This window comes from Pygocentrus nattereri, chromosome 20, assembly GCF_015220715.1.
Source record: "Pygocentrus nattereri isolate fPygNat1 chromosome 20, fPygNat1.pri, whole genome shotgun sequence".
Taxonomy (NCBI): Eukaryota; Metazoa; Chordata; class Actinopteri; order Characiformes; family Serrasalmidae; genus Pygocentrus; species Pygocentrus nattereri.
This window is the reverse complement of record NC_051230.1, coordinates 18,880,200-18,952,288: the sequence shown is the minus strand read 5'-3', so window position 1 is coordinate 18,952,288 and position 72,089 is coordinate 18,880,200. Positions and strand designations below refer to the sequence as shown.

General features: G+C 38.6%; 1 protein-coding gene and 1 long non-coding RNA gene across 3 annotated transcripts; one reads left to right on the top strand and one right to left on the bottom strand.

The window, feature by feature from the left end:
• Window positions 1-14,038: 14,038 nt before the first annotated feature.
• On the bottom strand, window positions 14,039-32,819 carry tars1 (threonyl-tRNA synthetase 1). The gene is made up of 19 exons (XM_017695529.2): window positions 32,599-32,819; window positions 30,644-30,727; window positions 29,657-29,847; window positions 29,144-29,267; window positions 28,061-28,182; window positions 26,839-26,956; window positions 26,659-26,723; window positions 26,487-26,565; window positions 25,912-26,058; window positions 23,408-23,506; window positions 21,979-22,145; window positions 21,540-21,702; window positions 20,944-21,081; window positions 20,673-20,750; window positions 20,487-20,587; window positions 18,523-18,627; window positions 18,343-18,415; window positions 17,080-17,194; window positions 14,039-14,776 (listed from the first exon to the last, which is right to left on the bottom strand). Exons 1-19 carry the CDS (start codon window positions 32,656-32,658, stop codon window positions 14,628-14,630), a joined length of 2,178 nt encoding a protein of 725 aa, XP_017551018.1. The 5' UTR covers window positions 32,659-32,819; the 3' UTR covers window positions 14,039-14,627.
• Window positions 32,820-33,280: 461 nt separating this feature from the next.
• LOC108426179 lies at window positions 33,281-35,994 on the top strand. Of its 2 annotated transcripts, none has more exons than XR_005129206.1 (3): window positions 33,281-33,313; window positions 34,622-35,040; window positions 35,415-35,994. It is a non-coding gene; the product is annotated as an uncharacterized LOC108426179 (long non-coding RNA). The 2 variants fall into 2 exon arrangements; XR_001857754.2 differs by lacking the exon at window positions 33,281-33,313 and adding an exon at window positions 33,818-34,196.
• Window positions 35,995-72,089: the final 36,095 nt, after the last annotated feature.

The window sequence follows — 72,089 nt, the reverse complement described above, 5'->3', positions numbered from 1 at the left end:
AGGTGAACATGATTAAAAGTCCAGAGAGGCTGAATGGTGATCTTGGTGAGTCCTGAGTCATGTGAGGGAGCGAGGGGTTCTGGGAAATGCAGTCTGAGGCGACTGAGTCGGCTGTAGTTCCAGCTGGGCTGGAGAAGGGCGTAACAAATGCAAGTTTTTGAGCATAAACACCCAGATGGAAAAGCCAGAATTAAAAAAAGCCTATATATCACAAAAAATGTTTTTAGGGTTGGATGAAGTAAAGGAAAAATTCGAAAATCAGTGATGGATACAATTTTCAAATTAGTGGTGACAGAGTGGGAACAAAAGTCACATGTTTCTGCTCCATTCAAAGATAAACAGTGGCAAGTGAAAGTTATCAATATTATGCCTGGAAAGATGTTCATAGAGGTTTGGTGAGTGACAGCTCAGTGGGGCAGTGACATCAGGACCACTACCCACTATGTATAGTGTCTTTGACCTGTTAGTGCTACAGCGCTGCACAGTTGATACAGGGCTGTTAAAACTTCTTTGTAGAAAGCAAATAAAGGTTCTAATCCATTGTGCGTGGTGAGTGAGACTCATCTCATGCCATAAGTTCTGAAAATATATTGTGACTCACAGAATTTTAAGACAAATGCTAAATTCTAATCACTATCTAGGATGTACAAGGGCTCTCACAGTTCTTGCTTTTGAGTGTTACGTAAATCAGACATTACAACCTAATTAGCCATCAGAGTAATGTAAATCATCAGCCATGAGGACCATGCACCTCCATTTATCCATGCATTAAGGTCTTAGCTTTAGCAAGAGCTGTTTGTTAATTGGCCACCAGATGGTCATTATGTAGCATTTTTTGCACAGGGATCAGGGGTCGTTGCCGAGATCCTGGGGCGCTTTCTGACTGGACGCGCTCCTGACAGATGATTTATTCTTGTCGTGTCTTTGGTAGGACCCTTCCTGCAAATTAGGGACATGGCTTCCGCAATGCCAAGGCCTCAGGCGTAGAACTACTGGACTCGTTTAACCAAGTTGAACAATATGAGGCTTCAGACTATTCAACTGGTGAATTATATGAATTATTCACGGTACAAATCACTCAAATCAGTGTATCGTGATCTGGCATATGGGAAAAATGGGACAAACTCACAGCCTGAGTGCATATATAAGGCTTATTTGTTGGCCTTTCTTAAAACAGCATGTCAGCCCCAAGCTGATTTATTCACTCATACTGATGTTCAGCCTGGTAGAAGTTAGCCTGCTTTTTAAATGTTACAGGGTAATTTAAGAGGGAACACTGAGTAATCAAAACTAATAAAGAAATGTAGAAAGAAAGCACAATTCACTGAAAAATACAAAGACACCAAAATAATTGAACAGACATACTGAAATAAATGAAGAAATGCATAGAAATCAAAATTAAGAAACAAAGAGAACAAAACACATAGAAACCAAAATTAATCAAGAAAACACAGAGAAACCAAAACTGATTAAGAAATACAATTAAACTAAACCACACAACAAAACAGAAAATGCAGGAAAAGGCATAATGTATGGCTGAATTTTATACTATTCATGTATTGATGGAAATATTTTATTAAATGCCCAAAAATAAAAATTACTTTTCTAACTTGAGAGCCTATTTAGAGTGTTTCTTTTGCTCATTTATAAATAGGAAACATAATTTAAAATGGAAATAAACACATTTCTTTTCATGAATTTTATTTTTTCTGTATCTCCTAAGAGATTAAAGTTCAAGTTTGCTGTTCATGCCATGTTGCTTATGGTGTAAAACTGACTTCAGGAGGTCTGAGGAAGAGAGCACTGAAGTCTGTGGTTTCTTTCCAGTGACAGTATCCAGGCTCAGAGGCAAGCTTTTTGAATTTGTATTCTTTTGGCTGAATAGAATTGGCACCTGAGGAGAAATATATGTGTCTAAATTTTATGTTTGATATATCAGTAATCTTCTAATTCAGTTGGTTCACATTTTTGGTCTATCTTGGCTCCCATCACACCAGAACCAAGCAATCCAGAGCTAAATACTTGATACAGGTGTGCTGGGAAGTGGGACAGGGTGCTGTTACATAATGATTAAGTTGAGCACAACTTGGTAAGACCTCCATAGCTAAATCTTTGGTAATGTCAACTTTAAGATGAGCTCCATGTCACTCCTCTGCCTTGCTGTGCCTGTAGCCAGAGGCATCCTAGATGCAAGAGATGTCCGTCAACTTTCATAGAAATGCAATTCTGCCCCTACAATTTTTGTCAAGAAATATTTTAGGATTTTACGGCTGTGTTAGGCCCAAAGTCTGGATGGACTGGAGAACATTATTCCATCAAATGGTAAGTCTGTTTATAGCATAGCCCATATTACCAGGGCCTATGATGGCTGTCTGGCTGATGACAGACTAAAATAGCTATATAAACATAAAATATAGCCTCTGATTTTTCAGCAAATCAATGAACTTTTCTGTTTTCTTTATCATGGTTTCTAGATACAGTCAAACATGAACATATACCAGCTGTGCATGGTTTTATACAGCAATGTTTCATGCAGATACCTTTTAATGTGCTTCAAAGTAGCCTTTGTTTATCCCAACTCTGGAGGCGAAGTATTTCATGAAGCAGGATTTCTCAGTTAGCCTGATAACTAAAACAAGAAGAGCAAACATTCCTATTGGACAATCCTCAACTTGTGTCTTAAATTATCCAGGCTACTGAGTAATCCTACTTTGTGAACCTCTGACTCTGTGACTAGTAGAGCTAGTAGAGCTAGGCTTTTAGTTTGGGCCTTAAAGACTTGCTTAAAGAAAGAAAGAAAGAAAGAAAGAAAGAAAGAAAGAAAAGTAAAAGAAAGAAAGAAAAGAAAAAACCTGTGATAATACAAAATTTTGCTCACAACCCAATGAGATTTAGAAATATGTTAAAACTAATGAACTAATATAATTGGTGCACATAATGTTTTGCTCTTCTAATTGAGAACGGACACTTGAGGCTTGCAAAAGACAGTTTGAAAATGTTTTCCTTTTCTAACAACTGACTGACACCCATTTGTTAGGCTACCTCTCCTATTTACATTACGTTTTAAATAGGACTTCCAGAAGACCTAGAGTGACGTTCCCCTCCCCTGCCAAAAATGGTTTGATCCATGGAAAAATCTAAACATAACTGATTATTCAGTTGTTATTTCCCAGTTAGGTGGGCAGTTATTCTAATGTGTAAGGCCTTCTGTCTAGCCCCTGAAGTTCTAACCAATGGCAACACTTGCTTGACTGTATCTCACCACATATTACAGAGAAAAAAAAATCTGACTAGACAGTTTTACATTTTAACCTGTTTGTTTTCAACCAAAATTTCACAAATATGAAATAAGAGTAAGAAAATAGTTAACAGTGCAATGCTGCCATAGTGATGACAGAAGTTCTGGAGTGTGAGCTCATGCTGCCAGACTTCATAGAATCATATCAAACTTAACGACAACAACAAGAAATCAAAAGGAAATATGAATGGCTTCCAAAACACATAAAAGACCAGTTTTAGGAATTTTCCTTTTTTCAAGATGTTTATTGTTGGGAGGGGTCTTTACATATATAAGAACTTTTAATGCCATATCCTTATTATTATTACTAACACCATCTTTATTAGAGAAATGAAAGATGTGTTTTCCATTATATGTCTGTTGTTATTCATTTCAATAACTCATTAAATCCTAATGGATATACAGCATTTTGCAATGAAGCTCTTCTTATCATTGTTTACAGAAGAGGGCAAAAGCATTCTTTACTTTCAGTGTAAATGAATGTAAAGAGATTTATTCCAAGCAATTTTGGAGCATTTCTATTGGTCCTTTTATCAGGAAATGTTTAAACAATGTGAAGAACAGTTGGCATGCTTGAATGATGTAGAAAAAAAAACAGATACATGTTTTTCTGCAGATGGTGACAGTATTGCATTTCCAGGACATTTGTGTTAAACACACCTACTTGTCTCCTGAAGTGGGGCCACAATAGTCTTGAGAGTGAGATTTTCCTATTTAAAGACAGGAAACCCCCTTCAGATGATGTACTTTGAAGGTGGGAGAAACTTTTGAAAAACGACAAGGGTTTTAGGGTGGGTACATGAGGGTGGATCTCTAACCAGATAGCGAACGTTAGTGTTAGAAAGTCAACTATTAGCCTCTAAACACAAATAAATGAATCAATGGTGTTCTTCATCACTGTGGTGGGATTCTCAAAGGTGCTATGATGTATTTGTGCATGATGGGTATTGTAGTATGGGAATACTATTGGCTGACAACACAAAAAGATAAACTCCCTTAAAATGCTGATGCTGAGGACTACAATGCTGTGCTAGAGAATACTGCATAACATGGCCAATAACATGCTAGTTTTAGGTTGGAATGCCCCTAAAAATGTAGCCAGGCTAGGCTAGTAATACAGCAAAGTAGATTACAGAGCCTTGTTCATATAGTTAATTTGCTAGGCTCAAATGTTGATACGCTAAAATGAGATTTAACATCTGTCTATTCTGATCTGATCAGCAATAAATATATCTGCTTGTTACTCATTGCAATAAAAATGTTGACCAACAGAAACTCTCTACTTCTCCCACAGAACGATTGGTAGCTTGGGTTAATGAGTTTCTAGCTGCTGTGCATGAATTGCAGCTGGCACAAGTGTGGATTGCCACTGGGTCACATTTGTGCGGTTAGCAGTGGCGGCTAACTGTGGCTCATTTCGAAGAGACAGCGGCAGCTCGCTTGAAGCCAACGTCAAACTTTCCAGATGCACCAGCGTGTGATCAAACGGTTCATAATTAGAACCATATAATTTGCAGATATTATGATATTAAAGATGGCAGTTAGGTCTGCAGAGCGAAAACTAACTTCATGAGCGGCAAACCATAATTTAAGGTTCTGCTGGAGGTCGTGTCTGGGGAGGGGGAATAACTCTTGCCTGCTTATGACTGTTTGTTTCTTGGCTAATATGCTACAAAAAGTGTACAATAATCCATATTTACTATGCATGTTACAGTGATGGTGCTCTTGTAGACTCAGCTGTCAATGTTGTTAATGAGAAACCTGAAAGACTAAAGCAGATGCTAAATTGTCCAGTTAGATGCTGTATGATGAATTAATTGCATAGTTTTTATTGTCTTATTTTTTTATTTTTAGGCTAAATATTACTTATTACTAAATATTACTATTTTTTTATGAGTGGAAAGGGAAATTAAGTACAAGGTATTAATTTTTCAGGAGACATTGTTGAGGGATTAGATATAAGAGAATCCACCTGCATAAGGAGAAGGTCAAAGGAAAATAAGTGGGGAAAAAAATGGAAATTTCCATACATGGCATTCTTAGAGGGCGGAGAGAAAATGGGACTTACCAACCATGGAGACAATGAAACCAACTTCTAAGACTGAACTTTGGAAGTGTGAAACCTGAAAGCAATTCTCCTGTAAATAATAAAAGCTGTAATAAAGGCAAAAAGTGCAGAAACTAAATTTGATATTATATTTAGTTGTTTCATTTTACTTTCAAGTCATTTTCTGTCGAATATGTTTTTTTTTTGCGGAAAAATGGAAAAACCTGTGCTCAAAGGCTGTTTTGACTGGAAATAAATTAAATAAAGGGTGGTTTCTGACTTTTGCACAGTACTATAAATAAACCTCTTATTACTCAACTAAAAATAACCTCTTATAGATTTTTGCAGAAATAATAAGAATAGAAGAATAAATAGTAGTTTAGTGTGTTTAAATGCTTTTCAAAATTTATTTGCAAGACAGTTTGTGCTAATTCTTTTAACTCCTTCAAATCCGTGACACTTCAGAATGTTATATAGATTTTTCACTTAACTGTTAAATGAACCAGTTCTCATTATTTCTGTACTGGAGAGGCTGAAGCCAAGAAAATAAGCCAAAAGACGGTGGACTGTTACATGAGTAGACCTACATTAGACCTCAGCCATGTGCAATATGTCTATTGTTGAACTCAGCCCTCGCCCCTCACCCCTTCACTCCAGAGCCACGCTGAAGAGCCAATGAATGGTCCAGAAGCTCTTAACCTGTCCAGGCTGCATGAGTGGAGCGCAAAGGGAGCTGAGTTTGTGCAGCTCAATGGACCATTCTGACCCTTCATGGCCATGTGCCCAGTGGAACATATGGGGAAGATCTGCCTCGAACTCTGGAGCCAGTGAAGTTCCTGGACAGTAGATTTCATGGAATACTCACCGGCTCTTTGGTACATGTCATATCTGACCTAGGGTCTCATGAACAATCTCTCTCTCACTCTCTCTCTCTCTCTCTCTCTCTCAAATGTTTTTGTTTCCCACACTTCTGGGTGATTGGTGGCAGAGTTTGGCTCCATCATGTGGATTCAAAAGTAACAGCAAGCTAGGAAAAATGTTTAGTCCAGATCTTCACACATCTTCATGGATTAACCATTAAATGCATACTGCGAGCCCTTAATGACCTTGTCCAACTTTTTAAAAAAAGTAAAAAAATAGCAGTTTATGTGGGCAGTAGGTGCATTTCTTATCATAAAAACATAACTTTTAAATAAACAAAACCAACAGGAATGCAATAAAAAGTAACAATTTATTTTTAGAAATTTCTTATTTAAGAAAATGCTTACTGTCTAAGTAAACAGCTTTTTAAATATACTTTCTGAGCTGCCTAGCACTGTATATCTTTCTCACCCTTCATTGATTTAATTTCCAGTCAGAATGGCCATTCAGCGCCTAGGAAAGTTATTCATTTTTAGTGCCAGGAAAAAAAGCAGAAAACATATTCAACAGAGAAACACAGAAGCCTCAACAAAAAATATGAGATTTTTCAGTATTTAGTGTGTCCACTCTTTACCTTTTATTATAGCTTCCATTCTTTTTGGGAGACCAGCTCAGTTTTTCAAAGAAATCTAGAGGGATTTTTTTCCACACCTCCAAAGTTCAGACATAGATGAAATTAGGATAACCTTTCCACACTTTCCTTGAATAATGGCTCAATGTTAGTGTAGTTAACTTATATATACATACACACACATTATATTGCTAAAAGTATTCACTCACCAATCAAAAATAATTGAAATCAGGTGTTCCAATCACTTCCATGGCCACAGGTGTATAAAACCAAGCACCTAGGCCTGCAGACTGCTTCTACAGACATTAGTGAAAGAATGGGTTGCTCTCAGGAGCTCAGTGAATTCCAGCCTAGTGCCATGATAGGACACTACCTGTGCAAGTCTAGTCGTGAAATTTCCTCGCTACTAAATATTCCAGTCAACTGTCAGTGGTATTATAACAAAGTGGAAATGATTGGGAACGACAGCAACTCAGCCACGAAGTGGTAGTGCAATGACAGAGCGGGGTCAACAGATGCTGAGGCACATAGTGCGCAGAGGTCGCCAATTTTCTGCAGAGTCAATCGCTACAGACCTCCTAATTTCATGTGGTCTTCAGGTTACAAGCTATTTATTTTTCAGGAGATGTTACAGAGAAGAGGAGGTATGAATTAATTCACTTAAGGGGAAAGTCAACAGCCATTTTGACTGGGAGTTAAATACATGAAGGGTGGTCTCTGACTTTTGCACAGACCTGTAGGTACATACATTTTCTTCTGTTGGCATTTCAGGCATTAACTATATTTCTATTATAGGGATGTATAGGAGTATATCACTGTTGTTGGAAGAAAACCTTGTATCTCCAAAATGGTCATTTTACAGGAAAAGGAAAAAACCTATTTTAATATTAATGTAAGTCAGTGGAACCAGACATCTTTCCAAGTCATTTTGGGCAATTTCTTTTGGTGCATTCATCATAAAATTTACCTACAATGTAAAGGACAACAGGCATTTTTTTAATTGTGACAAAAACTGAAAAACAACAAAGGAGAACAACAAGGTTTTCTTCCGACAGCAGCGATATATATTTTTTCCTGTATTGGCACCATAATGAAATTCATGTGTGTGTGCTGTAAATCCCACCAGTGAAAACATCCCCACCCTTACAGGATCAGTCATTCTAGCATGTTCTGTTTCTCTATAATCACTTTCCTTTTATAGCGCTGTTGAAACTAAGTTTTCACTGACTGCGTTGCAAAATAAAACAAAAACAGTTCTGCTCCAGGTCCAGACACTAAATTGGAGTCACTCTTCATTGAGAATCTTCATGTATTTATTTATTTTTGTAATGGATCATTTACAAAGCTTTGCTATAAGCTGGGGGAATGAAAAGATGTAATCCTGTATGGAAGGCAGGTCTTTTCACATCACCATCCACACAATCACAATCAGGAATATTTCTAACAAGCTTTTCAAAGTTCCAAAAGCTTAATGCACTTTGTTTTACACAGAGGTATGATGTTGTATGGTATAGTCATATGCAAATATATGAAAATTCATATTGCTGTTTATTTTTCCGGTGAAAACACCCCACCCATATGTTAAATTCAGCGGATGAGCAGAAATTGTGCACGTTTAAAAACGTTAGGTGGACCATTCTACAGAAACATCCATTTTTGTTTCACTAGCTTTTACACTTGAACAACATTATAGGGTTACAATTTATTTGTATTTTTAAAAAAAATTATTTTAACTATTAAACCTTCTTGAGCCTCCATTTTTCAATATTGGTTTTTAAATGAGGGCGGCACAGTGGCGTGGCGGGTAGCGCTGTTGCAGCGAGGAGGGCCTGGGTTGGATTCCCCGGCCGGAGGGATCACCACACACCACTCTGTGTGGAGTTTGCATGTTCTCCCCGTGTCTGCGTCGGTTTCCTCCCACAGTCCAAAGACATGCAGTCAGGCCAATTGGACATGCTACATTGCCCCTAGGTGTGAGTGACTATCTGTGTCTGTCTGTCTGCCCTGCGATGGACTGGCGACCTGTCCAGGGTGTATCCTGCCTTCCACCTGAAGACTGCTGGGATAGGCTCTGGCACCCCCCCGTGACCCTGATGGAGAATCGGCTTGGAAAATGGATGGATGGATGGATGGTTTTTAAATGAATTATTTAGAATTTCATAGAAGTGCTCATCCTCACAGTCATAAAAGATGAGAGCCATATTTTGAGGTAAAAAACGTTTTTCTGAAATTCTAAGAGCAATAATCTACACATTCCTGAAATATATGAATTAAATGACATAAAGAAAACAAATAGCAAAAAAATATTTGAAAATAGAAATTGAAAGTTGTGGTCCCTAGGAGTCGTGTCACTGGTGTTACTGCCTAACAAAAGTTATTTTGAAATAAAAATCACACTGATGACATCACTTGACTTCCTTTTGCCTATTTTGAGGATGAAAAAGCACAAGGTGAGTCCACTGTGTTTGTTTTTCAGTTATCAGAAATTTTTTCATTTAGCTCATGATTTCATATGAAGCTGTCGGTTGAAGTCACAAGTATGACCTACTTTATTCTTAGGTAATTGTGAAAAAATAGAATACAAATGGATTCAATTACATATTTTAGTGGATATTCCATGACTGACATGTTGTTTGATGCTCTGCAGCAGCCATTTTTTAAAGTGCTGTTACCTTTCATATGTGTAACATCAATGAAGACTGGTCACACCAGTGACTCCTAAAGATAGGTAAAAAAAAGTGGATGTTTCTGTAGAATGACCAGTTCTCTGTAGAGGATGTGTACTTATTTTCACTTAGAAGCCCAAACTTTTGCTTACGACTATATGAAGATTTGTACTGTACTGTTTGTTGTTTGTGTAAACGGTTCATAGGTCCAACATGGCAATAGGACAACAGAACGGAAAGGACAAAACAGACAATTATTAAAAATAACAAAGGTGCATGAGAAATATTCTATGTATTTTGTTTTCTTACTACTTTCTTAAAAATAAAGCTGCCAAAAAGGCTTCTTAGGATCGATGAACCCCTTGAAGAACCACTTTGGCTTCCCTGAAGAACGTTTCAATGGGTGTTTCTTCAAATATATTTCTATAAATGAGATATGAGAGTGTGAAAAGAACCATTTCAACAATTTCCACAAAATGTGAAGGTTCTGTTTCAATTAAGGTTTTTCCTAGAACTACATCCAAAGCAAGAAGTATTCAGGTAGCTTTATTTTTGAGAGCTCCATCTATAGATTACAAAGAAAGCAAAGATTGCACAAAAATGATTCTAAACTGCTTCTAACAATGAGCAGCTTTAGTCACACCCTGAGGTAGACATGGCAGGATCATATAGCTACATCATACTTCAAGGCAGTTAGAATATAGGGGTGGATAATTCTGGCAAAGCGAACATGCAAACCATAGAAGGTGCATAAACATTTACACCATATTATTGTCCATTTGCTATATAAGAAGCACCGATGATGCAATACTCACACTGACATTAATGTGCAGGATTCAGAAAAACAGCAGTGAAGCACAGAGCCTGGGAATGTCACAATGTGCGTTCCTTGAGAATGTGTCCTGTCCACTGTTGCAGATGAGGGAATGAGGGTCTGAGATGTGACTGTCTTTAGGCTGTAATGCCGAGTGGACATCTGGCCCCAGTGGAGTTCCTTGCTGAAAGTTTATTCTCCAAATCCTCCATTCCACTTGTTGTAAGTAAGAACCTCCATCATGAAGTGCTTGACATCCATAGACATACCATTCTGGGTCATTTCCATTGCCATCCGGGTGAATTTACATCAAACGTAATATAATTCATATTTTATATGCTCTGCAATAAAGTATAAATCTCTGAAGTCACAATGACTCAATCCAGTTACAGTTCAATTTAGTACATAATAAATTTTATATTTCTCCATTCTGATTCTTCAGGACATTTTTGGTACATTCCAAATTTTGCCATAATTCAATGAAATTTGATTCAATATTCATAGTCATCTGGTCCACCCTGATTGAGAAACAGTTCTGAGAGCCTTCCATTGTGTTGATCATGCCACTCTCTCTTTGCTTTATTATAAAAGTCAATATTTCTGGTTCTGCTGGTGGCACACCCAAAGTCTATTATAATATGTTTAGAGCTGTCACTGTCATCACTGTATATTATGGCAGCTCATAATTACTGGAGCACAGTCAATACAATTATGTCTTTCCTGAAAACATGTGAAAGGTATTAGTGTGATATGGCAGTCTTTGCATTCTTTTTGCGTTCAAGCTTTCAGGCTCAGTTATTGTTCCAGTTTCTTCATCAACAAGGCCTTTGGAAAATAATAAAGAACCATGTTTTGAGCAATGCACCAGAGATGCATGGGTCACTCTGTCGCCATTTTTTAGCCACACTGGTAGGATATAATGCTTCTTTCGTGACCAGAGTGTATCACCTTGTCCAAGTCGGAGATGACTGGGTCAGTCAGTCCGAAACGTATGGATGCTAGAATCTGGAAGAGCTGACCTTCAGTTTCAGTCTTGGGCTTTGCTAATTCACACAAGCGTTCCTCCATTAAAGTCAGTTTACCATTTTCAGGTACCTAAAATGTGAAAAAGACAATAAATGGGAAGTATGGCAAAAAATGTTATCACGATTCATTTAACAGATTATAGAAAAACTGTGATTACATGAAGATGTCATCATCTAATCAGCTACTTGTTACTGTGCAGTTTAAGCAGTTACTATAGTTTGTTATTGTTTACAGTCTCTGTAACTGGTCTAAATATGCCCTTTTTTATACATTTTTTATGCATTAATGCCTAGCAGTTGTCTAGTTTATTGCCCACCCCAGGCCTAGTAATGAAACACGTCCATGCTTTATCTTCACAATACAACAATGTCATGGTCAAGAAAGAGAAAAGAGCAGTTTCATACTATTTCATTCTTTAGGGTGCAGAAATGAATGCAGGAGAAAACATTTACCTCTGGAGATATGCTCACTAGCCATTTCTTCTCTTCATCTGTGAACTCCATTGCACAAGTGAAAACTGTCATTAAGAAATAAAATGGGAGTGTGGTTAGAGGTTTTGGAAGAAAGTGAACCACACAATGTGAAGCTATAATCCTTTCTAGAAAAGTTATTTATTTATTCATTTTAAGAAGCTTAGGGATGCCCACTTTTTAATCCACCAAAAACCAATGAGACTCGCATACAAAAAAAATATCAATTGCATTTTCTGCATTCACCAGTAATGATGACCCTAACAACTGTACTGCATACCATACCACTGACGGCAGTGCTTTAAACTGGCATTAACACATGACTATGTACTGAATCGCTACACTCTTAGAAAAGATGGCTCTTTAGAAAAGACAATAGTTCTATATAGAACCATGATTGTTCAAAGAACCACTTGCTTGCTTACAGGGTTCTTGGCATAGTGAAATGGTTCTACAGATTGATGGAGAATGTATAGAACCCTTTCAAAAATGCTTCTTCTATCGTTACAAGCTTGACATCGTAACAAGAGAAGAAAACTTTTTGGTGCTATCTAGAACCCTTTTCAAAAAGGTTGTATATAAACCCATATGCAACACATTCTCCATCAATCTAAAGAACCATTTCACTGTGCAAAGAATCTTGTAAGCATGCAAATGGGCCTTTGAGTGTCCATGGTTCTACATACTTAATGCCAGCCGATGCAAATCAATGATCACGCTTGAGATAAGTATCTGATGTGGCGCCGTGTCAAGATGTAAATCTTTACAGAACTGATTTGTTTACTTATTAATTTAGCTATGGATTCGCTGAATTGCACTCCCTACTATACATTCAAGATCGGTTTACTGTTTTGTATACAATACTTTGTTTTATGACACGCGTAGGTCACCATACCCAACACCAAGCGTCGGGGTGGGAAGTACAAAGCTGTTAATTTATGCTGGTTTTGCTGGTCACCCAGCACCGTCATGCTGGTTGACCTGCATACCAACATCCAAAAGTGACAAGCTCTGCTAGTTTGTGCTCTTTTTTCTGTAAGCACTCGGCTGTGAAATGAAGGAGCACCATCCAACATCTTTGGAATTATTGGCTGTAATCCAGAAACAATATATCCAACATCAGTTGGATGCAATGCAATAAAATGCTCCCAAGCCTTTTACAAAAGTCGAGGCTGTTGCTGCAGCAAAAGCAAAATTCCCACTTGATTTCAGCAAAAATGTTGGATGAGCAGGTGTCCACAAACTTTAGCAGAGCGACTGTTAAAGAGCTGATCATCACAGATATCTACACGCGTGGCGGCGCCATCCTCAAACTAAAGCTGCTTAAACTTGACTGTCCGGAAAACAGATGGGTGTCGACCTCAGCGAACCTACTGGCCAAAGTGAAAGCCCACAAGCGAAGTGAAAGTGAAAGAAAACGAGCGACTTTTCCTCGTATTTACATATTTTTATGTGAATTTATCACACAATAACGTTTCACTTGGTCCTCACACCGTTCTCGGGCAAGACTGCACCTCCACCCAGCACCTTATTATTGCTTTATTTGGTTAGGTGTAAAATAACTACCTTGCAGTATCGCCTTTAAATAAGAACCCGTTCCTTTCGCTTTGGTGTGGTCGACGGGTTGGTAACGAAGACGGCATAAGCAGGACTTTACAGTAAACAGTCCAGGCTGGTGTGAAGACACTGAATTAGCACCTCGGCTACTCAGTTCAGCTGAGGCAGGGCGGTTGTTCCTGCGGTTCGACAACAAATCTGTGTTGGTACGAACTGATGTTAAAAGAAGAAAACTTCGACTCACCTTTCCAAATATACTGCATACCTTACAGCCCCGGGGCTCGCTTAAAAACGTTTTCAGTACAAGTAGCGACGGTTTCGTATCGCATTTTGTAACACTGGGGGCTCCTGGGCAGCAGGCTCCCCTTTAAACAGCTAAAAAATGGTCAAAAACAACCCAAAAAATAGGTATTTTCGAGCGACGATGTTGGAGCTCAACTTTCTCTTCTCCTGTGGGTCTTCTCTCGTCTCCTGTCGCTTATTTCTCCACACAGACGAGCCTGTTAACTACAGCGCTCAGCCACTCGACCATTTCTGAGAAATCAAATGGCCGCACTGTCTTAACCGAAAGTGAAAGACTCTTTGGTTTACTGTGTTCAGCTCTCAGGATCCTTCCTGTTTGTGTAGCCTTTATGCTAAGCTAAGCACACCCATTCAAACCACAAGTGAACATTGGAAGAATAAGATTTATTTTATTTGCAGAAGACCTTTTAAGACTGCTATTTTACGGTATCATAATCAGGTGTACAAAAGGAGACAAGAGGAGAAAGTCCCTTTCCCAATAACTACAGCAATTTGACAAAAACAGACCATTCCCCACAGCATCCCCTCTGAAAACATTTCATTTGGAGGATTTTACATGACAGATTCTGAGACTTCCATTTGGTTCCATAGAAGAAAAAAACTACTTTGATGCAAAATGTGTAATAGCTGTGATTTAACTATGGTTTTCTCAGGGACGGACTACCAGCTGGGCCTGCAGGACACAATTTAATTCACTTTCGATAGACATAGAGGGAATTTCTTCATTATTATTGAGAAACTAACTAAATGAGTACTGTTACCTGCTTGACAGCTGCTAACTACCAGAGCTGCTGTTAGCTGCAGCCTGGGAGAAAAGGGATCAGAGCATGATGGATCTAGCAGCAGTACAGAAACATTATTATTTGCTTTTTGCAAGGACAGTTTTGCCCACAGCCTCAGCATGTAATGTCCCATCCCTGAGATCCTGAACTCTATGTCAGATAGCCGACAGGCTCAGAATTCCTCTTCAGCATTGCGGGTTCTTGCTGCCTTCAGTTGTTTCAGGCGTTCCATGCATTCTGTCAGGCTCCTCTCCCCGTGGACTTTGTTGTCCCGAGTGCGGACGTTCACCGTATCGCTGCTTTTCTCCTTCTCGCCCACCACTGAACATGAAATTGGAAGGGAAAAGAAGAGTTAAATACATCCTAATATAATAACACGAGTCAACTGCACCGTGCACTATAGATTTATAGCAAGCTCCAAAGGTAAATAACCATCATTAAAATTACAGACTGACAAATCTGCAGAATTTTCTCCTTATTTAAAATACAGTCCACCAGCCAACATAACTGGTGTGAAGTCTCCTTGTTTAGTTACAAGGCTAATGTAGCTAACAAGTAATGGAAGCTTATAATCAGTTACTACTGTGAAAACTCCATGTCTAAATTCTGTTGTTTCAAAAAACAGGAAAATCTGAATGAAATTCCAGCTCTAAGATGTCTGCTGGAACTGTTTTTAGATATGCAATATACTAACACTAGAACTAACAGAGGATGTCAATAAAAATAAACAAAAGTACACAGAGTCACGTAGAGTCAGAAAACATATAAGCAAGTCTGTCTGAGATCGCTTAAACACTTAAACAAGGCAGTCTGAAGCACATTTGAGCATTATTAGACATGAAGTTCCTACAAAGCTAATTGGTGGAATACATACTTCCCTTAACTGTTAGCTACATTTGACTTCTAGTTCCAGGGCAAAAATAAAGAATACATAAATTTCAGACCAAATACGTCTTGGCTGGTTGACTAAATTTGGGGTAAGTACATCTTGTTGTACACTGTACATCTTATTTATTGTTATATCTATTTCAAACTTTGCAATTTGTTTTGTGACTATAGCGTCTGTCAAAGCTCTTGGTGATCCAAGTAGATATTCTTGGCAGGTTACCAGTGACGTCTAATGTTGCATATTATGCAACACTGAGTGCATTTAAACGCATACTGGATTTTAGGCAGTTATCTGGTTACTGAAGTGGTCATGTGAACAGCACACGATTTCAAGAAATCCAATACAGAGATCTGGATTTTAGCTTAGTAATCAGTTTTTCTTAGTCTGTGCAAGTGCACAAACAGAGGGTAGGACTGTCACCGAAACAGCAAGCAGCACCTATAAAATGGCAACAAAACACTTTTAGAGTACACTTTTGGATAGTGAAACAAACTATGTGCTTCACGAAATTATATAATATATAATCTTGTATAGGCTGTATATATGTGTAAGTGACATCCAGTTTATTTATATTACACAAAAAAAAAAAAAAAAAAACTCAAAAAAAAAAAAATTAGAATTTTCTCACATCATTCTTATTCTGGGTTTATTGGAGGGTTAAAAGCAGAAATCTGTTACTGCCTGACACACACAGTTTTCCCATTATCTGATTATCCAATTGCATGTAAATGAATTAAACAAATGACCAACAAAACCTGATTTTCTGCATTTATTGGATTATTACGTGAATGTAAACGCATTTACTGAGACCTAATCCAACTAATGCAAACAGGATGGGCTATAACTCCAAGATGTTTCATAATACACAATATACATCATATTTAATTTTTCTGAGGTTTGATGAGTTTTGATGAAAAAAAGTACTGACATTTTAAAAAATACTATCAAATTCTATGAATACAATGATTTATTCATTCATTCTAATGATATCCACAATATGCTCTGAAAAGCACTCCGACATAAAATGACAATTTATCACAACAAACCGATGTGAAGAAGCTCTTTTCTATTATTTGAACACTGCAATAAAAAGACTCATGTGGTACATAATATTGAAAACTAATCCTCACCCAACATTGCTGGGTGAGGATTAGGGATTTGGTACATGTTGCTAATCTTTAATCAACAAAAACAGTCAAATTCTACCTAAAAGTTCATATTCATGAAAACCCTACAGGATGCCTCACTGGCAGCAGATCAGATTGTATTGAGTACACTATCACAGAACAAACTTTTCGTCTTTGATAAAGCTACAAATACCAACTGTTGGAACTCAACATTATTTCAAACGAATGCCCATTTCCCAAATTACAATGTGTGAAAACAGCAGAACATGGTGCAATCTGCAAGGGGAGGATAATCAGTGGATTACTACAAGCAACTGAAGGCTTGCCAGTTTAGAGTCCATGATTCCGCCTTTGCTTTCCAAGTTTTACAAAAAGCAATTAGAGCTGCTAGTCCATGTGTAGTACAGCATGTATTAATGTCTTGTTCTTCAAAACAGCCCAACCAAGGAAAAACTCCTCAAGAAGAATACAAATATTTCAGCTTACAATTCTGGTCAAATTCAACTTTCAGTTCCTCATCTGAATTCTAAACAGTGTAGACTATAATTCACAGACCTGAGGAAGTGTCAATTTTCTGACCTACTGAGGAGAGGCGTCTAATCGCTTACCCAAGATGAAGTTATACTGAGCCAACTGCGCATTTCTGATCTTCTTATTTAGAGTGCAGCCTGGGTCCAGGTCTACATCTGTCATCAAGCCAGCATTGTGGAACTCCTCACAAACCTAAACAGGGAAGATGTACATACTTGCCATTAACCTTTTTGTGTACATGCTAGGAACGTAATGGCATAACAATACAGCAAAAATAATGAGTGCCTGAACATGTTTCTTGCATTTATTTGTTATAATAATATTAAGACTAGGGTTGGAGCTGTATGACAGTAATACAGTATACCACAGTTTTTAAAAATGAAACCAATATTTAGAAATGATGACTGAATTTCAAATGATGACAGGTAAAATTTCTGTTCTATGTCTGGACTAAATAAGCACTGGTGCCAGTGTGCGAACCTTAAAAAAGTGGTTTTGAATGTTTGGATGTTGTGGGACTGGTGTGTAGTGGTCTTAAGTATGAAAGTAGTTCAGCGATGACTATCCACAGCACAGAACATGACTGACTTTGGCATTTATATAAAGTGCTAACCAGCACCACTCTCCTAGTTTGCAGAACTGTTTAGCATTTAAAAACTGTTAGACAGATCATCTGACATTTATTGAATACAGTATTAAAAATTGTGCACTGTTGTTGCCTGAGTTTGGTAAAACTATAATTTAATTAAAATTTTACACAGGATGAGATGGCAAAAAAGCATCATACTTCTTTATACCGCCCAACCCTAGTTTGCACTACATGCACAGCTTTCATGCACGGGTTTCAGGGCATATCAACAAATATGTTCAGGTTTGACACAACTTTCAGTTCTGAGGTCAAGATTTAATTCTATTTCAGAGGTTTTGTGTGTTACAATGTTAGAAATAATTCTATAGATTACAGATAATACCACAGATAGGTGTGGCTCAGATAAAATTTCACCAACACCCACTTTACTGTGACAGACAGAACCCAGATGCTTTGTTTTCACTGTTGACAATGGGTTCAGTTAAAGGTGATTAGACACAGATTATACACTATCAATCAATACCATGTTTGTGTTTAAAAGCAGAAGTTTTTTTAAAAAATTGGAATTAAACCTTTGGTGAAATAATTTTTTTTGTAATTTTTATACTGAACAACTCAAATAAAGGATAAGGCACAAATGCAGACTTGAAACTGTTTAAACACAAATGTAAACTGAATGTAAATGTTATTGGATGACTATGAAAGTACTTGGATGATCATAAATAAATAACTACAGAATTATTAACTTTACCCTTTGGGCGTACTCTTCACAAGTGGGTCCAACAGGCACAACCATAACCTGACGTGGAGAAAGCCAAAAAGGCCTATCCCAAAAGAAAAAAGTAACGTTCTTTAGTCACCATAAACTTTAATTTAGATATTTTGATTAAAACTGTTTATATTCAACATGATTTGTCTTGTTAGTACATACCACTTCCCACCGTAGTTTTCTGTCAGGATGGCAATCATCCTCTCCACAGAACCCAAAATGGCTCTGTGAATGATCACTGGCCTCTTTTTATCATCTCCATCATGGCTGTAGAAAGAAACATTAACAGGTAAGTGCAGACTAAATGATTTCAGAGTCAATAGTAAAGGTCAAGTGCCTGTAAAAATGCATGTAGTAATATCAGGCAACCAAAAGGTGTCACTGTTGCATTTATTACAGGATTAGACTACAGATTTTAAGATACTGAAGAAAATGGGTAAGGAACATGAGAAAGAAAGTGACAAGTATACAACCCCAATTCCAACGAAGTTGGGACATTGTGTAAAACATAAAAACAAAATACAACAATTTGCAAATCCTTTTCAACCTATACTCAATTGAATACACTACAAAGACAAGATAATGTTCAAACGGATAAACTTTATTGTTTTATGCAAATATTCACTCATTTTGAATTTTAAGCCTGCAACACTATCCAAAGAAGTTGGGACAGGGGCATGTTTACCACTGTGTTACATCACCTTTCCTTTTAACAACACTCAATAAGCGTTTGGGAACTGAGGACACTAATTGTTGAAGCTTTGTAGGTGGAATTCTTTCCCATTCTTGCTTGATATACAACTTCAGTTGATCAACAGTCCGGGGTCTCTGTTGTCGTATTTTGCGCAACATAATGCGCCACACATTTTCAATGGGACACAGGTCTGGACTGCAAGCAGGCCAGTCTAGTACCCACACTCTTTTACTACGAAGCCACGCTGTTGTAACACGTGCAGAATGTGGCTTGGCATTGTCTTGCTGAAATAAGCAGGGACGTCCCTGAAAAAGACGTTGCTTGGATGGCAGCATATGTTGCTCCAAAACCTGTATGTACCTTTCAGCATGAATGGTGCCTTCACAGATGTGCAAGTTACAAATGTCGTGGGCACTAACACACCCCCACACCATCAGAGATGCTGGCTTTTGAACTTTGCACTGATAACAATCCGGACAGTCCTTTTCCTCTTTGGCCCGGAGGACACGACGTCCATGATTTCCAAAAACAGTTTAAAATGTGGACTCGTCAGACCACAGGACACTTTTCCACTTTGCGTCAGTCCATCTCAGATGAGCTCGGGCCCAGAGAAGCTGGCAGCGTTTCTGGGTGTTGTTGATATATGGCTTTCGCTTTGCATGGCAGTTTTAACTTGCACTTGTAGATGGAGCGACAAACTGTGTTCACTGACAGTGGTTTTCTGAAGTGTTCCTGAGCCCATGTGGTTAATATCCGTTACAGAATGATGTGGGTTTTTAATGCAGTGCCGCCTGAGGGATCGAAGGTCACGGGCATTTAATGTTGGTTTTCTGCCTTGCTGCTTACTTGCACAGATTTCTCCAGATTCTCTGAATCTTTTGATGATATTATGGACTGTAGATGATGAAATCCCTAAATTCCTTGCAATTGCACATTGAGAAACGTTCTTCTTAAACTGTTGGACTATTTGCTCACACAGTTGTTCACAGTAGTGAACCTCGCCCCATCCATGCTTGTAAACGACTGAGCCTTTCAGGGATGCTCCCTTTATACCCAATCATGACACTCACCTGTTTCTAATTAACCTGCTCACCTGTGGAATGTTCCAAACAGGTGTTTTTTGAGCATTCCTCAACTTTCCCAGTCTTTTGTTGCCCCTGTCCCAACTTCTTTGAAACTTGTTGCAGGCATCAAATTCAAAATGAGTGAATATTTGCAAAAAACAATAAAGTTTAAACATTAAATATCTTGTCTTTGTAGTGTATTCAATTGAATATAGGTTAAAAAAGGATTTGCAAATCATCGCATTCTGTTTTTATTTGTTTTACACAACATCTTAACTTCAATTGGGGTTGTAAGATGTATTGGCAGTAAGGCATGCAATTAAAAAAAACAACAAAAAGGTCTGGAAAAAATACAGGCTGTAGTTTACCTGACAAAGGTTAGATTGAAACGGATTGGTAGCTGAAAGTCCAGCTGAATAGTGGCACACTGATGGTATCTACCAATAGCATCCTTAATCTGAATGTCAATCTGAAACATACAGATTAATATACAAAAATAAGACGCTAGTTCATATATTATGAATTCAGAGTTAATGTCCAAAGACAGTTGTTACCTTGGGTCCGTAGAAAGCACCATCTCCTGGGTTCAACACCCACTTCTCACCAAACTCATTCAGGCTGTTCTCAAGTTGCTGTAGAGGGCAGAAGTAAATAAAAGTGTTATCAATGTTGGAGCACCACTCCTTTTGGAATGTACCACTATTAATTTTAACTGTTTTGAAATGATCAGTGTTTACAATGCAAATTAGTTTAATTCCTTAAACTTTATCGATTGTTGAGAGTGGTTAAGCTGTCAGTAGCACTGAGCTGATATCTAACTGTTACCTTTTCAGCTTGATCCCACACTTCTGGTTCCCCAAGGAACTTCTCTGGTCTGGTGGAGAGGTTCAGTTTAAAGGTGAACCCGAACACGTCGTACACAGTACGTAAGAAGTCCAGACAGCCCTTAATCTCTGACTCAATCTGATTGATTAAAGTTTTCAATAATTAATTAAAGAATGACTCCAAACATTTCTGATACATTAATAACACCATAAAGTGTGTTCTCTATGGAGGAGGTGTTAACTTATTTTCACTTAGGACATGAACAAAATGTAATTTGAGCAGGGGTGCCAAAACCTTTGCAAACAACTATGAGAATATGAGACATGTCATTGGTAATAAAGCGCTTAGATACTTGAGAAACAAAATTTGTAGTGAACAAGAAGATCAAAAGAACATAAATGAATTAGCCAAAAAGAGTATTTCACATCTTGTTCTTAAACATCAAGCTCTGTCATCAATTTTTGCTGCTCGCTGCTGCTTGTTCCATGTTAAGCAGCTCAAAAAACACCAAATATCTACACTACATAATATCAGCAGCATTTAATCTTTGAGCTGAGAGAAAGAAAGTAGTATGTGGTCGGATCTGCAGGTCGCACCTGGTCCATGGAGCAGAAGATGTGGGCGTCGTCCTGCTGGAAGCGGCGGACGCGGGTCAGACCGGTCAGGGCTCCAGAGAGCTCGTTACGGTGCAGGACCCCGAAATCAGCCAGCCGCAAGGGCAGCTCCCTCCAAGAGCGTGGCCGATGGTCAAACATCAGACTGTAGAAAAGACAAGTTAGAAGATGCAGTGTAGTAACTGAACTAAGCTTATGTACTAACTTTTGTGCCAAAAGGGCATTCATGCATCCATCTTACAGTTTGTATAGTTAAAAACTGCAACACAGCTGCATCAGTTTATTTCTTATGAGCATGATTGGTCATGTATAGTAACAAATGTGATTCATATCTGACACTGTATTTTTCCATAAAAGCTTGTGGGAATTTTTCACTATATTTACTATCCATTTATCACTATGCCATACAATGAGCTCATACCAGTGTCCAGGACAGTTCATGGGTTTGAGGGCAAAGATCTCCTTCTCCACCTCAAAGGAAAACATGTTCTCACTGTAGTGCTGCCAGTGGCCAGAGGTCTGCCAAAGCTTGCTGTTGTAAATGTTTGGAGTGACCACTTCCTGAAACCCCCTTTTCCTGTACTCACTCTGTGGATCAGACAAAGGTGATGTCACAAACCTCCACAGTAAAACACTGATCATAATTTGGGATAGATGAGCTCAACGGCTTTGGGGAACACTGTAATGACTCCAGAGACACTATCTGAGCTGTAATAATTATGTAATGAATGACATGTATTTGGCTGACCTTGAAAATAGTCCTGTGAGAACTAACCTCACAGTAATGTAATAACATCTGCTAACAGACACAGTCATGCTACATGTTGTTGCTGTTACTGATTCAGAACAAAAATGCCAAGGTGTGCTGTGTTTTCCTCCAACAATACCCAATTCAATGGCTATGGCATGTCTACATATTTCATTGTTTTAAAAGTTTAAAAGGAGCAAGGATGACTGAATACAGCCTAATCCAGCTCTACCCTGATATACCATTTCATTCAGCAACTAACTATGTAAATAGTGTTGGACATGTTGGATTGTGTTTTAGTGCTAGAATACATTTCAATATTGACCATATCAGCTAACACAAATGATCAAGTCATATTAAGATACAGGTCACAGTTCATTATGTGTGGCTGGAGAGGTTTCAGTAATGCACTTTCTAATGACTAGTTCTCTAATACTGTTGGGTTAAAAATAAAATGGAGCGAATGCATCGAAGAAGAGGAAAGCCATCACCATGAAAGTAAAATTAGATATCGTTAAGCGATCCAATAAGGGGGAAACAGCGACAAACATTGGCCAGTCGCTTGGACTTAGTCATTCGACTGTCGCTACGATTATAAAAGATAAAGATCGCATCCTACTGTTTTTATTACTGTTTCATTTCATTACTAAACGTATTTTATATTTCCTTAATGTGTTTTTTGATAATTATGCAGAGTACTGTGTTAGGATAGGTGTTAGGATAGGAAAAGTGCTTACAGTATTTACGTACAGTATGTACGTATGTTCCGACTTACACCAAAAATCGGTTACGACGTGACATAGGAACGGATCAACGTGGTAACCCGAGGACCCCCTGTAATCTTACATTTCTGCAGCAAAGATAATGTACTCTTTACATCAGACTACTGAGAGGCAAAAATCTGCAGTGCTCAAAGTTAATGAACACACACTGCTTTGTTCGGACACATTCAGTGGTTGCCCCCTGAAGTTAACCTCCCGGTCATTAAAACTGTAATTTAGTGTAGTCTGATATCCCAGTCTCACAAATGTCAGGATTTGCTCTGAAGAGCACAGTAATCTCGACCATTATCAATACTGGATAACGAGGATAGGAAGCTTACCCTTATAAACTCCACCAATGTGTTGTAGATGAACGCTCCCTTTGGGAGGAAGAAACAGCTACCAGGGCTGAGGTCATGGAAGAAAAACAAGTCCTGCTCCTGGAAAAGAGAAACAACAGAAAGACTGTCTTGGTATATGTGTGAGAGAGAGAGAGAGAGAGAGAGAGAGAGAGAGAGAGAGAGAGAGAGAGAGAGAGAGAGAGAGAGAGAGAATGAAAAAGAATGAGAAGGGTGGAGGAAGAAAAAGAGACAGCGAGAGAACATAGTAAAAGCGAAAGGCAAAGAAAAAGAGGACAGAGAGAGGGAGAAAGAGATGAAGAGAAGGGAAATAAGCATAAATGAAGAGAAAGGGAGAAAGTGAGAGAGAGAATAAAAGGCAAGAAGAAAGAAGTATCAGAAAGGAGTCAGAAAAAGGAACATAGGAGGAACACAGTCAGGCGTGCCTGATTAGCTCTCTCTGTTTTGTTGTAACAAAGCGCTCCCTGTGTGCCCATCGGCGTGCCCGCTGGCAGATGGCACATTAAGGAGACGGGCATCTGCCAGCTTTCCCCATACAGACCCCCCACCAGGCCCGTCGGTGGTTAATAGAGAGGCCACAGGAGCACAGGGAGTCTCCACACACTACAGCTCAAATCAGAGCATGGCCAGATTACAGCCTGAGTCATTAGCGCACCTAGCAGTACTGCACAATGCACTATTTGGACAGCATTATCACAAAATTGGGCTTTGTAGTACCAATATCGCTGCAGCATCTAACAAATCATGTTCATAGTGTGACAAGTCTCACACGTTCCAAACAAGTGAGGTGGGGGTGTTAGGATGAATTGAAGAATTCACAAAAACTCAATTTTTGAAAAATAAATTATTTTGAGCAAAATAAAACAGACCAATCATGAAGCATGTTACATGAAAAGCATAGTCTGGAGACACGTCCAATGTATAATACTTTATCTCTTGCTCCAAATGTAGCCAATCAGCTAAGACAAGTCTGGTATCCAAAGTTCTTGAGTTCTTAGGTTTTTTGTTGATGTTTTTAGTGTAAACTAAAAAAAAAAACAACTTTTGGACACCAGGCATGTCCTGGCTGAGTGACTACATTTTGAGTAAGGGGGACACAGTGTAAATTTGAATTTTCATTCATTTAAGAGTTTATGACTGTGGTTTAATATACTGCAAAGCATATCACTATTACATTAGCTTCTGGCAGCCTCTCCTGTCTCACACTGTCCACCACTCACCAACTGTTCGATACGGCGGGCCATTTCATTACTGAGGTTCGCTTTTCCCCCACACTAACACTGAACTCAGACCTGGGATAAACTGGACTAATGGTGATTCTCTATTGGAAATCCTGTAGGTCAGGGCTTAATGAGTGTCTGGAAAATGGTGTTCACAGTAAAAAGGGCTTTGCTGTTCTTAACAGCTGGGGACAAAACAGTGGACAATGGAGAAAAATTGTGTCACAGAGGAGTTATTTGCAGCTTTATTGCTGCTAGTTTGTTATACCATGAAGTTTGTCTTTGGTAGAAGACATCCCTCAACATCTCTCAGTCCTAAAAAACTCACCCTTATATTTATAAAAATATAAGTGAATGTAAGCAATAGCATAATCATCTTAGTCAATTATTCTCCAAATTTGTAGCAGTGGAAGCTTGCAAAATCTGCTGCCATCAAGTCTGTGCAAACACATGAGTGATGAGTATTTTAATATTAAATATGCGACTGTAAATGAATCCTACAGTGAAATCAGTTCATTTTACCGTGTGCATATTGTGACATTCTGGACTAATATGTTTTCTTTTTTTTAAAGCCTACGTTTTCAAAACATCTGACTGAATGATTTGATTGTGTATAGAAGTCACATAAATATGCAGTTAAATCACTTTTTTTCTCATTTCAAAAGTATTACACACTCTGAACAGCTTTAGTTTCACTGGATTTCTTATAAGTCATTTTATAGGGTGGTGAACATGCTTTGAGTTCATACAGCTCTAATGCACATGCAGTAGTTAAACAAGAAATGGAGCAAGTCGTCTAAGGCGCAACATTTTCATGGTAGTTTTGTTTGTAACTGCCCACGACTTGAGATTTAAAACATAGTAAGTGTATTTAACACATGATTTTGGTGGCATGCTGTTCACAGCAAGAGACACAAAAGAGTCTAGCAGTGTGCTTACATTTTACAAGGCCAAGTTTAGATGAACACTGGATCTGCCGATATTGCACAGTTTAGGCTTCCTCCGCACAACAGTTCAACACAGAAGACATTTAAAACCCAGTGTTACCTTCTGAAAAAGCTCCTCACTACTGCAGGTTGTGGAATAATATCCGTTTAAGGTAACTCAATAACAACAAAGCAAAGAGTGCAAAAAAGAAACAAAGACCCTGGACTGGATCAAGCTCTAGCAGATACCTAACCTATTAAAACATAACTGATTACACCTGGTGTCATGAGACCAAGTAAGAAACAGGTATGCATAAATCACACGTATGCAAATCCATACCCGTCCCAGTTTGCGGTGGTCCCTGTTCTTGGCCTCCTCTTGGAATTTCTCCCATTCCTTCAGCATCTTGGGGTCAGGGAACGAGATACCGTAGACTCGCTGCAGGCTCTCCATGTCTGCCTTACCTTCCCAGTATGTAGAGGAGTTCTGTAGCAGTCACAAATGTTAAAGGGTCACCAGTCAGACAATAATAACTATACTGAAGTATCATGGGCACAGTTCCATATAAGCAGCAGGACCTCAATAATGCTAGTAGCCAGAAACTATTGGAAAAATAAATAGTGCAGATGGTCATGTCACATCACGCCCATTTTTTCAGTTTTCATTTACACCAACTAAAAATTCCAGCTGCCCTTTTTATTGTGTAACATTTCATCATAACCGGACCAACAGAAATGCTTAAAAATTACTTGGAATAAAATCTCATTGCATTAATTTACGTTAATGTTCTTAATTTCCAAGTGTTTTTTTTTCCTTTTTTTACAGTTTTGGAAGTTGTGAAATGTTTCTGGAATGTTGACAACAGAATGTTAGATTCATCTACTTTAACATCATATCAAAACGTAAGTCTGTACCTTATGGATCTTCAAAGCCTTGATCTTTCCGGTGTTTCTTACATGGGGCCCTCTGCACAGGTCAATCAAGGGGCCACACCTTCACATGGGGGGGGGGGGGGGGACAAATCATTACATGATCAGTAAACAGTACCATGGTGAATGTATAAGAGAAGTTCTATCACAGTCCTACCTGTAAACAGTAGTTGTTGGGGTGGTAACTTTCTCATTCAGGATCCTGCACTTAAACTTGTTGTACTGCAGATGACACGGAAGCAAAAACTTTACTGGTGCAGAACTTTACTGGTGCCTTACTACAGGTGCCCTTTCACGGGTTCCCTTTCCCCCGCTCAGTAAAAGGCACAGCTCCTACCTTGAACATTTCTAGCAGAGTCTCCTTCTTTATTTCCAGCCTCTCAAAGGGCTGCTTTTCCTTGATGATCTTCTTACACAGGTTCTCCAGACAGGGGAAGTCATTACTCGATACACCTCTGAGGGAGAGAGCAGGAAAGAATAAGATAGAAACAGTTCAGCATTCATGAATAAATATAAAGTCCTGGAAATAAATAAATAAACCCAGACAGTGGTGAAAAAAAGGGATGCCAAACATCTCCTGGTTGCCACCAACGCAACAAACTTTCTCCATTACCAGTCACCTCATTTAGCACTCTGGAGAACCTTTTCTGGAACTGACACATCTAAACCACAAACAAGGTGCAGCTTGACAGTCAAATCATCTCCTAGAATATCATTAGCATAAATTGGCTTTCAGTAAGAAAATAACAGCACTTATTATTTCCTCCCTCACACTAATTTGAAGCCAGAGGAAAACTCCCAGCCAAACAAAAGGTCAAATAAGTGTTTATAACCAATCTCTTCAAACTATATTCAAACAGACTGGCAGAACACGCTTTGAAATTCTAATTTCTTAAGCATCTACTTAATATTCAACCTTTGACAAATGAATTTATTAGACTTAAAAACCTGACCTCGTGGTGAAAGAATGGAATGCAGCTCAAAATCCTACTCACTATTCAGGCCCTGTCACATATTTCACTCACAATGGTTATCTGACTAGCTAGTAAACAACTGACTAACAATTTGCCTCCCATATAAATGCTATGCAAAGTATGCTACAGTCTCTCGGCTATAGGAAACCGAAAGTGTTAGACAGACTGAATAGAAACTTTTTCAGCATTAGTGTCAGAAATGGTGTCAAAAGAAAACGATTAAAATAACTGCTAAATTACTCTGTTACTCTAGTGTGTGTTAAACTGCTCTGAACCAGACTTATGAAGAAATCCATCAATTTTAAGAACTTATTGAAAAAAAGTTACATGTACATCTTCCACTAAATCAACCTGGACACTCTGAACCTCCTGTTGCTCTAAGCTTTTTCACTACAAATCCCTTTTGTAATTTTGAATGAACCTTTGAAAGAAACAATTAAGAATTAACACTTCTTATATGACTGAAAAATCAAAATGAGTGGAGAAGTTTCTTTGTTAAGTATGATTCTTTAGAATACCCCTGTTCAGAAATGCGTGCATTGCTGGTGTTATGTGGAATGCTAAAAAATATTAATCTCAACTTACTCATTTTCAAGATACATGTCATAGTAGAAGCCGCTCTCGATGGGGGGTCCGTAACACAGGCAGCCTCCAAAGATTCTCTCCATGGCCTCCCCCATAATGTGGGCACTGGAGTGCCAGTAGACCTAAAGACAGTTAAAATGAATACAGTGGTGATGTCATTTCAAGTCAATAAGCAGGTGCAGACAGCTGTTTACTGATGTTCACTAAGTACAGGGAAATGCTGAAAACAGTGTGTTAATCAACTGTTATATGTTAGATTATGTTATATATGCTGGAACATTCCTTTAAGTTAAAAACAGTACAACAAGTACTTAGGGCTCCATCAATCTGACTTTATCCTGCCCTGATACTGATTCCGATACCTTAATTCAGGATATGCACCACCATAAAATACGGAAATAATGTTTTCTTTATTTTATACTCTGTATACCTCATGCAATGTTTTGTTATACCTGAAGAACATATTTTATATATATTCGGTTTAATTCTGTATCTATATTTAGAGGACTATAGTTAAATGAACTCTGTAATTGTAGTTGCACATTACATGAGGTATGCAGATCTTCTTATCTCAAAATCACACTTTTATTTTGACATGCTGCAGCTCTTTGGAGAGAAACACGCAGCACATTTCATGTTTGCAAAGAAACACTTGTTTCATGTCCTTAAACAAACAGGTTTATATGTAATGTGATCATTTTTAATTATTAGCTGTAAGAATTTCATTCGAATTTTGTTTTGGAAACAGTATCTGCAGTGGATCAGTCACATTTGGCCAATACATCAGTGCTTTATCAGACCACTGTTAGGCTTTAAAATGTTATAAATGCTTTAAAAATCCTGAACTGAATGTTTAAATGCTTTAAACTGAATGTTTCACACTTTAATCCTGCATACAGAAGACTCAAAGTTCCATTTTCAATTATATTGAAATGTAATAAATTCTTTTAAGTATTATGTTTTTGCTGCTCCATGGAGAAATAAGCAACAATTGCTTGTGAGAAGTCCAAATTATGACTAATCTAAATCACTCAGCCGTAAAGCACACTGGAAAAAAGAAATAGTGAACTACTGTGGACTTACAGCTTGTGCCTCCTCGTCATCAAACTTAAGCAGCTGCAGACTACAGTCTCCCTCCAATGGTCTGTCCAGGTCCCACACAGCATTGTTCACTTTGGCAATCACAGTGTTATCAGCGAGGCCTTGGCTGTGTATAGATGGTTTGACAGAGCACAGAAAATATAGTCTCAGGTTACATCACAAAAAGACCCTATCAGCCATATATAAACTCTGTAAAACTCCTTCTGAGTCATGGTCAAATTATTATAAGCTCAATCATCTTTATTCGTTACCACTCAAATGTGTAACTGACTATAAAGTATGCACTTATTCTGTGGCCAAAGTAAAATCATCTGGCTATTTTCTGCTACTGTGTAAATAGTGCCTCTAGTCGTATTTGTGTTCAGTCTATTTTGCAAAATAATTCAGAATCGACCTAAATTATGGTGAAATGCGAAAATTCAAAATGCACATGCAATGTTACCCAAAGGACCATAACTAAAACGAATAATTTCTTTTCAGCCATATTTCTCTAACCTGATGCCACAGGCGATCTGGTATGGCGTGGTTTTCCAGGACTCCCCATCCACTACTTTTCCATCAGGAAGGGTGATCTTGATGGGCTTGCTGTCCTTCTCTGCCCTCTCCGCCATCAAAGCATCATGCTCAGCTTTCAGCTTGTTGTACAGGACCAGACGCTCTTCTATATATTGAGGTGGGGGACTAAGCTATGGGAACGAGAGGAACATATACTCATTATGCCCAGAAAATGAAAGTTCTTAATCCCTGTGATGAAATGTTGAAGACAGAAGGCTGGTGTGTGGAATTACAGTCACTATTATGGGAATAGTATCCTCTAATAGTATCCTTCTAAAAAGTAACATAAGAAGACCCAAACACAGATATGTCAAATGTAAGACTTGCTATGGCAGCACCATTTATAATAATTCTCATTTGGGGTCGAAAAGATCCTCCTAAAACACAATAAACCAGTGAAGGCATCTGACAATGAAAGATCTAAGCCTAGCCTTTTTCTACTCTCTTCAGAAAACCTCACCATTTTTGTTTTTTTATCTTTGACACCATTTGGAAATGCCAGTCTTGTACACTGTGAAAGGTGTTGTTGCTAACCGTGTTAGTGTTCCTGATAAAATGAAGCCCAGGTTTAATATGGCACAATTCAAAAGCATCTTTCTGATTACATCATCATGCACCACTGGGTGGGGAAATATAACATTAACTACAACCCCACTTATTAACAAGCAAAACACTCAGCTAGCTCAGAGACCATGATGTTTTTTCCAAGCTGACACACTGACCAACAGACACTAAATCAAAAATGTTTCTATCCTTCACTTATGAAGCTACTTTTTCAGTGATAGAAAGTTACTCAAAGCAACAAAATTATGCTTTTAAGATTGCAAAACTGAAACCAAGCTGGCATCAACGCACAACATCAACCTGAGAATTTGTTCGGTCAGCCAGCAAAAGCCGGGCCACAGAGACTGTTCCAGAGTTAGATACCTCAGTTCTGCCATCTGTGTCTCCTCCTGCTGCTTTGTTCTTCTTTTTCGCTCCATCTTTACCAGTCTTGTCTGGAGTTCCACCCTGAGAGAGACAAATAGGTGAGGGAATGTGAGTCACTACAACTACCGACACTGCAGAGTAAATATGCTACTCCTCCTGTAACAAGGAGGAGCGTTAGTCACCTGAAACTGTTGCCTTCTCATCACAGAGGTGACTCCTCATGTTAATTAAATGAGAGTGAAGTGGTAGACGGATTAAAGCTTCATCTACCAAATTATAATAAACAGTAATGCCACACTAGAGTATGCACTAATTTTCATACAAAATAAACAAGATCAAAAATACGCTCACTCCAGTAAAGCAAATGTGTGAGTTTGAGTTAATCTTAAATTAATCTTGATCTGTTTCTGCACAAATGTCTACAGAACAAATAATCATATATATATATATATATATATATATATATATATATATATATATATATATATATATATGATCATTTGTTCTGTTTATATATTTGTTCTTATCTATATAAATATATATATATATATATATATATATGTAACATAAGAAGACCCAAACACAGATATGTCAAATGTTATATTATACTATATATTAACATAGCCATATTAAATATAACATTCCATAGTTATTAATACTTACATATTAATATTATGTCGAGCTCTTTATAAAAGTAAGAAAATATGGGCTTTTAAAAACGTTCCTATAAGAATAAAGTTTTTTCCTAAGTCTTCTTCTTCTTTCGGCTGCTCCCTTTAGGGGTCGCCACAGCGGATCATCTACCTCCATGTCCACCTTCACTACATCCATAAACCTTCTCTGAGGTCTACCTCTTCTCCTTCTACCCGGCAGCTCCATCTCCAACATTCTTTGACCAATATATCCACTATTCCTCCTCAACACATGTCCAAACCATCTCAACCTGGCCTCTCTGGCTTTATCTCCAAACTGCTCCACCTTCACTGTCCCTCTGATCTGCTCATTACTAATCTTGTCCATCCTTGTCACTCCCAACCAAAACCTCAGCATCTTCATCTCCGCCACCTCCAGCTCAGCCTCCTGTCTTTTAGACAGAGCCACAGTCTCCAAACCATACATCATAACAGGACGCACTACTGTCTTGTAAACCTTCCCTTTCACTCTTGCTGCTATCATTCTGTCACACATCAGCTACTGACCTTCATTCCTCTCCTCTCCAGTGCAAACCTCCACCTCTCCAGATTCTCTTCCACCTGCTCTCTACTCTCACCACAGATTACAATGTCATCTGCAAACATCATGGTCCATGGAGCCTCCTGGAGTCTCACTATCCTCATACATGTCCTGCACCACCCTAACATACTTTTCAGCTACACCTGACTTCCTCATACAGTACCACAGTTTCTCTCCTGGCACCCTATCATATGCCTTCTCTAGATCCACAAAGACGCAATGTGTTTCTGACCTTCTCTGTACTTCTCTACCAACACTCTCAACGCAAAAACTGTATCTATGGTAATCTTTCTGGGCATGAAACCAAACTGCTGCTCACTGATCTGAACCTCTCGCCTTAGCCTTGCTTCCTAAGTAATGTTATGAAACAGAAACATGAGAAAATCCAAGGTTTTGGACTTTTTAGGTCAACCCAATCATTACATGGTTAGTTAACTAGCTAGTTAAGCATCTAACTAGCTAACCTAGAACCTGAGAAAATGAGAGAAGTTGACAGCACTGGTTTCTAACCATTTATGGGCCTTAAATTAGACTATATGCAGGTTATCGATATTATGTCTCAATATCGGTATAGCAGAGTACAATGTACATTTTAACGATCTTACTATTAACTTGGCGAGAGTAACATCTGTCAATGACAGCGAGAACTGAACGAAGCCTGTTAGCTAGCTAGCTAGCAGGCTAACCTGAGTGTGTAAGTACGTTGGCTCTTACGGTACCTGCTTACTTTCGCCGACTTGTAGGCCTTTTATTTGTTCAGTAACAGCCTCATCCGCCATCGTGGGAAGACAGATATGAACCAATAATACAAGAAAACCCTACAAACAGCAATTTGGTGCCGCTCTTAGCCACGTCTTTACCCGTACCGGCATACAGCAGCGTAGTCAATGCTGATGCAACTAGCGACATCCGCCTCGTGAATGAATCATTTCGTTGAATCGGTTCTTCTCAGTAAATCAGTCAAACCGATTCACAAGTCCAGCTGATTCAACACTCTGCGTTATACGCTGTGTGAGTTTAACAAAAGTTTAACAAAATTGCATTATTTTTTCATAATTTAATTGAATCGTAGCACATAGTATCACATATAAGGATAAATTCGGTTGCATGTTTCGTCCGTTGCTGGTTCACCTGTACGTGCAGCCCCGCCTGTAGACTAGAAGAGCGTGGGACGAAGTTGATCTAGCTTACATTATGAATCAACGAGTTATTGAATCTTCGATTCATTGAAACGGCCAGTCTGTAGTGAATCTGTTCCGTAAACTGAACTGAACTGCTTTTCGCCATAGGCGACGTTGCTGTAGTGGGCGGGGTTTTTGATTGACAGCGGGTTACGACCAATTACGTGGCTGTACACCGCGCCGTTGGAGTCTCCGTGAAACTCGGTGTTTGGGCGACTAGTGGCGGCGTTACGGACAGAAGATTGTAAAACGGGTAAATTAAGCTCTTTAAAATTAACATTTTCATGGAACTAAACACTTGTAGCTTGTTTTGGAAAGTTTTCTCAAAAACATAGACGCCTAACAATATCAGGTAACCGGCTGTTAAACTAAATTATGGCTAAATCAGTTTAGCAGTTTAATGTTTATAGCAATGAGTGATGTCATACCCCAGTTGGACTATTAAATGATAATAATGATCATTACCAAGTTACTTTACCGAAATAATTACCAAAATGCCAAGCTAACCAGAGTGTTAGTGTTATCCTGAGTGACACTGAGACTTTAGCAACCTGAAGGCGTTAGTACACAATAGAAGCCATAATAATTCATAACTAGAGTGATTAACCCCTTAATGCCAATATTGGAATTCACGTTTTTCTGTTGGTACAGCAGTTCTTAGAGGCTCACTGGGTCCAACATTGAAAGCAACATTGAAATTGGTGAAACGGTTTGGCCACAGCATTCAATTTCTGTATTACACATTTTTAATCAAGTTTTTGGTCCAAAAAAGTTACTTTTTTGTCAATTTTATATATTTTCATGAAAATGTCATGCTCTGCTCATCTTAACTCCTGGTGAAGTGATAAAAAGGACCATTATCTCTGTAACTGCCTACAATAGCAGTGCATATTTTCATGTAGTACACCTTTCGTTTTGGTTCATACCGCCAAGGACATTAAGAATGTAGGCAGAACTATATGTCTGCAAAGGTTTCCGGGGGGACCCATTATATGCACGGATTATACAAGTAGTAGAAAGTTCGGTTGTCACAGCTTTCTGAAGTTATGGCCAAGTGTTAAAAGGTGTTTTAATCTGTCAAGAAACACTCCAAAGGAAGCTATTCCCTCCCTGTGTTATTTAATGCAGCCAGTGAGGTTTGTGTTCTGTTTCTATATGTTATTTGGTATAAGTGAAGTTGAAATATTGCATTGCTGCTAATGTCGCTAATAGGCACATAGCTAAACCTTCATGTAAACCTTAAGTTAAACCGTTTCTAATACAAATGGATATTTGTATGCAATTTCGTCATATATGTTAAGCTAAGGATATATTAATGTGGTTTAAAACAAAGTTAAAGGTTCATATTGAACAAGGCCATCATTGACAAGGACAAAGAGCTAATTCATAATGAATAAATAACCATTGTTAGTTCTAAAACACAAGAAATATTTCTTTGTATAAGTTTACATTTATTTTATAGTTAAAGGGTATTATATTGGAGTTTAAATAAGCCATTTATGCACAATTGTACATTTGTTTTTATCTTATTGACTTTTGTTTGTGTAATTCTGTATTACAGTTCTCACGTTTAGGAATAAATCCTAATCAGTGATGTTAAGAACAGTTGTGCTGTCATCATTATATCAGAGGGAGGCACAATCTCAACAAATTACCATCAACATTTCTATTATCACCTCACACAAGCACACAAAACACACACAAACTGTGTGCTATCTAAGATCTTTTGGTACTTTTCAATGGGAAGTTGCTCTGTATTAGACTAAATGAGTGTTTCCCTTAAACACAATACATACATGCATGCATGAACACACGGCGCACACAAACAAGAAGATGGAAGATGAATGCAAGCTCCAGCTCATCTGGCCAAATCAAGCTTGATGGAACTCGATGTATATGGCTGTAGAGAGAGTCTCATGGATCTTGCAACAGGATGGGGAAGAGGCCATCAGGAATGTCTGAACAATTCAGTGTGATAAAGTGAGTACTGTTAAATTTATTTTTTAAGCTGTTCACTGTTCTCTCCTTTTGCATCTTCATTTGGAAGTTAAATGGTGAAATCAGTAGGGAATATTGGCTTTAATTACGGTTGACCTGAGCTGTTTATACAGTTCTACAGTACTTGCCCTTTTTTACCAGCCTCATTAAAATCAAATGCTAAATATGGTAGTGTACTGAACTATTTTACTGGCGTCTGCACAGATTACCTGCTTTTAATTGGTGGCTGCTGTTCATTTCCATTCTTGCATCAGTGTCACGAGTAAAGCACGTTTCTATGTTTTTTTACTCACTGTCCATTTTCATATTAAAGCATTCCCACAAACGTACATTAACGTTTGCTTTGTGCTGTACAGGCTGAGTCCGGCTGGAATCAACTTCTTGAACGAGTATTGTTTTGTCATGAAGCCTGCGGTGAAGGCTTTAAACATCCTTTAGTCTCAGACAAACACACACATGGAATGGCTACTTCCTGTGATCTTCTGGCTACAAGCAAAATTCAGAAGAATGAAAGCTTCCTCCAAGATGTGTCTGCCACTCATCAGAGACATTCAGGATGGTGGGGTGATGGAAGACCTCGAGCTAATAGCCACGCCAATCCTTCTGCCACAGTTCAATGTGCAGCTTAAGAGTAGGCATTCATGAGCAGACGATGAGTTTGTCCATACATCTGCAAATATATATCAAACACAAAACACGAGAATCCTCTGACTGTAGACAAACAAGACCTTGTAGTATATCCTCATAGTATTTAAAAATGGCGATAGGGTTTTTATTGTACCAACATACCAACCACTTGCATCTTTAGACAAATGATATGAAAGACCATGCATTGTTTTGTTTTGCACAGGTGATTATGCTACACCCTTGTGGCCAGGATTTACTGTTATTTTAATACAGAACTGCCGCAAGTTTGAATAAAATATCAATTGATAATAGATATATTTAAGTTTTATTAGGTGCCTAATAAATAGTGTACCTTAATGTGTCACAAACTCCAAGTTTCGTCCTTTGTGCTCTGCACATCACCACATGCAATCATACAATAACATCATGGGCATCATAATTTTGTCTACTTAAGTGGTATAAAACTCTCCTTGAACAAATGACACAGGATGATGTGGAACAAGTTGGTAACTAAACTGATGGCTTTGAAAACCAGCTCCTGCTCAATCTGAACAGCAAGTTCACAGAGTAATAATAATAATTAATAATAACAATTCCCGCTGTTATGGATTTTTGTTATGTAAGCAGATGTGCTGAGCCTTCTAAACATTTATGATACCAATGTCTTCCTCATTTTATGGTCTGAGTTAAACTAAGAAGGGGAATGTTTCCATTTTTTTAAATTCAGTTCCACTTTTTTTTTCCAAGCCTTTCATTGCTACTGCTTGCAAAATCTTCATTGTTGTCACACAGATATATTTGACTGTTATTTGTTAGTATACTTTATAATTTTTAATTTCAGTTTTTAATTATATTAATTTCATGTTTTTCATTTCATTTAGTTTTTTTGTTAATGCTCTAGGAAAGGTGACAGGTGGAACCAGACACTCGCAGATGAAGCTAGAGTTAAGAGCATTAATGCCAAAAGGATGATCCAAAACCACGGTTGTAATACAGAACCTGAGAATCAGAGATCCAAAACTGAGTAATGGTGTGAGACAAAATGCAAGGTCATAAATAGAAATTAGGTCATACATGTGAACAGGTTAACAGACATGAAGGTCCACTCAGCATGCAGTACAAGGTCACAGTACTTCACAAGGAGAAGTGAAAAAACAGACTGGTTATATAAACAGTTTAATAAGTGAAATTGATTAGAAATCTGGAGAAGCTGAACAGTGATCCTGAAGAGTCCTGATTCATGTGAGGGAGCAAGGGGTTCTGGGAATTGCAGTCTGTGAAAGGCGGCCGTGTTGGCTGTAGTTTCACTACAAGTGGCAGCACTTATTTTTATTCTTTATTCTATTTAAAAATATCCAATGTTCAGTTCATACTTTAATTGAATTGTTGATGCACTTTTGTAAAAAGCTGATCGGAAATTAAAAATAACGTTTTATACACGCCCAACACACAGTAACTTTTATTATATTCAGTCAGTTTTATTGAGTTATACTTTTTTTGTTGACTTTTACAAAAGTAGTTTTACTTTTACTTTAGTACAATTTCACCATAGTAACTATCTTGCTATCTTAGCAAACACACAAGAATATAGCATTAATCATCCTATGAAGATGCGCCAGAAACATCTAAGAGATGTGTGCTTACCTTAGACTTCTCCTACCTATCAATTTAGCATCAGTAGTCTGATTAAGGTCAGAAAACTCCATGTTCCAAGTTGAAACGTCACTAGAACTTGCATTATTTTTCAAGATTTCATTAAATTGCAAAAGGGATGCAAACATCCATCCAGAGGACACGTCATATTACCAGTTAAACTGAAATACAGAAACTAAGGTGTTTACTTGCCAACACAGTTAGAAATAAAGACAATCTGCAGGTAAATTTTTCATTCATCAAGGTACAAACAATGTAAATGTACCCTCAAAGGTACAACAGTGGTTTTAAGGTCAAACCATGTACCGTAAATATGTTTTCCCAGAGAACAAGTACATAAGATTAGACAAGACCAAGAGGGGCACTACCCCAGTGACAGTTTCATAGCCTTATTTCTGAGAGCGTATGCAATCTATGTATGCTTGAAAACATGACCCACTGGAAGCACTTGGCACCAGATGGCCACACATTTATTCTTGTTTACATATAAAATGGTGTTCACTGTGAAATTACTTTTAAAATGGTGAAGGCAGAGTTGGTGGGTGAGCTTATTATAGTAGAGAGCGAGGTTCTAATTTGCTGTGACATAGAAATAAGAAGAAAATCTCAACAGCTTGTTGGATCTCATGCCTTTTTTAAGAGGAAAATATACCAGAACAGCAAAACCTTTCATGATCTCTCGAATAAAACATACAGTGATGTGTGTAACGTTTAAGAATGGCAAGGAAAATGTAGGTTTGTTTACTTAGTCAGACGTCCGTTTGAAATACAGATGTTTGAATTCCACCCTATTTGCATAAACCTTTGCCTTGATTTCTACCACATTATACCCTAACCACAGTATAACCACGATACCCTGAGGAACATGTCTTTTTTCGACAAATGAAAGATGTAGAATGGGGGAATGAAGTGCATATAAATGTGTCGCTTTATTACCCAGGTGAGTGAGGAGAGGTGAAAGTCTGTTCAGGCACGGATTGAGTGTGAGATTCAATTTCATGCACAGACACTTGCTTAAGAAGGTGAAGCTGTGTCAGATTGACCGGAGGGGCTGGCGGAGGGCTCTTGTAATTTTCCACGCTCTTGACTTGGCTCGTGGGCCAGCGAGTGCGTTGTGATGCTGTATCACCAGAGTCGTCACGTGAACACATGGCTGTGTGTTTGCTTGTCCTTCTGGCAGTGAATGCATGAGTTCTTGCATAGATTAAAAAGAACAACAATCTAAAGACCAATGTGGTATCTTCATGAAATAACTGGGAAAAAGATCTGAAAGGAAATGGAAATATAAACAGCTTGTGTCACCATAATTAACAAATTTGCTCATATCTACTGACATTATTTTGGGTCAGAAGCATGTTAAATTGTTAGCATTAAGGTTTTGGTCAGTATCTTTTAAAGCAGAGGTCATCAATTAGATTTGACCTGGGGCCAGAGTCTTGCAGAGCGAATACTTGTTGGGCCGGGCCGCAACATACCCAAGTAGTTTATGTATCTATCACTGAAAGAAAAGACAATGTCACAAATACACATCAGTGACATGAATCTAGAAAACGTATATTCTAGATATATATAAGAATACCTTATTGAGTGGTTTGTATATCCAGCTTCAGATCTCTACATAAAAGGCAGAATTTCCATATGTGGCATTAAGTCTAGTAGAACAGTACATATACACCACAGTTAGCCAAGGGTAGGCATAGACCTACTCAGATTGATTGCAAGCCAACCCAATCAAGTAGGGAAATAATATTTATTAAGATATTTGACAAATAAGACATTTGATTTATGTGAGAACTGTCATTGTATTATGGCCAAACAAGATAATTACGCTCTCCTAATCATTTTTTAATAGGGGCAGTATAGTCCTATTGTCCAGTCCCAAGCCCTATCTTAGTTTCTTAGTCATCCAATCATTGCTTAGTAATTGCTGCTATCCACCATTGCCTCAAATGTTTAGTTATGTTAAACCTGTGAGATTCCACCACCAATAGAATGGGTTGGGGCCCGAGAAAACTTGCTTTGGTGCTGCATCTGACCCACAGGTTATTTATTGATTCCAGTACCTTGTGGTGTGTAAATGCCTTCCATAGTCTTATTAATTTTTAAATGCTAATCATAATACATGCTAATCAGCATAAGATAACAATCTTGACCAGCAGAGCTTTTTTCTTATTTTATTTCACATAAACACAAGACAACCTTAAAAGCTTAAAGGGCTCCACCCCCCCCACAAATAATCGTAATTCATTTTTACATGTTAATCTTCTGATCACTCTTTATCCCTTAAAGTAAAAAGGACACTTTCTACTGTACCTTTAAGACTGATACGTATATGTAAATGATCTCTGTTCTGATTGGTTGTCTGTATTGTGCCTCATTTGAAAAGCAGATTAGGCTTAAACACTCTGTATAACTTCAGTGTGAATAAGTGGAGCTAAATGGCTGTAGGCTAAGTAGATGGATGCTTGTGTGTTGGTTGTTTTGACATCACAAAAACACTTAATTCAAAATGGGCCATTTTTAGTGTAGTGCCCATATCTGGATTTTATGCACTGGGAAGTAGTCTGTACTTGAGTGAGGTGTACATGAAACATCAACACTGTTTTAATACAAATATAAACATCAAATTCTTATCTCAGAAGAAAAATTTCCAAGATGTAGACTCTTTAAAATAGCTAATCTACTAAATAAAACTGATGAAAGCAGATGAAATGGGATTTCTAATAGCACTGTTCAGACTTTGTTTCAGCTCCATAATTCCCCTGATTAAGCTCTGAACTCTTTTCTCCATAAAACAGACGTCCTCTCAGGGAAACATGAAAGAGTCTGCCTTATGCTTCCCTTGTTTGTTTAATTCTACCCATTTAAACCACTTTGGAGGAGATTAGCTATAACAGGTCACACCGGCGAGTTTCAGATGGAGGCCGGGGCCTGCGCTGGCTTTCAAAACAGGCAGACTCAAAGGATAGGCTGATGGCTTATGCAAATTGACCTTGAGGATGTCAGTAATTTATTCTGAGGAAGTCATCTGGGCCACAACCTCGTTCTGGCCTGCAGAGGAAGCGATTTTTTGAGACATAAAGAGAAAAAAATAAACCCAGCAAATTATGTTCGGGGGATTATTTTTTGTGCTGCTATGTCCTTATGCTAATTGCGCGAGCGCTTGGCATGTCGGTTTTAAAATTGATTTTTAAGGTCTGCGGCTTCTATGGCTTTTATGCAAAATGAAGCTAGGAGAACAAGCCGCTTAAAATTGACCCCAAGGTAACTTCAAAACACACGTTTTTAACTTTAACCCAAGGGACGCAAATGAACTTGAATAATCCAACCTGCTTATCCCAGAGGCATATGTGCCTTTGTAGGCATGCCTATAAGAATGATGAAACTTTGGGTAGGTTTTTCAAAGGACTACTGTCTGATGGAGAATTTCAATTAGCTTACATCCCACGTGAGATCAGTGGTTCAAAGGTTTAGCATCTACCAGTCCAATAGGTTTTAAGACATCCAAATAATGGATTTTGCTGCTAATGTGTGTATGGTGTGTATGCATAGAATCATCACTTTTGCTCAGGTTGCTGGTGTAGACTTCTAATAGTGAGTTTATATGCATGTGCAGAATATACCTACTTATTTTTGTGTTTATTGTAACCCAAATTCTATCACAAGCCTGTGGCTGAGAGTTTACTGAATATAACTGAATGATTGTGTTAACACATCTAAAACTCTCACTTCTATTGTACATTAACCGAATAACACAAGTATTGTACTCAAATATTTTAGATGTTGGCATAGCGTAGTGGGTAATACCACTGCCCTCCATTCAGCAGACTGTGGTTTGATTCCCTCCCAAGAAATGTATGCAGGAATAATATGGATGGTCCTTTTCTTTGGCCCAAAGAACACAAAGTTCATTATATCCATAAACAATCTGAAAAGGTGACTTATCAGTACACAGTACATGTTTCTACTGCACGTTAGTGTAGTTCAGATGAGCTTGAGCCCAGAGGAACTGGCAGAATGTCTGGATCTTGTTGATGTATGGATTCTACAGCATAGTCGTAACTAGAAGAACAGTGTTTTTTGTTAACAGTTTGTCAATAGTGAACCCATTTCTCTGGATTCCTGAATCTTTGATAATGAATGCTTTTTTATATCTAGGCATGATTGCATCACTGGTTCTGTTGCTCTTTGAACATTTCACAACATCCCCAGTCTTAAATTGACTCTGTCTCAGGTTCTTTAGAGCCCATTGAGCCATCAATTTCAGAATGAGGGTTTTGTTTACAAAAAACAGTAAACAAGGTAAAACATAATATTTACTGTCTTACTTGTTTTTCATTTCAGTACATGCCAAACTGGATTTACAAATCATTGCTTTTTGTTTTGATTTGCATTTCACATTTTCACATCTTTTTGAATTGAGGTTTGTGTATAGTAGCAAAACAGTATGACTAGCAATAGCAGAACTATTGGTTTTATGGTCCTATATAGAAGACTATATTAAAGGGTCTTTAAAGCAGATGTTCCAGCATAGAGAAGGCTAGGTAACTATACAAAGCAAAATGTATGCATTCAGATGGTTCTTTGAGTGTACAACATGTAGGAATCTAACCTAGCCTGTATGATACTTATTTCAGCACTTTGTGGATGTGTTTAAGATTAAAATCAAAGGTTCTGAAATGTTTTTTACATAAACATATAGCTCTAAGAAAGACCTTTAATTGGTATAGAATGTCTGCATTATAGCCTTTTTCTGACTGCTAGCTCAAATCCGATCTAAAAAACACATGCAAATCATATTCAAACCACATTTGAGGCTCAAATCAGGTTTCAAAATGTCTTTTGCATCACTTGCAAAATGACAAACAATGATAAACAAGCTTTGATTCAAGAAGAGCACCAAAAATTAAAGCTAACGGCAAAGAGTTTGGTGAATAAGATGATGCACCCCCATCTCTCCTGCAACCACATTTTAAATCCACATCACTAGCATGGCTACACTCAATTTCCAAAAGTATTCACTCACCCATCCAAATAATTGAATTCTGGTGTTCCAATCACTTCCATGGCCACAGGTGAACAAAACCAAGCACCTAGGCATTTAGACTGCTTCTACAAACATTAGTGAAAGAATGGGTCGCTCTCAGGAGCTCAATGAATTCCAGCGTGGTACCGTGATTGGATGCCACCTGTGCAACAAGTCCAGTCATGAAATTTCCTCATTACTAAATATTCCACAGTAAAGTGTCAGTGGAATTATTACAAAGTGGAAGTGATTGGGAACAACAGCAAGTCAGTCACAAAGTGGTAGGCCAAGTGAAGCAACAGCATGTGTGTCTGCAGATGCTGAGGCGCATAGTGCGTAGAGGTCACCAACTTTATGCAAAGTCAAAGCCACAGACCTCCAAACTTCATGTGGCCTTCAGATTAGCTCAAGAACAGCATAGAGGGCTTCATGGAATGGGTTTCCAAGGCTGAGCAGCTGCATCCAAGCCTTACATCATCAAGCACAGTGCAAAGCATTGAATGCAGTGGTGTAAAGTACAGCCACTGGACTCTAGAGCAGTGGAGACATGTTCTCTGAAGTGACGAATCACACTTCTCTGTCTGGCAATCTGGTGGACAAGTCTGGGTTTGGCAGTTGCTACGAGAATGGTACTTGTCTGACATTGTGCCAAGTGTAGAGTTTGGTGGAGGGGGGTTATGGTGTGGGGTTGTTTTTCAGGACTTGAGCTCGGCCCCTTAGTTCCAGTGAAAGGAACTCTTAATGCTTCAGCAGACCAAGAGATTTTGGATAATTTAATGCTTCCAACTTTGGGGGAACAGTTTGGGGACGGCCCCTTCCTGTTCCAACATGACTGCACACTAGTGCACAAAGCAAGGTCCATAAAGACATGGATGAGCGAGTTTGGTGTGGAAGAACTTGACTGGCCACCACAGAGTCCTGACCTCAACCCAATAGAACATCTTTGGGATGAATTAGAGTGGAGACTGTGAGCCGGACCTTCTCATCCGAACATCAGTGTCTGACCTCACAAATGCACTTCTGGAAGAACGGTCAAAAATTCTCATGAACACACTCCTAAACCTTGTGGAAAGCCTTCCAAGAAGAGTTGAAGCTATTATAGCTGCAAAAGGTGGGCCAACATCATATTAAACCATATGGATTAAGAATGGGATGGCACTTAATTTTATATGTGTGTGAAGGCAGATTTTAGAAATATAGTGTATGTAGTTACTGACACTTACGTTATTACCACAGCAACCCATGATGATAGACTGGTGATGTCTGGATACAAGAATCTGATCTGATCACTTGCAGATAACAGTGTGAACAGTCGTCTGAAAAGATGTGATTTTAGAAACAAATCCAATTTGCCTGCAGTCTGAACACAGTATGTTAAAGTTTTATTTATAAGGTTCTTCACACACACATAATATTCAACAATAAAGTAACCATCCATTAAAAGGTTCTTCTATGATGCCACTCCAACGAACCTTTTCTTTTGTCACCTTTATTTTTAAAGGGCAGTTTTCCTATTCAAGCTGAATACTACAACTCAAAGTTAGTGGCCTCAGGGTGTAATTTGTCCAATAACAATGGACCAAAATGTGACAGTGACCGGCAAAGAATTCAGTGAATCGTTGAACTACTTTTTGTCAGGCCATGCTAATAATTACGCTTCTGCAGAATAAAAATAACAGAAAGATACATGGAAAGAACTCCAATCTGACTTGGGGAAACCTCTGCTCAGAAACTACCCACATTCTGTTAACTACCCACATTCTCATTATGCTTTTGCCCTCAAATCTGTTCCAGCGCTGAGCTCAAAAGAGAACTCATCCCCGACTTAAACGTGAATGGCCTTAGACCACCATTAGCTTCTCATACCACGAGCCAGGACTCTCAAATGAGGATAAACAATTCAAAAGCATCCTGCGAAGATTACTTACTCTAAGCACAGCAAGGCAACAAACTTCTCCTCCTCTTCAGTGAATAGGAGGAAAAATGACAGGATTGAACTTCTCACCTTCTCCAAGGGAAAAGAGCGAAGGAAGCGATGAAGAAGAAAGAACGGAAGAGCAAAAGAGAGAGAGAGGCCGCTGGCAATTCAAACCCCCCCCCCTGCTGTTCTTGACATGGAAACGCAGGGCTGAATAATGAGTTCCCCCGTAGTGGTAAATCTCAAGTACGAGGATGTGTTCTCAAACTGCCGTTGTTCTGCAGGGTGGGTTACACATCTTGTATGAGCCTTGCATTTCTTTATTTTTGGTATCTCTATTTAAGCTGCCTTTTTTCTTTAGTGGAAAACAGACTTTTCTAATATGAAACAGAGCTACTTTAGGTCTTTGTTTCCAGTTATTTCTATTAGTGAGGCTGATGATCAGTTATTGCTAATTGTAAATGTGCATTATATGTAATCCAGGTAGAAAAAGCTCAGTGTTTGTATAGTTGGCAGTTAATTAGAAACATCTACCTTGTACCTACTCATTGGCCATTTTATTAGATTTAAGGATGACATGATAGGAAGGATGTCACAAAAAAGCTAAAACCCCAAAGATTGAATAAGCCTATATTTTATTTTAAGGCCTTACAAAGACATTTAATATGAATATGAGTAAAAGTAAACACATTATTTTTTGTGTTCAAACAGTTTGAACAGCAGCAGATCAACAGAGAAAGTGTAGACATACCATTTGTAATCTCTGCTATACCCATTATCAACAGGGAGTATAATCAAGAAACTCCCTACTAAGTTTGATATTATTTAAAAAACATGGCATCCTGCTTGACATGCAGAATACAGCAATGCAACAGCAGCAGAAACAAAGAAAGTCCTACTTACTTTTTTCGTTTTCAGCTCAGTATTTCCTGAATTTCAGTTTCCGCAAAGAAGTTTAATTTTGCTGCATCAGAACAGGTCTATAGGTGTACTTCATAGTCTTACAGTTACTGACTACAGCCCATCAGTTACCCTCATTACCCGTCCCTCAATGTAAAGGGACCACTGATGTGGTATGGCTTTGCTTTGCTTCACCTTTTATTTGTATTACACATTTTATTGTAGTGCAGGGCTGTCCAATCTTATCCACAGGGCCGGTGTGTCTACAGGTATTTCCTTCAAAACGAGCTGGAGCTCACCTGATTCCCCTTTTAAATCAGTCGAGCAGGGTGTCCCAGGTGCAGCACTGACGTGATGCAGTATTCACAGAAGAGATGAGCAAACTTGTTTGCTGTACCACTTGGCAACATAAATGCTGTATGCATGAATGGGTAACACATGCAAACTGTAGCAGTCACGATGCCACATTGCTCACGCAATGCAGAGGTGACATGTTTAAAAAGGCCTCAGAGGCCAAGAGCTATTGTTGTTTTTTTTAGTACTTAAAAACAATGAATTACACTTGACTTACATTCTGTATCAACATGTTTGAGTGTACTGTTTTTGATTTGTTTGGATGTTGTTTGGATCAAGAACTGACAAAACATAGCAGAAATGCACAGGTTGTTTTTCTTTCTGCAAAGTAAGACCATGCAGAACAATAACATGTCAAATTCTGCAATATGCAAATATACTGTAAATGCAGTATTGATTAAAAGTTTAGCACTTTGCACAGAAGTTCTCCACTCATTTCAGTGAGCTGAAAGAAATGACACCATGCCTGTGTTGTCTCCAGTGACAACTGCAACATAAGGCTGAAACTGACACTTTGTGTACACATTCATTGCACCAGCTGCATTGTAATATCTGTAGAGATAGGAGAGAAGTGTTGACAATTGCACCTATAGCAAACATACAGTAACTAGCATGAATAATTTATATTTGAAATGATGCACATACTACATTTTGCATGACTTCGTCCTAGATAAGTTGTTGTCTCATTGTTAATTTACCTCTTTCCTTGAGAATGGCATGCAGGTTTTTCAAGCTGCATAAAGTGTTGTGGAATGCAGGGCACCTATTGACTGCTGGCTATATCAGACAACATATGTTCTGCCTTCCCTCCCCTTCCCTCACTCCTCGCTCTCCTTCCACCCTATTTGTTTTCCTTCTGTCCTGTTCTCTCCAGGGAGCATCACAATCAGCAGTGGATGATGGGATAGGAGGCCCTGCAGTGACAAAAACATCTGCAGCACCTGCCAAACCTAGCTTTCACAACCACACACCCTCACTGTCCAGTCTTCTCCCTCCACCTCTGCCTATTCTCCCCCACCATCGACTAGAGGTGGCCCAGAATCCCCAATGCTCCGGGGTTTGCGTTCGTCAGCAGAAACGACTCTGCTATCGCCCTCTGCGCAAATCCACTCTACATGCTCGGCCTTTTAAACACCTCATCCAAGGACTACAATGCACAATGCACTTTGGATGCAAATGAATAAGACGCAAGTGGCAGGGTTGGGCCGTGCACGTATGTGTGCCTGGTGGAGGGGAAGAGCTAACCTTGCTTCTCTCCTTGTAGCCTGAGCATGTGCCCGTACCTGTCATCTCCATTACAAAGAACAATCCATATCCCTCAGAGTGTGATGACAGTGCTGATGAACCTTTGACCTACCGTAAAGAAACAGAGAAATGGGGTTAGAGACAGAAGGAGAGTGAAAAATAGAGAGCAGAATTTATTATATAGACCCAGAGACATGGCTACACAGAGGAGCAATGACTGTCAATTGTGGGGCATTATTATCATTAGTTATGATGGTATCATGTCTGCTGAAAAAGGAGTTTCTTAAGAATGGAAGCCGGCATACTGTCCTCCTTAAGTGTACAGGGCAGATGTTTAAACTGAAAAATTAGAGAAAAAAATTAGATGTTGACTGTTGGCTGCAATGCTATAGCAAAACAGAGCATTCACTTAAAGCAACATCATGTAATAGTTTTACCTCACAATAACAGCTCACAATAACACAATAACAAAGTCATGTTGAAGGACTTAGTAAGAGGCACTAGAACTCTCACTAGAACTGTGCAACGCTTTATGGCACCACATCACACACCAACAGCTATGAGTCTTCAGCTAGCTATAAAAAGCTAGCTCGCTATTCCCAGCATCACGGCAGACGCTGCCAAAGACCAACACACATGTTGTCTGAGGAATCGAGAAAAAAGAAAAAGAGAGAGTGACCAAGCAAGAGACCAGACAAGAGTAAATATCAGACTGGCTTCTACTCAGTGGTGAGAGCTAAAAGAGCTAAAAGGATGCAAGATTGTTTTACAGCTAACATAGTTTTAGAATTTCACCAGATGCCACAAGTCATCTAACCCCAGTTTCATTTCAGGCTAGCATGCAAAGAAATACATTTCTTGGGATAAAAAGTGTGGTCAGTCTTTGTCAATCTCAGGCCAAATAAGCCTTGAAAGTTTGCAGTCTTCTGTAATAAAATACTGCAATATTACTCTACCTTGTCAGTTGGCATGATTCTTTCTCTACTGATGTTGCCTTTGCCAGTGCTGTGCAGAATTCCATCTCCCTGGCAGAATCCGACTCCCCTTTGCATGTGTGTCATGCAGGCATATGTATGCTACAAATTACATTCTCGATTTCAATTATTTACACATAAAAACAACCAAAATTGTGAGTGTAATATGTAGCATCCATATGTCTGCATGATTCTATATCGCTCAGCTCGTCTTATTTGGGGTGGGGGTGCTCAAATCTCACAACAATGGTTCACTTTTTACGGGGTTACATCACCATTGCAACTAATGGTGCAAGCTTCTTCAGGGCAGGTCAAGTTCTGGATTTTGGATCATAACAGCTCTTGGAGCAATCAGGTCAAAGACTTTGACCAATCAAGGACATCTTTTTGATGGAGGTGAACCCCTCTGGTCTTTTCTACATGCGGTCTATAGCATCAATCACGTTAAAAAAATCACCTTTTATCGGAGGAACCATAGATGTCAAGAATGTTTAATGTTTAGTGCTTAAGCGTCTAAACCTAGTCAACAGAGAAATTTGTTGACTGCTGTCATAAAATGAGTGAATCAGTGAAATAATAAAATAATACAAAAATACAGGTGACAAATAATCTGAAGCACAACTAGTGTTACAAAGTGTTATTCCTTACATTGTGTGTAATTACATATTCCTGCCTGAGGTGTCTCCAAATCCCCAAAATGTATATAGTGTAGCTTTAAGATGAGCATCTAAAAGTAGACTCAAACTAACACACTACCCCATTGTTATTGTTACTTCTCAGTAGAGTTGGGCAATTATGCCAATACGCTATCATTATCATGATATATTATGTCACAATATACTTTTTAACATGGATATTGTGAGCACTTAAAGAACAGCGAGCATTACATTGTTTGCTGTGTGTGGAATATTGAATACAAGTCACTATATTCAGTTTTTCAGTATTTTTTAAATGTAGCACTATTGATGACTGTTCCAACTTATCAAACCTCAGAAGATATTAATATCATTATGTTTACTGTGCACGAAACTCCAATCACTCCTAACTAATCTAAGGCTGCAATCTTAGAATGTCTCTCATTCTAAATATCCTTTTCCAACCATCCCTATCTCACATTTTAATAAACAAGAAAGTGGACTTAGTTACAAAAAAGACTATTAAGTAAGACATAGAAACCAGAATGCACAGAAAGAGATGGCTGGACTTACAAAGGCAGACACACAGGCAGAGACTAAACAGCAGGTGTCAGTAAAGGCACTGTGGATATGAGCTCCTACTGCGAACTACTTTCACACACACCGAGCACAAACGCGCTCACACACCTCAGTTTGCCAAGAGATGTGCTCGACAACAAAATGCTACATAGCGTGATGGCACTGAATAAAATCATTGCAGGAATTTAGAGCGTCGTATAGCGCTAGCAGCAAGAGTGATAAAGCAACAGCTGGTGTGTTTGTGTTGTTCAGTTGTAGACTTTTGAAAGAATAAATCATTAGTGGTCCTGTTTGTTTCTGAAGACCTGGAGTAGTGTGCAAAAGTCAGAGACCACCATTCATTGATTTCAAGTCAAAATTGCCACAAAGTACAATTTATTTTTTATTTCAGCATCATAGATAAAGCAGAAAAAATATAATAATATATAAAAAATACACAGAAGCCGTAGCAGCAAAATATAAAAAAATTGCATTGCTTTCCGATTTTTAAAGAAATCTGCAGGGATATTTTTCCACACCTTCCAAAGTTCAGTCTTAGAGGTTGGTTGCAGTGATGTTGAGGCCTGGGCTGTCCAGCAGACAGTCCATTGTTCTGAGAACATCTGTAGCTTCTTTGTTTATTTTGCCATTTTTTGTCTTTTTTTCTCAGTAACAGCTTCTTGACCCCTATACACCCTTTCAGACTCATAGTGTTGAGCTGTCTTCTCACAGTGGAAGGTTGGACAGAAACACCTGTGGATTTTTTCAGATCTGAAGCAGATAGATTTTCTCCTCTCTCTCAAAGATGAAATATGTAATGAGGAGAGTTGTGGTGGTCTACCAAGTTTTGCACAGATATAGACATAGTCCCATTTTGTTTACATCTTTTAACCATTTTCTTTTTTTTTCACTTTGTTATTGTATAATGTATATTCAGTTCTAAAGTTTGCCCCAGTTGTTTGTTTCAGTATGAAAAAGAAGTGATCCAGAAGAACATCTAGACTTGGCTAACAGACATTCAGGCTACAAATGGTCCTCATAGCTGACTAATGTGAATGTTTGGCTAGCGGAAGCCACTGAAATGGACAGGAGTGCACTTAGCTGGAACCAAACTCTGGCATCCAGGTAACTACATGAAGCCATAAGCTCTTCCTTTTCATCTTCTAGTTATTCTCCAGCACCTACATGCCATTACACCGCCAACCCTCAACTCTTCATCACCTTCTCATGAATTATACATCCTCCAGTGAACCCTGACGATATCAACACACAGTTCTCCTGTTTGTCTCCCATTATATTCCTCCCCCGGACCCATGTTATCCCACTACATGCCTTCACCTTTGGCAAAAGGCTGAGAAAATAACAAGCTAGTCATCGCATTTGGACTATTACTCATTCCGCCCGGGCCTGAGTGAGCCTTCTACCCCACCAGGACTCTCTGTGGGAGCTGTCAGCACATGGACTTTCCAAGTGTGTGAGCTCCACTGTATGCCCTTCTCTGAAATTGAAATTCAGGGCAGTATTTTCAACCCACCTAAGAGAGAAAAAAGTGAGAAAGCAAGAGAGCAGACATAAGAGAAAGGTAAACAAAAGAGCAAGCCAAGTGAATTATTCTGTGGGGAACATAGCATACATGGAGATGAGGGGTGCCTAACTGTTAATATGTTTATTTCATCAAGGTCTGAAGCAACAAAAGCATGCCTTCTGAAAGCTTTGGCTCTCAGGGAACAATTACGACTGAATTATGTTTAAAGCAACAGAAAGACCACTTAGCGAGCAGAAATGCGGTTGCCAGATTTGCAACCACAATGAGCTTATTGTGCCTACATTAAAGCAAAGTAAGCCTGTGACAATAACAAAATTGTGTTTTTAATGGTAATGTCCCATAGTCTTCAGAAAGGAATTTGATTTGTATGTGGCGAAAAAGTTTTCATCATTAAGTGAAAGAAATAAGAAGATAAACAAACAAACAAATAAATAAAGCGGTAGTTATGGGCTAAATTGTGAACACATTTAGTGTAAAAGCTTTTAGCATGATTTTGAAACCAGTGCATTGCAAACATTCAGATTTAGACAAATGGTCCAACATCATTTGCAAAGTGAACAGCTTCAGCTTTAAATTAATATCGTAATTTGTTTTCTGTGTAATTGAACAAACAGCCTTAGCCAGTCAGAGACTGCAATTGATTGATTTAATTTCCTGTCAAAACAGCCATGAAGTACAAGTACACACACACACACACACACACACACACACACACACACACACACACACACACACACACACACACACACAAAATTCTTCTAAGCCACTTATCCTTCTGGGTCATGGCGGGAAGCTGGAGCCCATCCCAGCAGAACATTATATGTATATGTGTGTGTATACACAGTGAGTCAAAAGTCACAGGACACCGTTTTATTTTATTTTATTTTTTATATCTGAATACCCTGCATCCTGCCTTCCGCCCAATGACCGCTGAGATAGTCTCCAGCACCCCCAATGGGTGAGGGGGCCTATCTTTCAGGTTATGTCATGGCCGCCATCTTGAAAGCCACCATATTGGTTTAAGAGCAAGTTTTTCCAATGGTAAGGTGGCCATGTAGCATATCAAAGAAGTCCAGAATTGTCTCAGAAATCAATTGCCACAATCAGATTTGCAATATCTCATGTGGTTCAAAAGTTATCAACACAGAAATTTGCGACAACAACTGGGAACGTTGCCTGTGATGCACAGCTATTTGACGTGTTCAGTGGTTCAATGGTGCTGAACACAGAGCTGAAGGCGCAGGATCCAGTCGTTATGAACCCGCATGAGAATCTCTGGAGAAATGCTGTCACAAGCCTCCACGATGCAGTGCTGAAGGTGGTGTTTGTTGCAGATTTTCTCAGCATACACAATTTGTTTGAGATGACCCCAGAGATAAAAGATAAAATAAAATAAAAAGGTGTGCTGTGACTTTTGACTCGCCCTGTACACACACACACACAAACACACACACACATTATGTATTTTATATATATATATATATATATATATATATATATATATATATATATATATATACACACTGGTATTATCCAACCTGTCATGATATCCCCATTAAAATTCTGCTTCTTAGTCAGATTATGTTTGCACATCTTATCAAGAACATTACTGTAATAGGCAGGTCAAATAAAGCTCTTTGGCACAGGTGTGGCTTGGATTTCTATTACAGGAAACTTATGGCCTAGAATCAGCGACTGCTAATATAAATTAAAGTGTGACAGGTATTAATTAGTAAGATTTAAGATCAGGCAGTGAAGTGAGATGAACCCTATCAGACACTAGCACTTTGAATTGTAATGGGTTTTTCTCTGGTAAAGGTAAAGGCTTTGTTACTAAAGGGCATAAAGGCCTCTTTTGAGTATGCTTAAGGGTGTTGAATGCAAGATTAAAAGGTTTTTTTTTTTTAATGAAACAAAAAGTGTGCATTTGGTTTCAGAATTAGGGGAATTGTTTGCTTTAAATGGCAATCACACCACAATCTAAAAGGCATTCAGGTAGGTTATATTTATATTGATTAGCTGTTTTCCCCCGGGCTTCAGAGCAAGACTGTCTTTAAACCTGAATTTTACTGGCTGGTCTATTAGTGAATCCAAGAAAATTAAACTTAATTTTCCAATTTATTCTAGTCATTAACTGCTACTGTTCCTTCTGTTTATATTTTGTATGTTTCCATTTAAATTTGAAAAAGAAACATGCGCCCAGCCCACTGCCTCCCGTTTATACTTTTTATGCATGCAAAATCCTCTTCAAAGCCTCAAGCCTACACGAAGGGCTCTGCTGTCATAAGAAAATAGAGTCATTGTGCCTAATTGAGGTGTCAATGATGTGTAACAGTGCTGAATGGAAAATGCAGCGTGTTTGAAACCAAACCTGTTAACCCTTCAGAGAGGGCCTTCCTCAGAGAGATCCATAGCTGAAAGCGACAGCTTTAGTTCTTTTAATAAAAATGTCATAGTGTGGCCTTTTGAGGAAACAGAGGCGAGGCGAATATGTCTGAAACACTGTTTTTTGTTTTGGGAGAGAAATGCTGGGATTATGTTACATGTTGAGGTTGACTCAGTAAGCTCTGTGGACTTCTGTGTTGGATCTCATCCATGTTCACACAACACTCAACCACCTATTGTGTGTGTGTTGTTGTTTGTGTACATGTGCATTTCGTGGAGCACATACTGTTTATCTTGTACTTGTACATTTTAGAGCTAAAATAGCCTGAATCTGGAGGAAAACCAGAGAAAAAATTAGGACTGACGAAATGTTATATACACACACACACACACACACACACTCTCTCATCACACGTTTATAAAGGTGCTTGCATATGTATCACGTAGGGGGAATACTCTTCATATGTGTTACTTTTCTGAATGTCTTGTTTAAAGGTTATGTGAAGAGGTTTTATGTAATTTTGAATCATTTATATTGAGCCGTTCATCATGAAATGTTCACACCATAAAGGGCAGCTGCTGTGATTAAATGATGCTGAAATCTAGAAATATTTTTTCAGTATTCATAAGCTTTTCTGAGAACATTAGGAAGTGAAAAATATACTTAAATAATATTTTACAGTAATTATTTTAGTGACCTGCCATAAAATTGTATTGCATCAAACACAAGGCATTCTGGGTATTCATTTTATCATAACTCTGAATGTTGTACAACATTATGGAATCATGTACAGATTTGTTCATTATTCCGGACCCATTTAAATGATCTTCTTGTTTTTACAGCTTTGTAGAAATCATTTCAAATTGTAACGCCAGGGAGCGATGAGGCGGACGTCAGAACAGTCCATGGTCAGAGAGCCAATACGGACAGCAGGAGGGACAGACATGACAAATATGAAAACACTTCAAACTATACATACCCTTCAAACACAAACCTTACATCAAACAAACATCTCAAACAAAGACCTGCAACCAGACAGAGAAAAACACAGGGCTTAAATACATGAGGGTAAATGAGGGACAGGTGGAGACTATCAGGGGTGGCGTCATGAAACAAGAGGGCAGGACTGAAAACTGGGAGGTAAACACAACATGAGCACATGGACAGGACTGGGAGGGACCAATCATGACACAAATCTATACATTTGTAGAGTCATAGCTTCCTAATAGTAGCATTTTATACACGCGTGGATTTTTATGTACTCAGTAATTTTAGACTCATTTGATATGTGCTGTTTTGTAATGTTTTAAACCTGGGTGTAATCTTCGACTCTAAGCTCTGATTTATCCCACATGTAAATGCAGTCACTAAAGGAGCTTTTTATCATCTGAGAAACATTGGCAAGGTTTTTGGTTAGTATGCTTCTAAACCATGGAACTCGGGTCTACGTTATATTAACAGTCAAACTCAGTGCATTCTTGTAAAAAACATTGAAACTGTATCTCTTTAATTTAGCGTTTCATTGGAATTCTACATGTCTTTTGGTATTTATGTTTTTAATTTGATCTGTCATTGCTTCTATAATTAAAGATATTATTATTAAATTATTATTACATTCGTTTTATATTTTAAAAATATTCCATATTTATATACATTGATATAGTATATATTGTTACATATAGGTACTTAAAAGTATCAAATAAATATAGGACATGTTATTGTGTGTGTGTGTGTGTGTGTGTGTGTATGTGTGTGTGTGTGTGTGTGTGTGTGTGTGTGTGTGTGTGCGTGTGTGTGTGTGTGTTAGTTTAAAGGACTGGCATGATGGATAAGATTTTGCACACAGTTTTTAGTCATTTCACTCAGTGTGGTGTTTGCAAGTGTTAGATTAAAGTGCCCCAAACCTGACATGTAGATGATGAAAGCCCCACAGATCCTGCCATTATAAAACCCTGGTACCACCAGCCAGCCAGCCTGCTTCTGCAAGTTGTCTTTGTGCCACTCCCTTTGACAATCTGTAATGGTGTCTGGAAACTGCTAACAGTAAGCCAGTGCTTCATAAAACATCATGTTGTTCAGGGAATGAAAGAAAGATAAAACAGGACAGGATCTGTGTCCCATGCCTTCATTCTTCAAAGAGCTGTTTAAAGAAATGGTGCAGTAATACTCAGAGGAAGCTGCGTTTAAACCTGTGCACTGTGGTTGGGATTGTATCATCTCTTCAGTACCCTGTGTTCATTCTGAATCTTTCCTTGCAGGTGCACTAATGAGGTCCCATGCTCATGTACTGCAACCTTCAAGTATGAGTTTTCAGTTGTTTGGACTGAATCCACATATAGTCCTACAAAATTCTGTCCAGGCTCAAGTTGAACCACAGTACCAAGTTTGGAATTTGAGATCCAAACTAGAGTGACAGTTCCAAACGAACCAGCGACATTCATGATGGTGGCTGCTAAGTAATCTTAGAGAGAGTATTTAGTTACTAAGTGAGAATGACCTTTCAACCTATTATCAGGTTTACAACAAAGAAATCTAAATGAATTGCCTAATTTTAAATGCTAAAAGCTTTGGGCTGGAGATTAGGGAACCAGCCTTGTGAGCAAATGTTTGCCAGTTTGATCCACCAAGCCAAGAGTACATGACTGAAGTTTCCTTGGGCAAAGCACCTAAATGCAGGCACCGACAATAGGGATACACACTGCTCCAGGCACATGTGCTCGTTGCCTCCTAGTGTGAGTGTTTCACTGCATGGATAAGTTAAATGCGGAGGTCCAGTTCCTCTGTGTGAACAGCACCCCAAATTTTGTTACTGAAGAAAAAAATCTAGAATAGTGGTGCATGCATGCATGCATGTTTACTATATGCACCCTTACACATGGCCAGAGATACATTTGTGCATTGGTATAAAATATATGTGATGGGGGACATGTTTCTCCCTCTTGAAATTATGCAAGATACTGACAAGACACAGATACTGCGTGTAAGTGCCAGTATCTGACACCAGGACCTACAGCCATGAAATTAATCACATTTGCACTAAATGGTTTTATTTATAGTCCTTACCTTTTCCTCAGCACTTTCATGATTTTCATGAGTATTTTCTAAAATATATCACAAAAATACCATGCAAATCAGACAAAGAACGGAATGTATTTCAGTGCAAACAGTGGAGCAAAATCAGCATTGCAAGGACAAGAAACTACATACAGATGTACCATGTACCTGAAAATACATTGCAATTATTCCTGTTAACAAAATTGTTCATGTTTGTTTTTGACTTAGATTTTATTATAAGCTATATAAGCTATTTGGTATATGATATTATGGTTTATGGTCCCCTTTGAATTTGTCGAATGAGCATGTTTGCTACATGCCATAGGTAGTGCATTTATGGTGTCTCTTTTAAGAGTTGTTTATTGTTTGTTTGTTTGTTTGTTTGTTTTTTTTGGTGGGTATTTTATTCTCCCATGATAGTAAAAAGTATCTGGATTTGGAATTTTGCCTTGAAAAGTGTAACTTGGGCTGAATACAGATACATAATTTCTGTATTCTGGTCCATGTTCCTAATACTTGTATTCCATTGCATCCCAACCCTCTTTCTGCTTGAATTTCTGTATATAGGCTCTAGCATCCCAACATTGTACCCCCCACAAGTCAGACCTGCATTCGTGCCTGGGTATTTTGTGCTTGTTCTGATTTGACTATGACTGCTCAGAGCAAAGACTTCACATTTAAGATGTACAACCAGCCATTAAGTGTTTTTACCTGTTCTTTTTTCTGTCAGTCACTGATAAAACTAATATAATGCTAAGTAGCTAGTAGGTAGTTAATATGGCAGTAATGTAGAAATAAAGTGAACACATCAAAACCCTTTATCTGAAATTGTAAAAGAACAAAACCAACAGCCAACGGTGGCGTGGTGGGTAATGCTGTCGCCTCACAGCGAGGATGGCCTGGGTTCGATTCCCCGGCCGGGTGACCAGGGTCCTCTCTGTGTGGAGTTTGCATGTTCTCCCCGTGTCTGCGTGGGTTTCCTCTGGGTTCTCCGGTTTCCTCCCACAGTCCAAAGACATGCAGTCAGGCCAATTGGACATGCTACATTACCCCTAGGTGTGAGTGACTGTCTGTGTCTGTCTGTCTGCCCTGCGATGGACTGGCGACCGGTCCAGGGTGTATCCTGCCTTCCGCCTGAAGACTGCTGGGATAGGCTCCAGCACCACCCCCCCCGCGACCCTGACAGAGAAGCGGCTTAGAAAATGGATGGATAGATTCCTTATAATGCTTATATAATCATTGATCTGTTTATTCAACGAGAGTTCAACTTTCAAAATTGAAATAGTGAATGCACTTCAAATAACAAAATGTTATTTTCAGAGCAGTATATTGGCCTATAGTACACTGTGTTAAGTTTACAGTGACTGTTTTACAAAAGACTTTTCCAGATAGAGATCATTTAGTTATAGAGTGTAAAGCACAGGCCTTACAGGGATGTTAGATTTCTCTCTGTAACTCTATGTAATTTTTTTCTTAGGTTACCTCTAATATGTCCAATAGTGATGGGGGTTTGTCAGTGTGGGGCTATTTACTTGCTCCGTGCTAGTGGGTGGCTAAATGAAATTCATCAGTCTTATCTTCCCTACATGCCCCTCAAAGACGAACACAACTGTCAAGGTTGGGCTGTTGACAGCTGCTGGCATGAGCCTGAATTAGATACAGTTTAAAAAGGCAAATTATTGACGGAACAGCTAAAACAATGATATAGTACGATACATAGAGCACTGTCTTTGGTCAGAAGCAAGAAGACCGTGTGACCCCAGCTAAACAAAAATATAAAACAAGTCACCTAATCCCAGGCTAAACTCAACATTTCTGTGTTACTTCTATTCAGGGATTTTAGACTGAAGGTGTGTGGAAAAGATAGAGCACATAAATTTGGGACAATAAAATTGAAGGTTTTTTTTTTTTTTTTTTTTTTTTTTTAAACCTGTCATGTCTGGCCATTTTTGCAATCGGAATGGTAATCCGAATGTACTGATGTACCAAACATATTTGTTTTCACAAGAAAAAGCTCTATAGGTTACTAAAGCCTATTCTTGTTAAAGTTTTTATTTTATTTGTTTGGCCAGGCCTGACAGGCAATAAAAAAGAGGACAGGAAAGAAAGAGAAGAAGGGAGGAGAGAGAGAAAAAAAAATAAAATAAAATAAAATAAAAAAAAAAAATAATAATAATAAATCATAATAATGATAATTAAGTAAGTAAATAAATAAATAGAAAAAAAATAATAATAATAAAAAAAAGAGAGAAAAAACAAATAAAATAAGTAAATAAACAGACAACTAAATAAAAATAAATAGATAAATAAGTAAGTTAAAAAAAAAAAAAAAAAAAAAAAAAGGGAGGGGAAAAAAACAATTATACAGATATACATACATATACATATTCACATATACATATACATATATACACCCAGACATAATTCTACTATTTGCTGCTACATACATACACATGTTTACATACCTATACATATGCCTCTTTACATATACACCCACCCACCACACACAATTCTACTGTTTGCAGCAATGTGTATATGTGTGTATATGCGTTCACGTGTCATGTGTCATGGAATGTGCTCAGCAATGAGGGCAAGAAGCCGCAACCATGCCCCCGTGGTCCAGAGACAGATAGGGAAGGACCCGGGGGACCCGGACCATCCACAGCCCATTAGGAACTCAGGAGACCTGAGGCCACATGCTCCGACGGCCACCGCGTGCACGCCCCAGAGGACGAAGAATGGAGGCCCCAGACAGAGCGCCCACAGACAAAGGGCAAGTGACCGGAGAGCCAGAGGCAATGAGCAGCCCACCCCCCCGGCAGGCCAACATCCCCAGCATGAGCTGAGCATGCGGCCCCCGAGGGCCCAGGCGCCCGAGACCGGCCGACCCCCGGCAGGACCCCCCCCCCCCATGCCAGAAAGGCCCAAACCACCCTCAGGACACAACCGCCAAGGGAGCAGGGCAGGGACCACGCCACGATGTCCAGTCATGCACCCAGGGACCCACAGGGCACCCATACCCCGGGGGGGGGGGCGGAGTCGGCAAGCAGCGGGGAGCGGTGGGGAGGGGTAACTCCTGCCCACCACCATGTACCACAGATGTCCAGGCTCAGCAAGTCATAGACCCAGGCCCAGCTGTCCACACACACATGTTAACTTCAATAAAATTGAAGTTGGATGCTATCTGTGTAGGGTTGTTTTCAGTCTCCTGTTATCACTGTCATGGTTTCAAATATGTAGTATAGCAAAAATCATACTATTAACTATTGGTGTAGGAGCTAGCTTTCTATTGGGCCAATAAAATCAAGATTTGGTGTTAATGCTAGCTAAAGTTAGCTAGTTAGGACACTTTCATAATTTAGCTGGTAATACAAAGCTAGAAAACTGTTACAGTTGTATGTCTTCTCAGAACTCGTTATATTGCTCCTAGCATAGTCACCCATGACTTGGAAGAAGCATGTGCCAACCTTCACCCTTTAGCTGTGGTAGTGTTGTGTGATAGAAGACAGCTACTCAGTTTAGCAACTTGCCCCACAAACTGTAGCAAACTTATACGCATACATGTGAACTTTATTTACCTAATAAATGGTGAGATAAGACTCCTTTGAGTAACTGTACCCCATAAATGAGGCCTAGAGAGATTTCCATAGACCTACTGGTGACAAGGCTCCTTGGTGAAGGGTGCAGCTGAAGCTCAAGCCTTAAAACCAACATTGACCTCTGAAGTACATAAATAATGCCACTAGAAGCCCTGGGGTGAGGGGGGGTGTTTGAGCTTGACCTTGAAAAATAAGTCACCATGTATTTCCACATTTATATTCAGGGTTGGTGTTTGCTGTTTCGTTGTTATCAGTCATCACCATGCTGTTACATTTTTGAAAGTCAAAAATCACTTTCACTTCCCCCTGTTTGCGGTCAGCGTGAATAATCATAAGGACATTTGGCATAGCCATTTGCTGTTCTAAATGGCTTGTGTTTACATGCATGAAATTCAAGCATCAAGCCTTTTCAAAATGCAGAGGACACATATTTTCTATTATCCACAACTAATGCATATTGCCACCTTCAGCGGCGGCTGTGTGAGCGAGTGCTATGTCAGCAAAGTCGTCGGTTAAAGCTTCGACCCAATCTAACTTATGTGTTTCTTCAGGACTGGCGAGGCTTCGTCATCTCCACACTTCTGTTGAAATTATGTGGAAAATCTCTACATTTATTGACTATTTTCTGCCTGAGAGGATGTTGCTGAAACTAAGTTTTCAAAGTCAAAGAGAAGTTCGTTCTTAAGGCCTTTACACACAGAGAGTGATTTATTTGTGCAGTTTATTCAAATGTCAGTAAATTAATTGTTTAATTTAGTGTAATTAAGTGTTTAACTGATGTTTCTTATACATCATGCAGATTTTTTTCAGAAGACAAAAATGTTATTTGCCCTCTGTTTGATTTTTCACAACTTTTACAGGCAATGATAACTCCCTGACCAATGACTGTCATCTCTGACTTTAGCATGGCAATATCCAGCCAGCAGTTGCCCAGCTAGCAGAGAACATTCCCATAACCTTTGGTCAATGGTTATTACAACTTCTTGGTTACCAAGAAGTTGTAATAATGTTTAAAGAAAACCTTCTAATGCAAACATCTAATAAGAATATTGTAAGAATGTTTAGCATTTCAAATAATGTTCCTGTTAACTAAAGCATAACACATTTTAACTGCAACATTCAGAGGATATTTTGAGGATGTTTTTAGGGGCAGTCATGGGCCCGTGGTTAGGGAACCAGCACTGTGACTTTAAGGTCACCAGTTCAATCCCCAGAGCTTACAGCACATGACTGAAATATCCTTGAGCAAGACACCTAACCCCCAACTGCTCCCCAGGCGCTGCTGATAGGGCTGCCTACCGCTCCGGGCAAGTGTGCTCACTGCCCCCTAGTGTGTATGGTCACTAGTGTGTATGAGGTGTTTCACTTCACAGGTGGGTTAAATGTGGAGGTGAATTTTCCCCCCGTTGTGGTACTAATAAGAGTCACTTAACTGAAAAAAAAATGGAAAGAACTGTGATGTTCTGTGCTGGGGCAGACTTGTGAGACCAGTTATGTTTTCTTTTTTCTTCCATATTGCCATATCAGGGCCAGGAAATAGAGAAGGGAAACTATGCAGGACAGTGGCTCAGCTACAGCTAACAGGCTAATATCTACACACACCACAGAACAAGTTCAGTTTTTGCTTTCTGTCACTTCATCACCAGCTGCTCTAATTCACTTTGTCAAATTTGCTTCATTAATATCTAAACTTGCATCAGCATAGGCTCGGATTGCCTCTGTTCTGTGACATGCAGAACTGTTAGCATGCTATGCTAATGCTGCTCATGTCAAAACCTCTAGTTTCAAGTGTTTACAGTGAAAGGGGAAAAAATACGGACTAGTCTCTGGCTCTGCACTCTTAAAAATAATGCTTGCTAAATGGTTTTTTTGGCTTGATTGTGCATTTCAAGGACAAAACTTTTAATTGGCATAGTGCTCAACATATTTGCACAAATAACCATCCAAGGTCTTTTAGGGAACCAATGATGGTTTTCCAAAGAGCCCTTTTTGCCACATTTATTTTTAAGAATGTAAATCATTAATAGGAGAAAATGTGAAATGGCTCACGCCCTGGCTCATGGATACTACTCGTAGCCCAACATTGTTAAAAGCTTTTCACCTCCTGATTGTAACTCAAAGGATAATTGACCTCGGGGGCCCTTAATGAACATCACACCTCACTGAAATTACAGCGTCCTGTCAACAGAGCAGTCTAGTGGAACAGAGCAACCCTCAGACACCCGTGGTGAAGGTCATGTTCCATGAACCAAACAAGCCATACCCGGCTTGGTAAGCATTTTGAGCGAATTAATACCATTAACGCTGCAACATGTCACAAGAAAACTGTTACGTTTCCAAAACCATGTTGCCATTTGTGGAAGCTAGCTTGTTTTTGATGTACCTTTCCCATTGGCGGGCTAAAGTTGCTATGTGCTAACCTTTTCACCTGCATCTCAGCCAATATCCTCATGCCGGCGTGGACTGTGATCATGTATTGATTGAGCGCCCTGTGCAGCAGACAAGGATGCCCTTTGTGCTCTAATTAGCAAAGCCTTGAAAAATGAGTGCTGCAGCAGAGCAGATAAGTGCATTTGTCAGAGTCTGGTGCTTTGCGCTGAGTTAGCCTCATAACTGCCATGCAGGCTTCTTTCTGTTGGAATAAGGTCAAGATCTTTGAGGTAATGTAGAAAGGAAATGAGGTAAAGATGTGCGAAAGGCTAAAGATGAGCCTAAGTTGGATCCGTTCATCCATAAACAAGCTTAGTCTTTGCTATTAAATTACAATATGTGTTTGTTACATAGCAATGTGCACTGACTGACCACTTCATTAAGTACACCTCTTTGTATCTACACTTATTGTCCATTTTACCAGGTCGATTTATGATACATATTCACTTTATAGTTCTATAATTCTATAATTCCAAACTGTAGTCCAACTGTTTCTGTGCATAATTTTTTAGCTCCCTTTAACCTTATTCTTCAGAGGTCTGGACCACCACAGCAGGTATTATTTGGATGGTGGATCATTCTCAGCACTGCAGTGACACTGACATGGTGATGGTGTGTTAGTGTCTGTTGTGCCTGGTAAATGTAAAATCAGAGACAGCAGCTTATCTGTTGTTGCATAGTTTGTGTTGGTCATCCTCTGGTCCTCCTTCAGTGGAAACAGGATGCTGCCCACAGGATGCTGTCATATTTTTGGTTGGTGGATTATTCTCAGTGCAGCAGTGACATTGAGGTGTTTAAAAACTCCAGCATGCTGAGAATGATCTACCACCCAAGAAAAACTGATCGACTACAGTCTGTAACTATGGAACTATAAATGCACCTATAGGGTAAAAGGCCTTGATATAATAGACAAAGAGTGTAGATGATTGGGGTTGAAATGGCCAATCGGTGTGCACAACATATTGTTTTTAAATTACAAGACAAGTGTTTTTTTTTTTTCACAAATATCTTTATTGATTTTTTTTATATATAAACAAACAACAACAAATCCTCCCTCCACCCTAAAACCCAATAATCACTCTATTGATACATATTTATGTTCATATGTTACAGTTTTTTACAAGTTGTAAGAAGGGTAACCACATGTCTTTAAAGTCATTGAGCTTTCCTTTTGATATATAAGACAGTTTCTCTATTGCCAAGTCGCTGGACATTTGTTTAATCCATTGGTTTATCTTGGGTCTCTCAGTTTCCTTCAAGTTCAGTGCGATCACGTGTTTAGCCTGTAACAGGCAAAAAGTGACAAGTTTCCTCCGTTTTGTAATCCCTCCCAAGTCATTAGGAAAAATATGCAGCAAACAAAGTTTACCATCCATTGGTACATCACATTCAATCAGATGAGAAATATATGTAAAACCTCTTTCCAGTAAATCTGAATTTCTCTACATTTCCACAAACAATGAAGTAGAGTGCCTTTATCTGCACCACACTTTACACAATCATCAGGAATGTTTGAATTGAAATGGTGAAGCTTTACAGGGGTAATATAGGTTCTAAATAACCATTTGTATTGCAACAATCTGAACCTGGTGTTAATAGTCTGTGTTTGTGCCAACAAGCATGTGCTGTTCCACTCTTTGACAGAGATTTCTGTTTGCAGATCATTCCTCCATGATTCTAGATATGAAAAACTATTTTCTTTTGAAGCTAGAAGTAAAGTGTTATAAAATTTAGAAAGCAAGCCTCTCCTCCGATGACCATTAATGGCTATGTTCTCTATAGTGGAAAGTGAGCGTTCAGCTGTGGATTTTAATAGGGTGGTGATGAAACTTCTAATTTGTAAGTACTTAAAAAAGTGTTTTTTGGGTAAGCCATATTTATTAACCAATTGTTCAAAAGACATCAACACTCCTTCATTATACAAGTCCCCATTTTTCTTCAAGCCTTTATTAAACCAAATCATAAACCCCAGGGCTGCTCTTCCAGGTTAAAATCTATTATTTCCCCAAATAGGTGAGAGATATGAGATTGTAGGTGCTTCACTCAGTGCTATATGTGATTGATGCCAAACTGATAAAGTATTTTTGAGAAAAGGGTTTTTTGTGTCTTTTAATAGTTGTTTAGTTTCATCTGAATAGAGATAAGATGTTATGGGTAGCTTTGTTTTGTTTTCAATGTGTATCCAAGCAGGTGTATCAGTAGTGGGAAAGTAACATGTAGCAGCCCAAAGTTGAGCTGCCCAGTAGTACAGCTTGAGATTAGGCAATCTAAGCCCTCCTCTGTCATAGGGCAGATAGAGAAGAGAGAGACGCAACCTGGGGTGCTTATTATTCCATATAAATTTGGTAAAAATTTTGTTTAGGAAAGAAAAGAAGGAAGCTGGCATGTTTAATGGGATGGACTGGAAAAGATATAAGAACTTTGGAAGAATGGACATTTTAATAGTATTAATGCGACCTATCATTGAAATTGGCATCCCTCCCCATCTTTCTAAGGATTCCACCACCTTGTCCACTAAAGGATCATAATTAATGGAAACTATCTTCTTTACATCTGAATTTATTTTTATTCCTAAATAAGTAAAGCCTTCATAGGTACATGTAAATTTTGTCTGTATTACAGGGTCATTTTTATTCAGTAATAACATTGAGCTTTTCTTTTGGTTAACTTTGTACCCTGAAAATTTACCAAATGTCTTCAGAATTTGATCCACTTCGTGGACAGACTTCTCTAAATTAGTTAAAAACAAGACAACATCATCTGCAAATAAAGACAGGCAGTGTTCTATCCCTCCAGCATGTATACCTGTAATTTCAGGGGATTTACGTATTGCCATTGCAAGTGGCTCAATCGCAAACAGGAAGAGAATTATGGATAATGGGCACCCCTGCCTAGTTGATCTACAGAGATTTATAGGTTTTGATAACTAGCTGTTTGTTACAACTCTGGCTATGGGTTCTGTATATAGTAATTGAATCCATTTCAAATATTTTTCACCCAGGCCAAATCTTTTAAGGGTTCAAAACAAGTAAAAAATGCGTTTCTTGGTCAAATTTAAGGATTTTTTAAAGAGATTTAGCAGCGTGCCTCACGTAGTGCAGCTTCTCACTAAGTCAACATAACCGGAAGCCAGACAAGTGTTAAAGTGTCCTTCACTAGTTGAAGGAAATGAAAGGATAGTCATTTATGCCAAACTAAAGCATTTTAAGCTGAAATCACAGCTTTATGTTGAGCCAAAATAAGGAGCTTTGAAGCACATGCCAAGGCATTAGGGCCCTTTTAAGATGAAGCTCATATTGATGCTTGTGTTGATTTCTTGAAATTCTGTAATTGATCATGACATAAAGCTTTATGTAGAGAATGCTTTGAGAATGGGTTTGGTTTTGGCAGCCTTTAACATCAACTGACCATGTAAACCTATTCACATTTAAAGCCCCATTCCAATTAAAGTGGGGGGGTATATGAAAATAGTATAGGAAAATACAATTATAGCTGAGGTTATTCTAATATTGTGATATTCTGTGAGCAGATCTGATAATGTATACTCAAATCAATTTTTTCTTGTTGCAAGAATATAAATATTGTATGAAATCATTACAGTGACAATGTAATAATTTTACATGTCTGTCTTATATTTTTCATGTCTATAAATGTTTTCTGCAACTTTTACATTTATGTATCTATTTTTATTCACATAAAAATAGAGAACAATGATTTGCAGATTCTTTGTAACCAATGTTCATATGAAAACAGTACAAAGACAAGATATTTAATGTTTCAAAAATAAACCTTTTTTTGGCATAAGTACACTTATTGTTAATTTAATGTATGTTCCAAAAAGTTTGGGCAGGGGCATGTTTACCACTGTGTTACATCACCTTTTCTTTTAACCACATTCAGTGATCGTGAACTGAGGACACCAATGGTTCTACTAGTGAAAACGTGAAAGAGTTTTTCCCATTCTTGCTTGACATAACACTTCAGCTGCTCAACAATCCGGGGTCTCTGTTGTTGTGTTATCCACTTCATTATGTGCCACACATTTTCAAAGAAGTTCAGGCTGAGCTCTTCAGTCATTTAAAGCTCACACAGTACTGCAGTATTCTTCCTTACCACAAGTATCTGAGAGAGGTGCCATTGTCTTCAATGACTGTGAGCCATTTGTTGCTATAATGCCTTGGCTCTCACACTCTGTAACTCCTTATGCATATATTTATGACTGCTCGTACATCTCACCTTCTAAAAACAAAAACTCTTCTCTTTACACAGTGCTACACTATATTTCCAAAAGTATTCACCCACCCATCCAAATCATTGAATTCAGGTGTTCCAATCACTTCCATCGCCACAGGTATATTAAACTAAGCCCCTAGGCCTGCAGACTGCTTCTACACACATTAGTGAAAGAGTGGGTCGCTCTCAGGAGCTCAGTGAATTCCAGCATGGTACCATGACAGGATGCCACCTGTGGAATGAGTCCAGTCATGAAATTTCCTCACTACTAAATATTCCACAGTCAACTGTGGTGTTATAACAAAGTGGAAGTGATTGGGAACGACAGCAACTCAGGCACAAAGTGGTCGGCCATGTTAAATGACAGAGTGGGGTCAGCGGATGCTGCAGACCTCTAATTAATTAAAATGTCATTTTTAAGTATGTTCCCTGTAGAGGATGTGTTAACTTATTCTCACTTAGAAAATCAACAAAACTTGTTATTTACCTGGAGGTTTTATTTTGCATATCACTGTATGCACCTGCAAAAAATACATTTACTGTACAAAAGTCAAAACAGTCATTAAGTACAAGATGTATATGTTAATACTAAACTTCCATTTTTTTGAGAGAAAGAAATCTACAGGGATATTTTTTTTTCATGCTTCTTTGAAACACCAACAAAGCTCCATATTAAAAGTTGGTTAGGTTTCCCGCTTCCCATGATCCACATAAACTCAGTTACAAATGAAATAAAACCTTATTCCACGTTTCAGACATCCCAACTCAGTGTTCTCATGCAAATGTTCTTCTTCTTTGTCTGTTTCCTTTTCTCAGTAACAGCTTCTTGACACTTACACACCCTTTCAGACTCACAGTGTTGAGTTGTCTTCTCACCGTGGAAGGATGGACAGAAACACCCATGGAGTTTTTTCAGATCTGAAGCAAAAGTGGAGCTTGTCTTTCTTTTCTCTCTCAAAGATAAACACTGTAAGTACTGCTTATCTGAGGGTTTTGGTGGTTTACCAGGTCCTGCACAGTTGTTAGGAGTCCCATTTTCTCCATAACTGTGAATGTATACTGTATAGCATCTTACATGTTTTGTTGGTTTTCTCAGTGAATAATAATAATGTACATTTCTGCACATTTAATTACCAATTACTGTTTTTTTTTGGTTAACTTTTAACATATTGGGGGAAAATGATTTTATATTTTATGTTTCTTTTTTTTTCAATATATTAAACTAAATAAATAAAGGCCACTTTAGCACCTGCGCTCTCTTTTACTACGAAGCCATGCTGTTGTAGCACATGTAGAATATGGCTTGGCATAGTCTTGCTGAAACAACAGGGATGTCCGTGAAAAAGACGCCAGCATATGTTGCCCCAAAATGCGTATGTACCCCTCAGCTTTAAAGGCACCTTCACAGATGTGCAAGTAACACATGCCATTGGTACTAACACTCCCCCATAAACTGTGACAACCACTTTTTAACTTTAGAACAAAGCTTGAGATGTTGCAAAACATAAATCTTCCCCCTTGTCTAGAAATGAAATGGCCACACGCTTGTTGTACTCAGCCAAAATGGTGTCAGACCCCTCATGCACAGAACAATACACACCCTGTTGTGTGTCAACTGTCAACGGTTACATTTAGGAGGTACATGTAAAAGGTCTGAGAACAAGGTCTAAATGGAAAGTGCTGGAGATGACTTTGAGCACAAACGTCCGCACAGCATCATCAATCACCGTCCATATCTGAAAGAGGAAGCTTTCACGATATATACAATGCAGCCACTGTGCTGCAGGCCAGAGAAGTCTAATCTTGTAATGGCAGGAGCTGAATCGGAGCCAAGCTCCATGTAGCATTGTGAAGATATCATGGCGTCAACTTTTGAGGTGCTAACCATTAAACTTCATCCCAGTCAGGGTGGAGGTGGAGGGGGGTATGATGGACAGAACTGCCAGATAACAGATGCGCAATCATTTATTCAACTCAGCGAGGTGGATATGAGAGGAGCCGTATGCATCTTGCCTCTCCTTCCTCCAGCTTTCAGCTAATCTGGCCATGACTCATTGGACGCCAAAGGAGGCTGTTATCACAGCCGCTATCAAACCTATACAGTTTCTCGTTTGCATACTTTGATTCATAGTCACAGATGAAAAAATATGTTGTTTTGACATTTTGACATATTACTTCCAGGGATGAATCGTAGTCTTTGCGAGGCTTGTGGGCACAAGCGTATCTTTGGAGGCCCTGCACCCACTGCAAAAATAATTCATTTGTAAAAATACAAACAAATACATAAATATTAAAAATGGCAACAGTGACAGCCTCTAACTGTACACCAGCAAGTGGGATGTGCAGTGTATGTGTTTCTAAAAAATTGGCCCATGATTGAGGATTTCCTGTGGAGAAAAAAACGATTTCAACACCACAGGAATGCGGCAGGCTGCCTAGTAGAATAGCTTACTTTTAGTATATTTGTCACATTGTTCACATCTGATGTTTTGGATACTTGCCAGTATGTGCTTAAAAATAAACCTTTCTAAAATATTCTTGAACTGTAACTATAGTTCTAGCATAACATTTGTATGCATTTGTATAAAGAGGTTCTTACAGACTCTTCACGGGTTCTTTTACTATCCACTGGCCTGCATTTCACTGTAATGGCCTTCTGACTTAATGAGGTGAAATCTGACAGAAAATGTGCTAATTGCAGTGATCTTTGACACAAATTATTTAATTTTAAATGGTTATATATGTTTGTTTTTTAAAACAAAATGCTCCAGTTATTCGTTCATAACAAAAAAAAGTTTTACACATTTATACATCGCTTTTTTACCACGAGTACTTGTTTATGCTGAGCAATGTTACTGTAGCTGCTTTATTGACTATGTAGCCAAGTTCATGCTCCTAGTGAAATAATGGTATGCAAAAATAAATCTTGTTTACTACTGAGGACATGGCACAGTATTTTTGTTGGATACCTGTGAATTTATATGCATTTCCAGAGCATATATAAATCAGCTGAACCAGTTAAGTTAGCTAATCTGTTATCTCTGTTTTCCTCTTTCGATTTAGTCTCAGTTTTCCTTGTGATTTCCGATTAACTATGACACTGTTTTCTCACTGTTGACTCTGTAATCTGTAACTGTATTACACTCATGAAGCATCCTGAAGGTGTTCACACCTGGCATTTCATCAAGTGAAATCAGAATGTGAACAGGCCCTGTGCTGAGCTGTTAGCACACACATTATCTAAGCTGTATATCCTTCTGGGTCATGGACTGCTTGAGCCTATTCCACCGGTCAGTGAGCAGAAGGCAGGAAACACCCTGGACAGGTTGCCATGCCGTCACAGACTGAGAAAACATACAGGCCGAGAAACAATTTATGCATTTAAACACAATAAAAACAGTTATTTGTTGGCTTGCTCATTCAGTTATGAAGAAAGAAAATTCACCTCTGTTTTTTTGTAAATCATATGCAATTCCATTTTCTATATATAATGTGTATGTGTGTGTATATATTTCAACATATTTGAGGCAACAAATACATAAAAATGTATGGGTCACCTATGAGGGTGACTCATAATTGTTCAACCTTAATGGACCCTGGAGATGAATCAAGTGTTGCTTTACCAGCGTTTAAATCCAATACTTTAAGTTAGTGACTTGCATCCTGCATTTAAATCCCTATGTATTACATTTAGACAGACGACTTGGCAGTGCCAGGACTGTCACTACAGAATGATTTGTGAAGCGACAGCCCAGGCCTGATTGTAATTTTAATGCTCTGCTCAGCGAGTCGTGAGGAATGGTGATTTAAAACGGGTGATTTTTGAGAAGCTCTCCAGACTTTTAAGTTCACTGGTTGAATATTCACATATTCAAAGAAGCACTGTTTTTGAACAAGTTGAGAGTTTGAGGTTGATGGAGGGAATAAATAGCCGATTCTCAGTTTCACTGCTCACTCGCTCTGTTCTGAAGCTGATGAGGATGTTAAGTGAGGCATGAGCTTTGGGAAAGGCTGAGCTCTTCAGTCATTTAAAGCTCACACAGTACTGCAGTATTCTATTATTCCTTACCACAAGTATCTGAGAGAGGTGCCATTGTCTTCAATGACTGTGAGCCATTTGTTGCTATAATGCCTTGGCTCTCACACTCTGTAACTCCTTATGCATATATTTATGACTGCTCGTACATCTCACCTTCTAAAAACAAAAACTCTTCTCTTTACACAGTGCTACACTATATTTCCAAAAGTATTCACCTACCCATCCAAATCATTGAATTCAGGTGTTCCAATCACTTCCATCGCCACAGGTATATTAAACTAAGCCCCTAGGCCTGCAGACTGCTTCTACACACATTAGTGAAAGAGTGGGTCGCTCTCAGGAGCTCAGTGAATTCCAGCATGGTACCATGACAGGATGCCACCTGTGGAATGAGTCCAGTCATGAAATTTCCTCACTACTAAATATTCCACAGTCAACTGTGGTGTTATAACAAAGTGGAAGTGATTGGGAACGACAGCAACTTAGCCACAAAGTGGTCGGCCATGTTAAATGACAGAGTGGGGTCAGCGGATGCTGCAGACCTCTAATTAATTAAAATGTCATTTTTAAGTATGTTCCCTGTAGAGGATGTGTTAACTTATTCTCACTTAGAAAATCAACAAAACTTGTTATTTATCTGGAGGTTTTATTTTGCATATCACTGTATGCACCTGCAAAAAATACATTTACTGTACAAAAGTCAAAACAGTCATTAAGTACAAGATGTATATGTTAATACTAAACTTCCATTTTTTTGAGAGAAAGAAATCTACAGGGATATTTTTTTTCATGCTTCTTTGAAACACCAACAAAGCTCCATATTAAAAGTTGGTTAGGTTTCCCGCTTCCCATGATCCACATAAACTCAGTTACAAATGAAATAAAACCTTATTCCACGTTTCAGACATCCCAACTCAGTGTTCTCATGCAAATGTTCTTCTTCTTTGTCTGTTTCCTTTTCTCAGTAACAGCTTCTTGACACTTACACACCCTTTCAGACTCACAGTGTTGAGTTGTCTTCTCACCGTGGAAGGATGGACAGAAACACCCATGGAGTTTTTTCAGATCTGAAGCAAAAGTGGAGCTTGTCTTTCTTTTCTCTCTCAAAGATAAACGCTTCTTCTTATTATTATTATTATTTTTTTGTTCATTTGGTTTTCATTGTTTGTCTTTTTCCCCCTCGTTTCCTTGCTATTGTTAATATTGTGCTTCATTGGTAGGTTGGGTTCCGTACTGTTTCCTTTTCCTTTTGTGATTATACCTGTGCTTCATTGTTGGGCTCTGATTTGATTTGCTTTGTAATATAATCAAGAGCTTTGGGAAAATAGGTAATCTTTTTTGTAGTCAGTACATGATAAGTGAAGGCATTAGGGTCCAAAGGCCAGCACAGTACAGTAGAATTGTAGAGGTTTCAGATTGTAACGTCTAATGGCTGCTGTTTCCATGTACGTGTGGGAGTCGTGGCCATGTAGAGCAGCTGTGCAAGGAGGTTCTTGGGCAAGAGAGACATTCTTTGTACATTTGTTGTTGTTGTTCTTGTTAGTGTGATGATATGCTTATGTGTTTGTTGCATTCTGTGCTGGACTTTGGGGTTGCTGGTGCAGTGTTGGTGCCTACCATCCCATGGCTAGAGGTGGCCTGTCTGCTAGCTTGGCCAGTTCAACACTTCAATATTTCCCACATTTTCTTCTTTGCTGATGCTACAGTATTAACTGTAGAAGAATAAAGAAACTGGCAAAGAACACAGTGGCTTGATGCTGAGGTCTCACGATATGCTAGACTTGATGCCTCCACCACACTGCTATTCAGTTAAACACACCACATGTGCTAACATGGTAGAGATGCATTCTTAAG

Bases quoted from the DNA above. Each gene is read 5' to 3' on its own strand.
- tars1 (XM_017695529.2), bottom strand. From the start codon at position 32,658: ATGGCGGATGAGGCTGTTACTGAACAAATAAAAGGCCTACAAGTCGGC. The intron at 28,183-29,143 runs GTAAGTCCACAG...AACTGTCTTTAG, and splicing joins ATGACGAGGAGGCACAAGCT to GTCTACTGGCACTCCAGTGC. The intron at 14,777-17,079 runs GTAAGCGATTAG...TTTCATGTTCAG, and splicing joins TCAGTATAACTTCATCTTGG to TGGTGGGCGAGAAGGAGAAA.